Source organism: Salmo salar, chromosome 09 (assembly GCF_965601325.2).
Source record: "Salmo salar chromosome 09, fSalSal1, whole genome shotgun sequence".
NCBI lineage: Eukaryota > Metazoa > Chordata > Actinopteri > Salmoniformes > Salmonidae > Salmo > Salmo salar.
Genome location: NC_138299.1, coordinates 141,420,803 through 141,492,891, shown reverse-complemented (window position 1 = coordinate 141,492,891; position 72,089 = coordinate 141,420,803). Strand labels below are relative to the sequence as shown.

At 42.6% G+C, this 72,089-nt stretch overlaps 1 protein-coding gene across 1 annotated transcript; it reads left to right on the top strand.

Annotated features, from left to right (window-relative positions):
* Nucleotides 1-41,059: 41,059 nt before the first annotated feature.
* mmp20a (matrix metallopeptidase 20a (enamelysin)) lies at nucleotides 41,060-61,481 on the top strand. The gene is given in 23 exon segments (XM_082955540.1): nucleotides 41,060-41,307; nucleotides 42,628-42,776; nucleotides 42,954-43,085; nucleotides 43,184-43,345; nucleotides 43,439-43,550; nucleotides 43,634-43,776; nucleotides 44,005-44,161; nucleotides 44,450-44,551; nucleotides 45,916-45,976; nucleotides 47,620-47,818; nucleotides 47,821-47,868; nucleotides 54,370-54,459; nucleotides 54,462-54,548; nucleotides 54,761-54,813; nucleotides 54,936-55,018; nucleotides 56,675-56,711; nucleotides 58,426-58,486; nucleotides 58,489-58,661; nucleotides 58,894-58,961; nucleotides 59,118-59,333; nucleotides 59,440-59,523; nucleotides 60,948-61,029; nucleotides 61,311-61,481. Coding segments are annotated over 23 exon segments (2,700 nt in total). The 5' UTR covers nucleotides 41,060-41,077.
* Nucleotides 61,482-72,089: the final 10,608 nt, after the last annotated feature.

The following is a 72,089-nucleotide window of genomic DNA, read 5'->3' as shown; positions in this document are numbered from 1 at the left end:
TGTTTTGGGGTCTAGGGGAAGGAGTAGAGGGCTGGGTGGCGAGGTAGAAGGCAGGTTGGAGAGGTAGAGGGCTAGGTGGCAAGGTAGAGGGCTAGGTGAAGTGGTATCAAGGTTGTTTTGGGGTCTAGGGGAAGGAGTAGAGGGTTGGTTGGAGAGGTAGAGGGCTGGGTGGAGGGCAGAAGGCTCGGTGGAGGGCTGGGTGAATGGGTAGAGGGCTGGGTGGAGGGGTAAAGGGCTGGGTGGAGAGAGTAAGGGTTGTTTTGGGGTCCAACCTCCCAGTTGTAGGGGTAGAGGGCTTCAAGGAACCGGTAACCGTTGGCCACACTGCAGTTGAGGGGCATGCCGCTCATGACGATGACATACATGGAGCCAGGGTCTGGTGGACAGATGTCCGCCTCTCCAGCGAATGGCGACACAGTGAGGGTGTGCGCATAGGGAGAGGAGTGGGTTGGCTGGATACTGGACAAACCACCGTCCACATAATGCTGTGAGACAACACACACACAGCTTTTATAGCATTATGTTTCTATTCCAGAGATAGCACACCTGATTCAACTTCTCAACTAATCATCAAGCCCTTTACTACCTGAATCAGGTGTGCTAGTTCAGGGCTACAACAAAATTGTAAAATCTTTGTTGATAGCCTGACTGGAGTGTGTATGTCTTGCATGCAGGTGTAAAAGTGTTTGAGGGTGTGCATTAAGTGAAAGTATATTAGGATTATTATTAGCCTACAGACAGTGAGCAGTGTGAGCACTCACCACTCCTTTGTAAGACGGTGGCTGTATACCATGGTACCCAGGGATAAAGCAGCTGCACAACAGTGCCTTCATGTAGGGAAAAGAGGAATGCAGTTAAACATCACTGCCTAATATACAGACAGTATGACCAAGTTCTTTACATGTTGATTCTTCTAATGCTTTAGGGTGAACAAGGGTCAACTGATTTACACAAAATATTAGCTTTCTTAATGTCATAGTCTATAGCAAAGCACATGCACTTAACCCCCGCCCAAACACCTGCACAACTTCCTCTCGGGATGTGAACTCTGACACCACAGTATTCTGTCCATCTGGGATGCGCGTCATGACGACGGCGAGGCGTCCACTGGCCCGGATGTGGGCATCGTCTGGTAGCGAGTGGCGCAACAAACCTTCTATCCACACAAACACGTTCCCCGCCAGGTGCAGTGGCCCCCTCCTCTGCAGCGCAAACCTCCGCATCTCATCACGCACCATGTCTGCATGACACACAGTCAACATGGCACACACACAGAGGCACAGAGAGACAGGCATAGACAGTCAGCATGACATACAGTCTGAATGGCACAGATGTAAGCTACACTTGCAGTGTGATTAAACCATGAATCAACGCATCTCACATTACATGAGGGTCTGGGTGTCGAGGGCACTGCACTCTCCTGGCCACAATCATACCTCACATACTGGGACCCACTACATCTCCCTCAATGGCCACACCTCAGATTCAGCTGCACATTTACAGGGTGTCTGTCCCCAAGTAGTTGTGCACGGCTCAGCTGTTTGTTCACCTTGCTATTAACCCATCTACAACGCCGGATTATATGTGAAAAAGTGAAAATCTTAGGCCAGCACCCGACACTAACCCGCAAATATAGAACATGTGCTATAGGCCAGTCACAGATGGCAGAACAATTTATTGACAGTTGGTGCAGGATTTGTTATACTTGATTAAGATATGTTTCTTCTTATAATTTCTGATATTTTGGTAGGCTGTTTGTTAGTCATCTTGTCTATGATTAGATCAGTGGCGACCCGTCATTCAGGGCAGGTGGGACCGACCTGTTTTGAGCCCCACATTTTTAGCTAATGTTTTTGCATGTTATTTTGACATTAATACGTGTCACATAATAGTTTGCGAACAATGTAAAAAAAATAAAAAAATCATTGAGTTAACAAAGCCGCATGCAAACATGGTCTCTTTTTTGCTTCCTAGCGTAAGGCAGCTCCAAAATTCAGGTGTTTCAGCTTAGCTCAGTGCTTTATGTGGTGGTGGGTCAGCCAGGAGTTGGTAATGTTCTCTAGTTGCGCCGTGATTGGCTCAGTGTTCTGTCACTCATGGGGACACCACGTTACAGCCAAGTCTAAGGGCAGAGCTTGAAAATTCAAGCCCCTTGGGTGCTGCCATAGTGTTACATTAGAAGTGCTCATCCAAGAAGGCTCAAGGTCATTGGCCACAGATAAAATGACGTCAAATCACGTTATATCTACAGTAGCTTTGATTGGAGTGATCATGGCAACATCATGCTTTCAAAATGTTATCTAGCAGTCATCATGATGAATCAAGTGGACAATCTTCTGACAAATCCTTTTTAATTATTGTCATAGAAAGATAAATAATGAAGTGAAATTATAGATAGAACGTATCGGTGCCTGCCATTGGACATAAACATTACACAACAAGTTGGAAATTCCTAATTCAACAATGAGTGGTTTGGAAGGAATCAGTGGCTAACTGCAAGCATTGCAAAGCAATCACTAGCCTGCTGTTCAGTGGAGTGGCTGTGTGGTCCCAAGTCTGGGTTTAAGGGTCTCTTTTCTAAGCTTAAAATGATAAAAATTGACAATTGACCATGCTGTCAATGAAGCATGATTTGTTCCGCTCTCAAAACAACTGTTAACTCAGAACTGGGAAATCTGACTTCAGTGAGTTCAAGACAACTGGGAACTCGGGGAAAAAACAAGCTCCAACTGGAAAAATACATTTTGAACGGTCATCCAACTCGGAATTGTAAGTCAGGAACCCGGGCCTCTTTCTAGAGCTACGACCTGAAGATCACTGATGTCATCATTATTCGACCTCCCAGTTGTCTTGAAAGCACCATAAATACAGACTGCCACTCAACCTTCCTGTTCAAGTGAGTACAGCACAACAAGGTGAGTCCAAAAATGTGTTGTATGCTGCTGCATAAATGATGTAATATGCCAGGGAGATATGTATACTGTAGCTAAGAAAGTAATACTAAGTGTATGTAGTGTAGTAAGCTGTTAGTAGCCCATGTGCCTCACCCTAATGATTTGGTCTATTTTCCCCTCTTAATTTCAACTACTGTTCTGAATTGGTGGTGCACATGTAGCCTATAAGCTGTTTTAGAGAAATGTAATCATTGAATATTGTAAGAGCTTTCATTGTCTGCTTATATGCCCTCTTTATTTATCCTACGGTTCTGACCTGGTGTACAGGGAGAACACTGTAAGAACGGCCCATGTTCTGAATTCTGCCGCTTTACTTTTCAAAAGTGCTGAACAAATAGTTAGGACGAACGTAGTCAATATATCTCATTAATGTCTTAATCGAAATTACAGATTCCCTCTTATTCGCTTATCGTCCCCTTATGCCATAGTTTGTACATCTCAATTGTCTGTAGAAACCACATTTGTTTAAGCAAGTCAGCCATATCAGCTACGTTTTTTTTTAAATGCAGTAAATGAGGCTGAATTAACTGTTTCGCTGCCAGACAGGGCTGCACTGATAGCCAGGTGTAGCAGTGGTAAGGTGTTGGGACAGCTTTATGTAGGCCCTAACAGTTTGTGGGCACCCTTTGTCACCGTTATAGTGCAATTCAGGTATTGTTAGTGTTGTGTTGTGTTGTGTTGTGTAGTGGCTTTGCTGGCATGCATCCCAATTTTAGTTTTTGGTTTGCCCCACCAAACTTTACATTCTGGAATGGCCACTGGATTAGATACATGCAGCTTCTCTTTGGTCATTCATTATATGTTTCCCTAGAAGAATAAATGAAACCTTGCTCAACAGAATAATGTAATTGATCGATAGAATGAATGCTTCAATTTAGTTGATATCGGTAGTTCTCTGTCATCTCTGTCATCTTTCTCTGTCATCTTTCGCGGAGCAAAGACATTTAGGGACCCAGGAGAAAGTCCAATAATGCTAAAAAGACTTTCTGTGCAAAATATACGACCAACGTCAGTTTGACCAGTTGTAAGGAAATAGAAAGCTGTTGTCACGTGTTCTCCCTCTCTGGCCCTTAGGTGACCAGGCTGCCCGTTAGGGCGCACACCTGTCACCAGCGTTACGTGCATAATAACACTCACCTGGACTCCATCACCTCCTTGATATGTCACTCCCTTTGGTTTCTTCCCCAGTCTTCATTGTTGCTGTTTCATGTTGGTGGTACGCTGTTTGTGTTTCTTATTTTGTTAATTTATTAATTAAATGTAATCCCTCCCTGAACTCGCTTCCTGACTCTCAGCGTACATCGTTACAGAATGACGACTCAACAAAGGGAAGCGTAAGAGTTAAAAAAAAAATTGTGTTGGGGTGAAGTCGAGTCCGGGTGTTGGAGCCGGAGCTACCTGGGAGGCCTCAGCCGGTTTGTAGGCTCCCATGCCTCAGCGGGTTCGATAGGTTCCCGTGCCTCAACTGAGGCAACCGGGAGGTCTCAGGTCTCATCAGGCTCTCACACCTCAGCCAGTTTGTCAGGTTTCTGCGCCTCAGCGGAGGCGACCGGTCCACTCCAGATCCCCGGAATCGTCCCTGTGGTTGGCGTTCTGCGGCTAGAGCCGAACCTGCCTGGGAGGGGGTACAGCCCACAGCTTTCTCTCCGGCACTGTAGGTCGTGAAGCTCCTGCACCTCATCCGGATCGACAGGTTCCCGCGCCTTAGCAGAGGTGACCAGTACGTTCCCGATCCCCGGGATCATCATCTTGGTTGGCGTCCTTCGGCTGAAGCCGCACATCGGGGAGGAGGTACTGTCAAGTGTGCTCCCTTTCCGGCCTCTAGGTCACCAGGCTGCTCGTTAGGGCGCACACCTGTCACCAGCGTTATGTGCATAATGGCACTCACCTGGACTCCATCACCTCCTTGATTACCTGCCCTTTATATGTCACTCCCTTTGGTTTCTTTCCCAGTCAAAATTTTATGATAGACAGCCCCTCTACAGATTTCAAATTGAGAATTCATATTCTCTGAAGATGCTGAAAGAAGTCATATTCCTCCACCCCTGTTCCCAAGCCAAAATTTTGCCTACATTTGGTGTATCATTTCATTGCAAGAAATTATTAATTCTGCTGGAGTTAATATTAAGGCTGTGAGCATTTATAGACTGACAGTCAGTGTCCAGATTTCACTTTCCATTTAACCCATCTAAGCAGTAGGCTACAGTTCCCTTGACATGCCATAGGCCTATTTGAAGTCCCATCTTGTGACTGTCAATTGTATAAAGCTTCACAATCCTCACCAGACTGGTCTCAGAGCATTTCATATTATTCTGTATGTAAATCCAAGACACTTCATTTAATATGATTTGGTACATAAGACAGATGTTTTTTTTGGGATAGGGGGCAGTATTTTCACGTCCGGATGAAAAGCGTGCCAAAAGTAAACTGCCTGCTACTCAGGCCCAGAAGCTAGGATATGCATATAATTGGTAGACTTTGATAGAAAACACTCAAAAATTTCTAAAACTGTTTGAATAATGTCTGTGAGTATAAAAATACTGATTTGGCAGGCGAAACCCGAGCACAATCCATCCAGGGAATATTTTTTTTTTTAGGTCAATCTGTTTTCCATTGGTTTTCTATGGCAAGCCCGTTTTAACCTGTTGGGGATAGGGGGCAGTATTTACACGGCCGGAAAAAAACGTTCCCGATTTAATCTGGTTACTACTCCTGCCCAGTAACTAGAATATGCATATAATTATTGGCTTTGGATAGAAAACACCCTAAAGTTTCTAAAACTGTTTGAAGTGTGTCTGTGAGTATAACATAACTCATATGGCAGGCAAAAACCTGAGAAGATTCTGAACAGGAAGTGGCCTGTCTGACAAGTTGTTGTTCATCTTGGCTCTTTTTATTGAAGACTGAGGATCTTTGCTGTAACGTGACACTTCCTACGGCTCCCATAGGCTCTGCAAAATGTGCTTTCACCGAAAAACTATTTTAAAATCGGACATAGCGAGTGCATAGAGGAGTTCTGTATCTATAATCCTTAAAATAATTATGTTTTTTGTGAACGTTTATCGTGAGTAATTTAGTAAATTCACCGGCAGTGTTCGGTGGGAATGCTAGTCACATGCTAGTCACATGCTAATGTAAAAAGCTGGTTTTTGATATAAATATGAACTTGATTGAACAAAACATGCATGTATTGTATAACATAATGTCCTAGGGTTGTCATCTGATGAAGATCAAAGGTTAGTGCTGCATTTAGCTGTGGTTTGGGTTTATGTGACATTATATGCTAGCTTTAAAAATGGGTGTCTGATTATTTCTGGCTGGGTACTCTGCTGACATAATCTAATGTTTTGCTTTCGTTGTAAAGCCTTTTTGAAATTGGACAGTGTGGTTAGATTAACGAGAGTCTTGTCTTTAAAATGGTGTAAAATAGTATGTTTGAAAAATTGAAGTTTTTGCATTTTTGAGGTATTTGAATATCGCGCCACGTTCGTTCAAACATGTCAAACGTTGTATAACATACATATTTAGGGCCTTTTACAACCAGAGCTCCAATAATATTCAAGGGGGACGGTTGCATTGTCTTTCAAAATATTTCGAAAGGGGAGGGTAGCCAGGGGCGCCGGCGTCATAATGGTGATGGCCCTCCCCATGTGACCACATTCCACAGACTCTCATTCTGTCAGTTTTCACAGTAGAAGACTCAAACCACTTTGTAAAGACTGGGGACATCTAGTGGAAGCAATAGGAAGTGCTCAATGAACCATAGCTCACGGTGTGATTTATAGGCAAAGTGATGAAGTTGAGTCCGCAATTCAGAATTCCACATCCTGTTACGATCTGTCTCGGGGTTTTGACTGCCATATGAGTTCTGTTATACTCACAGACACCATTCAAACAGTTTTAGAAACTTTAGGGTGTTTTCTATCCACAAGTATTAATTATATTTATATCCTAGCTTCTGAGTTTGAGTAGGAGGCCGTTTAAAATGGGCACGAATTTTTTTCAAAAATCGCTGTAGCGCCCCCTATCCTAGGCGACCGTCAAGAGGTTAAACAGGTCAACATTTACAAGGCCGCAGGGTCAGACGGATTACCAGGATGTGTACTCAGAGGATGCGCTGACCAACTGACAAGTGTCTTCACTGACATTATCAACCTCTCCCTAACTGATTCTGTGATATCTACATGTTTCAAGCAGACCACCATAGTCCCTGTGCCCAAGAACGCCAAGAAAACCTTCCGAAATGACTACCGACCCGTAGCACTCACGTCTGTAGCCATGAAGTGCCTTGGAAGGCTGGTTATGGCTCTCATCAACACCATCATGCCAGAAACCCTAGTCCCACTCCAATTCGCATACTACCCCAACAGATCCACAGATGACGCAATCTCTATTCCACTCCACACTGCCCTTTCCCACCTGGACAAAAGGAACACCTATGTGAGAATGCGGTTCCTTGAATACAGCTCAGCGTTCAAGACCATAGTGACCACTAAACTAAGGACCCTGGGACTAACACCTCCCTCTACAACTGGATCCTGGACTTCCTGACGGGCCACCCCAGGTGGTAAGGTTAGGCAACAACACATCTGCCACACTTATCCACTCAGGGATGTGTGCTTATTCCCCTCCTGTACTCCCTGTTCACCCACGACTACATGGCCAAGCACAACTTCAACACCATCATTAAGTTTGCAGACGATAATGGTGGTAGGGCTGATCACCGACAACGATGAGACAGCAAATAGGGAGGAGGTCAGACCTGGCAGTTTGAAATGGTCCACCCACACAGACAGTGTGGTGAAGAAGACCAAAAAGATCAAGGACATCAACCACCTGAGCCATAGGCTGTTCACCCTGCTAGCATCCAGAATGAGAGGTCAGTAAGGGTACATCAAATCTGGCACCGAGAGACTAAAAACAGATCCTATCTCAAGGTCATCAGACTGTTAATAAATAGCCATCACTTACTGGCTACCACACATTTACTCAACCCTGCACCTTAGCAGCTGCTGCCCTATTACATAGACATTGAATCACTGGACACTTTAATAATGGAACACTAGTCACTTTAATAATAATAATAGTTTACATACTGTTTTACTCATTTCATATGTATATATTGTATTCTACTGTATTCTAGTTAATGCCACTCCGACATTGCTCGTCCTAATATTTATATATTTCTTAATTCCATTCTTTTAGATTTCTGTGTATTGTTGTGACTTGTTAGATACTACTGCACTTTTGGAGCTAGGAACACCAGCATTTCGCTACACCTGCAATAACATCTGCTAAATATGTGTATGTGAACAATACAATTAGATTGGATTTGATTTGAAACAAGGCATGTGTGTCCATGTATGCTGATGATTCAACCATATTCGCATCACCAAACACAGCTAATGAAGTCACTGAAATCCTTAACAGCGAGTTAGAGTCAGGTTTGGAATGTTGGCCAGTAATAAACTTATCCTGAACATCTATCAAACTAATAGCATTGTATTTAGTACAAATCATTCACTACAGTAAGTTCTAGACTGAATCTGGTAATGAATGGTGTGGCTGTTAAAGGATACTAAATTACTTGGTGTTACCTTGGATTGTAAAATATCATGGTCAAAACCTATAAATTCAATGGTTGTAAAGACGGGGGGAGGTTTGTGTGTAATAAAGAGATGCTCTGCTTTTTTGACACCACCCTCCACAAATAATGATCAAGTTAAGCTGCAGATGGCCCAGAACAGAGCGTCAGGTCTTGCGCTTCATTGTAATCAGATGGCTAATATTAATACTAAGCATGCCAGTCTCTCTTGGCTAAGAGTTTAGGAAGACTGAACGCATAACTTCTTATTTTTACAAGAAACAATGTGTTGGAGATTACAAATTATTTGCAAAGTCAACTTACACACAGCACTGACACACACACCCCATCAGACATGCCACTCGGGTATTTTCACAGTCCATATGTCCAGGACAAATTCAAGGAAACGTACAATATTATACAGCCATGAGTGCACGGAACTCCCTTCCATCTTATATAGTGCAAGTGAATAGCAAACCTGGTTTAAAAAAAGCAAATAAAGTAACACCTCACAGCACAATGCCTCTGCCCAATGTGACCTACTTGTTGTGTAAATGTACTGAAATGTATGTGTAAATAATAGATGCACACACACAAACACACACTATGTGTTAATGTTTTTAAATGTAATGTAAAGTGTTGAGTCTTTTGTATGTAATGTATTCTTCGTTGTGTGTAAGACTAGCTGTTGCCATTGGCGTTGGCTAATGGGGTTCGTAATTAATCAAATCAAATCCTGGACTCCACCCTCATTCTTCGACCTCCGCAACAATGCCAAAGTCAGGTCCTCCCTCTCCCGTCCTGCCAATGAAACCCTCATACATGCATTCATCTCCTCCATCTTGACTACTGTAACTCAATACTCTCCGGCAAACTAAATCTCTCTAAGCTCCTTGCTGTCCCCAGTCCACCTGGTTGTGCTGCTGCTCCAGTTTCAACTGTTCTTCCTGCGGCTATCGAACCCTGACCTGTTCACTGGAAGTGCTACCTTGTCCCGGACCTGCTGTTTTTGACCCTCTCTCTACTGCACCTGCTGTCTCTAACTCTGAATGATCGGCTATGAAAAGCCAACTGACATTTACTCCTGAGGTGCTGACCTGTTGCACCCTCTACAACCACTGTGATTATTATTATTTGACCCTGCTGGTCATCTATGAACTTTTGAACATCTTGGCCATGTACTGCCTTGGTTCCTCTCTAGGTTTCTTCCTAGGTTCCTGCCTTTTCCTAACCACCGTGCTTCTACATCTGCATTGCTTGCTGTTTGGGGTTTTAGGCCGGGTATCTGTATAGCACTTTGTGACATCAGGTGATGTAAAAGGGCTTTATTGATACATTTCATTTAATTTGAAATGGTTCAAAACTCTACAGCCCGACTCCTCACCCACACTAAATCCTGGCAGCTCATCACCCCTTCCCTCTGAACTCTGCTGGCTCCCTGAAACTCCCTCCCTGCAGCCATCACTATTTTTCAGTCCATCCTAAAGCCCCACCTAAAGCCCCCCCCCCCCCCCACGCACACACAAATAACCCATGCACACACAAATAAATACACTACAAAGACACCCCTCTTTTCACCATACTGAGCAGCACCTAAACCTAACCCTTACCATACCCCTCACCTAAACCGGATTCATATCCTAACCCCAATCCCGTGCCTTACCCTAAACTGTGTTTGTATCCAAATCCCAACACTGCCCTTCCCATACATCACAATATTTCCCTTCTTGGAGCCCACCCCTCTCTTTATTTATGTTTTGTTTAGTCTGATGTTCTGTTTTGACTCCTGTTATTTTTGTATACTTTACAAAATATATTTTTTATTGTAAAGCGAATTTGAGTCCTTGAAAAATCACTCTATTAGTCCAATGTATTATTACATGTATCTTCAGCCAACAATAAAACATGAACAATGTAATGTACCAAATAAACCTTCTCACCTAGGCTGGTTCCACAGACCAAAGCAGCAGCTACCAGGGACCCGGCCGAGGCCCCCATTACCTTAGGGGCTGCTTGTAGCACCAACGGGGCCAGGTCCAACATGCTCTGGGCCACACCCAACTGGTAAGTGGCTTGGAACCCTGACGCAGCGAAGGAGATGGATAGCGGAGCAGGCTCAGACTGACCAGCCATAAGCGGACTGGACAGAGAAGGAACAGACGTATACTGTTGACCAGTAGAGAGAGATTCCATAGACTGCCTAGTGGAGAGAGACTGACCATCCACAGACTGAACATCCACAGAATGACCAGACACAGATTGCCCCCTGGGAAGCGGTTCCATTGACTGACTAGCAACAGACTTCCCATTGGATAAAGACTGAACAGCATAAGACTGACCGCTGGACTTTGCTGGAGACATGTTTAGGCTGCGGGAATAACAACCGGACTGAGTTTGGTGTCCAAGGAGAGGAGAGGATGTCTGGCTAGTCTTCTTCTCACCAGGAGAATATCTGAGCTTTTAGCAGGCAGAGCGGTAGCGTGGTTCTTTTCCAAACTTCACATCAATGTCTATCTAGACTTGTTTGAGGTTCTGTAAATCCAAACAAGGAGGTGGAACAGAGTGAGTAGCACCGAAACACTCCAGTCAAGTTGCTCTTTAAGTAGTCCAGTAGATAGTAAGTGTATCAGTCCACACTAGTTCAGTCTGATGACAGTGATTAGCAGCCCCTGGCTCTCGATGTGAAAGGTGTGACGTCCTCAATTTTACACATCATGGACTATCAATCAAATTAGATTAAACACAGTCAGTTGGAGGTCTCTTCTCCCCCAGACCTCTTCTGTGTGGGAGAGCATCTGTCTCCTGCTGTGTTGTGAATGAATAGTCTGCTCTGCTGTCTCTTTGTACTGTACGAACAGGAAGCTGATCTACGTAGCCATGGTAATCAGAGCCCAGGGCCCTATTCACAAAGCGTCTCTTATAGTTACTGCTGATCTAGGATCAGTTCCCCTCTTTTATTCATTATAATCTAAAAGGCAAAAGTGATCCTACATCAGCACCCCTACTCTGAGACGCTTTGTGAATACGGCTCCATGTGATGATCTAAAGCATCAATCTGATGTTGTTTCAGCTCCCAACTGAGACTGATCTGATTTCCTCACCCGCTCACAACTTGAACCAGGGTGCCCTACTGTCTACACATACATAAGAAGGGTGCATTCACTAGAAACCAAACAGAAGCAATCAGAACGAAACTGGGCAGGATCTACCTCCATTCATCCAACAGAAACATTTCATTGCAATTTTTATTTCGTTAGGAGTAAACAATCCGTATCCATTTCTAAATGTTTTGCTACGGTGTCCGACTAATACATACACCACTGATAAGGGTGCCCACCCCCATAGGGTCTCAAAGACTGGAGTCTGTGTATTGTGTGGTTTAAGGATCAACTCTGCATCAACTCTGCATGTGTTGCTTGTTCAGTTCAGTGATATAACAGTGTGTCATGAACTACAGTCATACACATACTACAGTCATACACAACCACCGGTTCAGGAACATCACAGATGAAATCTTTTGAGAACAAAACATTTGAATTGAAGCATTAAAGGATAATCTGGGATTCAAAAACAACAAACTGGACACCCTGCCACTTTTTTTGGTAAAAAGCTGAGGGACGGGGCTGGAGAAATGTGGATGTACAGTGGGGGAAAAAAGTATTTGATCCCCTGCTGATTTTGTACGTTTGCCCACTGACAAAGAAAGGATCAGTCTATAATTTTAATGGTAGGTTTATTTGAACAGTGAGAGACAGAATAACAACAAAAATATCCAGAAAAACGCATGTCAGAAATGTTATAAATTGATTTGCATTTTAATTAGGGAAATAAGTATTTGACCCCTTCTCAAATCAGAAAGATTTCTGGCTCCCAGGTGTCTTTTATACAGGTAACGAGCTGAGATAAGAAGCACACTCTGAAAAGGGAGTGCTCCTAACCGCAGCTTGTTACCTGTAAAAAAGACACCTGTCCACAGAAACAATCAATCAATCAGATTCCAAACTCTCCACCATGGCCAAGACCAAAGAGCTCTCCAAGGATGTCAAGGACAAGATTGTAGACCTACACAAGGCTGGAATGGGCTACAAGACCATCGCCAAGCAGCTTGGTGAGAAGGTGACAACATTTGGTGCGATTATTCGCAAATGGAAGAAACACAAAAGAACTGTCAATATCCCTCGGCCTGGGGCTCCATGCAAGATTTCACCTCGTGGAGTTGCAATGATCATGAGAACGGTGAGGAATCAGGCTAGAACTACACGGGAGGATCTTGTCAATGATCTCAAGGCACCAAGAAAACAATTGGTAACACACTACGCCGTGAAGGACTGAAATCCTGCAGCGCCCGCAAGGTCCCGCTGCTCAAGAATACATATACATGCCGTCTGAAGTTTGCCAATGAACATCTGAATGACTCAGAGGACAACTGGTGAAAGTGTTGTGGTCAGATGAGACCAAAATGGAGCTCTTTGACATCAACTCAACTCGCTGTGTTTGGAGGAGGAGGAATGCTGCCTATGACCCCAAGAACACCATCTCCACCGTCAAACATGGAGGTGTAAACATTATGCTTTGGGGGTGTTTTTCTGCTAAGGGGACAGGACAACTTCACCGCATCAAAGGGACGATGGACGGGGCCATGTACCATCATATCTTGGGTGAGAACCTACTTCCCTCAGCCAGGGCATTGAAAATGGGTCGTGGATGGGTTTTCCTGCATGACAATAACCCAAAACACACAGCCAAGGCAAGAAAGGAGTGGCTCAAGAAGAAGCACATTAAGGTCCTGGAGTGGCCTAGCCAGTCTCCAGACCTTAATTCCATAGAAAATCTGTGGAGGGAGCTGAAGGTTCGAGTTGCCAAACGTCAGCCTCGAAACCTTAATGACTTGGAGAAGATCTGCAAAGAGGAGTGGGACAAAATCCCTCCTGAGATGTGTGCAAACCTAGTGGCCAACTACAAGAAACGTCTGACCTCTGTGATTGCCAACAAGGGTTTTGCCACCAAGTACTAAGTCATGTTTTGCAGAGGGGTCAAATACTTATTTCCCTCCTTAAAATGCAAATCATTTTATAACATTTTTGCCATGCGTTTTTCTGGATTTTTTTGTTGTTATTCTGTCTCTCACTGTTCAAATAAACCTACCATTAATATTATAGACTGATAATTTCTTTGTAAGTGAGCAAACGTACAAAATCAGCAGGGGATCAAATACGTTTTTTCCCCCACTGTACCAATAATCGATTTCCCCTTTAATACACTTTCTGAAATTGGCCAGCAGACAGGACACAGGAGCTTTATTTAAGAAACTGTATTTGATTTACTCTTTAATAATGGCACAAAGGACAAGGTTTGTTTTTATTCACTAGCTAACTCCCCAGTGGTGCAGCAGTCTAAGGCACTACATCTCAGTAGGCAGTCATTGTAAATAAGAATTTGTTTTTAAGTGGCTTGTTTAGTTAAAAAAAGGTTCAATTAAAAAAACTAAGGAAGCTATATAGGTTAATTATTTTTTTGTTTTTAAACAAAGATCAGAAAGAAAACTTATCAAAGATACCAAAACCTTTGTCTTCATCAGACTCCTCCTCCTTATTCTTCTCCTTTTTTTCTTCCTCTGAAAGAAGAGATGAACAGATTAACATTCAGGAAAAAGTCTAGTCCACATGATGACCGTTCATTTCACAATTGGTCATTTAATTTATTTCCACTAGATGGAAACAGTGTATAATGTAGCTGGGACATGTGTTATTGGCTGGTATTTACCCCACACAGTGAAAACATGGAGCCTATTTTACTGACATTCATAATCAAATAACTATTAAAGACCCACAAAACATTATCAAATTAAGAAATGATGATGCAATTTTTTATGTTATGTTATTTTAGTAAATCAATAAGACATAAGATATGGTGTTATTACTGTACAGGCCAAACATACTGTTTAAAACCTCTCTGGGATTTGTGGGACGCTAGCGTCCCACCTCGATAACAGCCAGTGAAATTGCAGGGTGCCAAATTCAAACAACAGAAATCTGTTAATTAACATTAAAGTATTATACACCATTATAAAGATACATTTCTTGTTAATCCAACCACAGTGTCCGATTTCAAAAAGGCTTTATGGCGAAAGCACACCATGCCATTATCTGAGGACAGCATCCCATCAAACAAACACAGACAATAATATTTCACCCCGCTAAGCACGACACAAAACTCTGAAATAACAATATAATTCATGCCTTACCTTTGAAGATAATTTGTTGGCACTCCAATATGTCCCATAAACATCATAAATGGTCCTTTTGTTTGATTAATTCCGTCATTATATCTCCAAAATGTCCATTTGTTTGGCGCGTTTGATCCAGAAAAAACACTGGTTCCAACTCGCACAACATGACTACAAAATATCTCATAAGTTACCTGTAATCTTTGTCCAAACATTTCAAACAACTTTCCTAATACAACTTTAGGTATTTTTTAACGTAAATAATCAATACAATTTAAGACGGGTTAAACTGCGTTCAATACCGGAGGAAAACAAAGCGTGCATTCAGGTCACGCGCCTCAACCACAACAGTACACTTCTCTCGACCCTTGTTCTGAACAGAGCTACTTCTTCATTACACAAAGGAAAAACATCAACCAATTTCTAAAGACTGTTGACATCCAGTGGAAGCGATAGAAACTGCAAGCAAGTGCCTTAGAAATCTATATACACATAGAAAAATCATTGAAAAGAGAGTGACCTCAAAAAAAGAATCCTGGTTGGTTTGTCCTCGGGGTTTCACCTGCCAAATAAGTTCTGTTATACTCACATACATCATTCAAACAGTTTTACAAACTTCAGAGACTTTTCTATCCAAATCTGCTAATAACATGCATATCCTAGCTTCTGGGCCTGAGTAGCAGGCAGTTTACTCTGGGCACGCTTTTCATCCGGACGTGAAAATACTGCTCCCTATCCCAGAGAGGATAAGGTGTTATTACTGTATAGGTCAAACATACTGTATACGGTGTTATTACTGTACAGGCCAAACATACTGAATAAAGTGGTATTATTCTATAGGCCGAACATACTGTATAAGGTGTTATTACTGTATAGGCTTACATTGGCTTGCGAAAGTATTCACCCCCTTGACATTTGTCCTTTTTTGTTGCCTTACAACCTGGAATTAAATCTATTTTTGGGGGGTTGTATCATTTGATTTACACAACATGCCAATCACTTTGAAGATGCTAAATATTTTTTATTGTGAAACAAACAAAAAATAAGACAAAAAAAACAAAAAATCTGAGTGTGCATAACTATTCACCCCCCCAAAGTCAATACTTGTAGAGCAACCTTTTGCAGCAATTACAGCTGCAAGTCTCTTGGGGTATGTCTCTATAAGCTTGACAGCCACTGGGATTTTTGTCCATTCTTCAAGGCAAAACTGCTCCATCTCCTTCAAATTGGAAGGGTTCTTGCTTTAGCAGTATGCTTAGGGTCATTGTCCTGCTGGAAGGTGAACCTCCGTTCTAGTCTCAAATCTCTGGAAGACTGAAACAGGTTTCCCTCAAGAATTTCCCTGTATTTAGCGCCATCCATCATTCCTTCAATTCTGACCAGTTTCCCAGTCTCTGCCGATGAAAAACATCCCCACAGCATGATGCTGCCACCACCATGCTTCACTATGGGGATGGTACTCTCGGGGTGATGTGTTGATGTGGGGTGGTGAGGTGTTGGGTTTGCACCAGTCATAGCATTTTCCTTGATGGCTAAAAAGCTACACTTTAGTCTCATCTGACCAGAGTACCTTCTTCCATATGTTTGGGGAGTCTCCCACATGCCTTTTGGCGAACACCAAATGTGTTTGCTTCTTTCTGGCCACTCTTCCGTAAAGCCCAGTTCTGTGGAGTGTATGGCTTAAAGTGGTCCTATGCATTGGTAATCCAATCTCCGCTGTGGAGCTTTGCAGCTCCTTCAGGGTTATCTTTGGTATGTTGACTCTGATTAATGCCCTCCTTGCCTGGTCTGTGAGTTTTGGTGGGCGGCCCTGTCTTGGCAGGTTTGTTGTGGTGACATATTCTTTCCATTATTTAATAATGGATTTAAAGGTGCATCGTGGGATATTTTTTTATAACCCAACCCTGATCTGTACTTCTCCACAACTTTGTCCGTGACCTGTTTGGAGAGCTCCTTGGTCTTCATAGTGCTGCTTGCTTGGTGGTGCCCCTTGCTTAGTGGTGTTGCAGACTCTGGGGCCTTTCAGAACACACACACATATATATATATATATATATATATACACACACACACACACACACACACACACATATATATTTATGTGACCTCTGAAGGTAATTGGTTGCACCAGATCTTATTTAGGGGCTTCATAGTATATGTACGCACCACTTTTCCATTTTCCATTTTTTATAATTCTTTGAAACAAGTTATTTTTTCATTTCACTTCACCAGTTTGGACTATTTTGTGTATGTCCATTTCATGAAATCCAAATAAAAATCCATTTAAATTACATGTTGCAGTGCAACAAAATAGGAAAAATGTCAAGGGGATGAATACTTTTGTAAGGCACTGTATCATATATTGGGCCAGTTTCCCGGCCCCAGATTAAGCCTAGTCCTGGACTAAAATGCGCTTTTAAAACCTCTATGGGACCCCTTCCTGTTCTCATCCCGTTAATGGGATTGAGTTTGACAACAGCCAGTGGAAAATCAGAGCGCTAATTTAAAACAGCTAAAATCTCATAATTCCATTTTCTCAAACAATCAACTATTTTACACCATTTTAAAAAGATAAACTTCTCGTTAATCTAACCACATTGTCCGATTTCAAAAAGGCTTTACGGCGAAAGCATAAAATTAGATTATGTTAGGACAGTTCCAACACAAGAAAAACCACACAGCCATTTTCCTAGCAACTAGATGCATCACAAAAATCCAAAACACAGCTAAATGATGCACTAACCTTTGACGATCTTCATCAGATGACACTCCTAGGACATTATGTTAGACAATACATGTATGTCTTGCTCGATAATGTTCATATTTATATCCAAAAACATCATTTTACATTGGCGCGTAATGTTGAGAAATGTTTTCCCTCCACACCTACCGGTGTATCAGCACAATGAGCACACACAGTACGTAAATTCTCATCGTACACATTGATCAATATAGAAGTGTTATGCACAGAATTATAGATACACTTCTCCTAAATGTAATCGCATTGTCCGATTTCAAAAAAGGTTCACGGCGAAAGCACAATTTGAAATAATCTGAGTACAGCCCAGATGACACTAACAACTAGCAAACAGAAACCCGCCATCTTGGAGTCAATAAAACTAAGAAATTACATTATAAATATTCACTTACCTTTGATTATCTTCTTCAGAAGGCACTCCCAGGAATCCCAGCTCCACAATAAATGTTCGATAAAGTTCATATTTATTTCCAAACAATCCATATTGTTCGCGCGTTAGGTTCACAAATCCACTACGCGCGTGCTTACTTAGTCCAGACGAAAAGTCTAAAAAGTTATACTACAGTTTGTAGAAACATGTCAAACGATGTATAGAATCAATCTTTAGGTTGCTTTTATCATATAGCTTGAATAAAATTCCAACCGGACCTATCCGTTCTCTTTAGGAGTGAATATGAACTCAGCTCGCTCCCAAGTCATTGCGCGTGACTTGAGCCCATGCCTTATAATGGGACACCAGTTTACCACAGCTGATATTCCCTTCAAATTCACCATAGAATCTTCAAACACCGTTCTAAAGACTGCTGACATCTAGTGGAAGCTTTAGGAAGTGCAAAATGAACCCTAACTCACTGTATACAGTCAAGGCAATCACTTGAAAGGACTACAAGCACCAGACTTCCCACTTCCTGCTTGGATTTCTCTCAGGTTTTTGCCTGCCATATGAGTTCTGTTATACTCACAGACACCATTCAAACAGTTTTAGAAACTTCAGAGTGTTTTCTATCCAAATCTACTAATAATATGCATATTCTAGTTTCTGGGACAGAGTAGTAACCTGTTTAAATTGGGTACGGTTTTCATCCGGCCGTGAACAGGATTTATTAATGGAGGTAGCTTCTTAGTCCAGAACTAGGCTTAATCACTGTATGGAAATCAGACCATAGAGTATAGGCTTGATTATCACATTTACTGTAAACTACACAAGTGGAGGCTGCTGAGGGGAGCACAGCTCATAATAATGTCTGGAAAGGAGCACATGTAATGGCATCAAATACCTGGAAACCATGTGTTTGAAGTATTTGATACCATTCCACACCAGCCATTACCATGAGCCCGTGCTCCCCAATTAAGTTGACACCAACCTCCTGTGCTACAGACATCCTGCATCACTGATATACCTGCTGCTTAGATAACTAAACATTGTGAAGAGGTTCCCTGGTGATCTACTAACTACTGTAGGCCTATATCATGCTAAAGTAGCCAATTAACACGAAAACAAACAACACACAAAAAAGCATGTAATAACACACAACTTTTTGGTGGCATTTACCTGTATTTGAAGCAGGTGATGATCGTTTATTTAGAAAATAACAGACTCATCAGTAATCCTTTCATTTCAAAATGTTCTTTAACACAATCTTATAATTACAATGGAGCAGCTGAGCACACAACATAACAGTATTCTGATTTACCATTAAGCCTTCCCATTGGAGGCAGGCACAGGGCACAGAGAGATAGAGAGGCACCAGCAAAGGGCAGCAAGGCACTGCTGAATAATGACAACACTGCCTGAGCCATGTTCCTGTTCTAGGGTGGCCTAAACAGAATGTGTAACGTGACAGGTGAGTCACATGTTTTTTCTGTCACAGAACATCATATGAAATATCATTCATGATCAGATTTTATTTGGATTAGACATGAAACTTAGTGGACCAAGACCAGGTTGCACAAGATATGTATCATGTGGTTTTAAGATGTCAGATTAAAATCCCCAACAGTAAACATTGTATATCTGCTATGGGTGTGGTTATGAAGCTACTGAGAATGGTTTGTTAGTTAATAGTATTTTGATAAAGTGGAGAAATGTTGTTCCAGTGGTGTAGTTTAGTGTGATGACATTTTTATTTTGGTGGCAAGTGGTTAAAAGCAAGCTCCTGTGAGTCTGGTTTGTGCAATGTAAGCTGTGTGCTTAGGGTGTTTGCATACCCACTCTGGCTCATCTGCTTTAGGCTATGGATTGTGAAAGCCCTTAGTGGCAGAAAACATTCTGATTGTGAAGACAGAGGCACGACTGTGGGCTTTGTTCTTAGTTCTTACACATAAGCACTACACGTGCACTACAGTTTAAGGTCAATGAAACGCCTATGAAACTGAATGTAGAAACACAGTAATTTTATAACCGCCACCTCTGACAGACCATGAGAGAACTTTTACCCATAGGGATAGATTAGTAGACAAACCAGACAACCCACCACTACCCTCCGTATTATCGGCCAACATGCAATCATTGGAAAACAAACTGGACAATCTATGATTAAGACTATCCTTCCAATGGGGCATTAAAAACTACAATATCTTATAAATCTCCGAGACGTGGCTGAACGACGACACAGATAATAAAGAGCTGGCTGGCTTTTCTGTGCATCTGAAGGACAGAGCAGCTACATTTGCTAAGACGAGGGGTGGGGGTGTGTGTCTATTTGTCAATAACTGCGTAGAATACCTCATGATAAGCTATAGACAACACTATCTACAAAGAGAGTTCTCATCCATATTATTCGTAGCCGTCTATTTACCACCACAAACCGATGCTGGCACTAAGAAGGCACTCAATGAGCTGTATAAGGCCATAGGCAAACAAGAAAATGCTCATCCAGAAGCGGGGCTCCTAGTGGCCGTGGATTTTAATAATGCAGGTTGTCACATGTGCAACCAGAGGATAAAAAACTCCAGACCACCTTTACACCACACACAGAGACAAATACAAAGCTCTCCCTCGCACTCCACTTGGCAAATTTAACCATAATTCTATATTCCTGATTCCTGCTTACAAGCAAAAACTAAAGCAGGAAGTACCAGCTCAATACGGAAGTGGTCAGATGACACGACTGCTACGCTACAGGACTGTTTTGCAATGATACAGACTGGAATATGTTCCGGGATTCATCCAATGGCATTGAGGAGTATACCACCTCAGTCACCGGCTTCATCAATAAGTGCATCGATGACGTCGTCCCCAGTGACCGTACATACATTTCCCAAACAGAAGCCATGGATTACAGGCTATATCCGCACAGAGCTAAAGGCTAGAGCTGTCGCTTTCAAGGAGCCGGAAACCTATCCGGACACTTATAAGAAGCCCTGGTATGCCCTCAGACGAAATATCAAACAAGCAAACCGTCAATACAGGACTAAGATTGAATCCTACTACACTGGCTCTGACGCTCGTCGGATGTAGCAGAGCTCTAAAAATATTACGGACTACAAAGGGAAACCCAACTTCGAGCTGCCCAGTGATGCAAGCCTACCAAACGAGCTAAATGCCTTTTATGCTCGCTTCGAGGCAAGCAACACTGAAGCATGCATGAGAGCACCAGTTGTTCCGGACGACTGTGAGATCACGCTCTCCGTAGCCGATGTGAGCAAGACCTTTAAACAGGTCAACATTCACAAAGCTGCGGGGCCAGATGGATTGCCAGGACGTGTGCACAAAGCATGCGCGCACTAACTGGCAAGTGTCTTCACTGACATTTTAAACTTCACGTCGGTAGCCATGAAGTGCTTTGAAAAGCTGGTCATGGCTCACATCAACACCATCATGCCGGAAATGCTAGACCCACTCCAATTCACATACCCCCCCAACAGATCCACAGATGACGCAATCTCAATCGCACTCTACACTGCCCTTTCCCATCTAGATAAAAGGAACACCTATGTGAGAATGTTGTTCATTGATTGTAGCTTAGCTTTCAACACCATAGTGCCCACAAAGCTCATCACTAAGCTAAGGACACTGGGACTAAACACCTCCCTCTGCAACTGAATCCTGGACTTCCTGACAAGCCACCACCAGGTGGTAAGGGTAGGCAACAACACATCTGCCACGCTGACCCTCAACACTGGGGCCACTCAGGGGGGCGTGCTTAGTCCTCTCCTGTACTCCCTGTTCACCCACGACTGTGTGGCCAAGCACGACTCCAACACCGTCATTAAGTTTGCTGACGACACAACAGTGGTAGGCCTAATCACCGACAATGATGAGACAACCTATAGGGAGGAGGTCAGAGACCTGGCACCATCACACCTCCTCCTCCATGCTTCATGGTGGGAACCACATATGCGGATATCATCCGTTCACCGACTCTGCGTCTCATAAAGACATGGTGGTTAGAACCAAAATCAAAAATTTTGACTCATCAGACAGATTTCCACCAGTCTAATGTCCATTGCTCCTGTTTCTTGGCCCAAGCAAGTCTCTTCTTTTATTGGTGTCCTTTAGTAGTGGTTTCTCTGCAGCAATTCGACCATGAAGGTTTAATTCATGCAGTCTCCTCTGAACAGTTGATGTTGAGATGTGTTTGATACTTGAACTCTGTGAATAATTTACTTGGGCTGCAATTTCTGAGGATGGTAACTATAATGAACTTATCCTCTGGAGCAGAGGTAACTCTGGGTTTTCCTTTCCTGTGGCTGTCCTCATGAGAGATAGTTTCATCATAGTGCTTGATGGTTTTTGCAACAGCAATTGAAGAAACTTTCAAAGTTCTTGAAATGTTCTGGATTGACTGACCTTCATGTCTTAAAGTAATGATGGACTGTCATTTCTCTTTGCTTATTTGAGTTGTTCTTGCCATAATATGGACTTGGTCTTTTACCAAATAGGGCAATCTTCTGTATACCATACCTACCTTGTCACAACACAACTGATTGGCTGAAACGCGTTAAGATTGATATGAATTCCACAAGGCACACCTGTTAATTGAAAGGCATTCCAGGTGACTACCTCATAAAGCTGGTTGAGAGAATGCCAAGAGTGTGCAAAGCTGTCATCAAGGCAAAGGGTGGCTACTTTCAAGAATCTCAAATAGAAAATACATTTTGATTTGTTTAACACTTTTTTGTTTACTAAATTATTCCATATATGTTATTTCATCGTTTTGATGTCTTCACTATCATTCTACAATAAAGGAAATAGTCAAAATAAAGAAAAACCCTTGAATGAGAAGGTGTGTCCAAACTTTTGACTGGTACTGTATATACTTGGCGGTGTCAGAGAAAAGGCCCAAAAAAATTGTCAATGACTCCAGTCACCCAAGTCATAGACTGTTCTCTCTGCTACCACACGGCAAACGGTACTGGGGCGCCAAGTCTTGGAAGAAAAGGCTCCTTAACAGCTTCTACCAACAAGCCATAATTCTGCTGAACAATTAATCAAATGACCACCCGGACTATTTACACTGCTGCTACTCGCTGTGTATTATCTATGCATAGTCACTTTACAAATTACATCGACTAACCTGTAACCCCTCACATTACCATAACAAAAAAATATATATATATACACTATATATACAAAGGTATGTGGACACCCCTTCAAATTAGTGGATTCGGCTATTTCAGCAACATCCATTGCTGACAGGTGTATAAAATCGAGCACACAGCCATGCAATCTCCATAGACAGATATTGGCAGTAAAATGGCCTTACTGAAGAGCTCAGTGACTTTCAACATTCAAAGTGGCACTGTCATAGGATGCCACCTTCCAACAAGTCATTTTGTAAACTTTCTGCCCTGCTAGAGCTGCCACCGTCAACTGTAAGTGCTGGTATTGTGAAGAGGAAACATCTAGGAGCAACAACGGCTCAACTGCGAAGTGGTAGGCCACACAAGCTCACAGAACGGGACCACCAAGAGCTGGAGCATGTAAAAATTGTCTGTCCTCATTTGCAACACACTTCCGAGGTCCAAACTGCCTCTGGAAGTAACGTCAGCACAAAAACTGTTCATCGGAACCTTCATGAAATGGGTTTTCGTGGCCAAGCAGCCGGACACAAGCCTAAGATCACCATTCTCAATGCCAAGTGACGGTTGGAGTGGTGTAAAGCTCACCGCCATTGGACTCTGGATCATTGGACTCTGGAGTGATGAATCACACTTCACCATCTGGCAGTCCGACGGACTAATCTGCGTTTGTCGGATGCCAGGACAACGCTATCTGCCCGAATGCATAGTTCAACTGTAAAGTTTGGTTGAAGAGGAATAATGGTCTGGGGTTATTTTTCATGGTTCGGGCTAGGCCTCTTAGTTCCAGTGTAGGGAAGTCTTAATGCTTCAGCATACAATGGCATTGTAGATGATTCTGTGCTTCCAACTTTGGGGAAGGCCCTTTGCTGTTTCAGCATGACAATGCCCCGTGCACAAAGCGAGGTCCATACAGAAATGGCTTGTCGAGATCGTTGTGGAATAGCTTAACTGGCCTGAACATAGCCCTGACCTCAACCCCATTGAACACCTTTGGATGTTATTACTCCAACTGCGAGCCAGGCCTAATCGCACAAAATCAGTGCTCGACCTCACTAATGCTCGTGGCTGAATGTAAGCAAGTCCTCGCAGCAATGTTCCAACATCTAGTGGAAAGCCTTCCCAGAAGAGTGGAAGCTGTTATTACATTTTTTAAATTTTATTTAACCTTTATTTAATTAGGCAAGTCAGTTAAGAACAAATTCTTATTTGCAATGATGGCCTACACCGGCCAAACACGGACCACACAGGGCCAATTGTGCGCCGCCCTATGGGACTCCCAATCACAGCCGGTTGTGATACAGCCTGGTTTTGAACCAGGGTGTTTGTAGTGACGCCTCTAGCACTGAGATGCAGTGGCTCACACCGCTGCGCCACTCGGGAGCCATGTTGTACAGTAGGTGCAATGGGGGACCAACTCTATATTAATGCCCATGATTTTTGGAATGAGATGTTCGATGAGTAGGTGTCCACATACTTTTGGTCATGTAGTTATTTTAAAAAGTGTATGTTTTTTAAATATAAAACCCAATCAATACAGAAATCATGCACTTATGCATTCTGCAGTCCTGCCATGGCAGCCTGGTCACATAGACCAGACGTAACATAGTAAATGGCAATCCATTTGGTATGTTTACATAAGACAGATGATTAAAAGTAGGGTGGTGTCTGTCAACCCAAAGGTTGCGAGTTCGAATGTTGTTGCGGACAATTTTAGCTAATTAGCAACTTTTCAACTACTTAATACATTTGAGTTACTTTGCAGTTACTTAGCATGTTAGCTAACCCTTCCCCTAACCCTAACCTTAACCCTTTTCGCTAACCCAAAGGCTGCGAGTTTGAATCTCATCATGGACAACTTTAGCATTTTAGCCACCTAGCTATAATCTGTAACATAGCATACATTTTGCAAATGTTTAACATATTCTACATTTTGCAAATGTTGTAACATATAATACAAAATGGGTGACGGACATCCACAAATTAATACATACTATACGAAACATAACATATCATACTAAATGGAGTGTCTCAGATTTACATACAGAATAATACAAAATGCTTTGAGATCAGGTTGGCCACAGAGGGCAAAGAAAAATCCATGTAGGTAGAACGAGGATGTTGCCTAGCAGTGGAGTGTTGCTGATGCTCTAAAGCTCAGCTCAGACGGACCCAATCAAGCCTAATTGTAGCCTGAATTTGCCATGGCACCACTCAACCTACTGCAGGCATTCTGGTAGGCGGCCATATTCTTTTTTGAAGGCCCAAAGCCTACCACAGCTGCAACAGTTACAATTACAGGCAGTTTGAGTTGCTTTTTAGATGCTCTTTCATAGAACAGAGTTACATAGATTTGCTAAATCAGGGCAACAATTAACTTTAAAATGTATTTTTGGAGACACTGGACTTCGTTCGTTGACAGTACAGCTATTATAGTACCTATGAAGGTTCATAATTTGATTGTAGAAGAATTGCATTTTCTGTCTACTGGCAAATACATTCAGCAGATCAAAGGCTAATTGTGAAAACATCGGTTTTGTTCACTAATGCAGCAGTTTCATAATTTCTCTGGGGTTATCTCTGGGTTAACTGTTGACATAAATGTTGGTCATAGGGACTTATCCACGTCACAACTTCAGCACAGTCATGGACATAGCTTGACAGAGATTATCCTCAAGGCTCAATCATGTGGTCAAAGTTAATGAAAAACACTCCCATTTCTATCAATTTCAAAGGCCCAAGGGGAAAATATAACTTATGATTGATTATATGATATACATATTTCAATGAAATATTGCATTTGCCTTAATTTTTTATGCATTTTTTTTTATCTCCCTTTACTCCAACTAATCCATACTGCTGTTTGAGGCTTTCTTGGCTTTGGCAGAGTCAGTACGACTCAAAACAACCAGTTTATTAACCAGCTTTATCATTAACCAGGACTTGCTACTCTATGCAACCTAGCCCCACTTCAACCCTGTATGGTTACTATTAGAAATGCATCTTCTGTTCTGTTGGCCCTGTGTTCTGGTCTTGGTTCTAACTGGTCCATGTTCTACAGCTCCTACAGCTATTCCTGAAGAAGAGGTTACTGCATTCCTCACAGGACAGACCCACAATAATCTGAAGCTGGCCACTGTAAGTGTACTGAATTCGTTCAATTACAAAAGTATAGACAATTGACAGTGACTGCATGTTACATTGTTTACAGTACATAAAAATGCAATTTTAAATAACATGTTACGTTTTTCTGAATTTATGACTGCGGATACGAAAAAACGTAGAGTAATCAAAAAAGGGTGCTGCTATCAAGCTGTGCACTGTAACTGCACTGTGTGAGATATTGCGATAATCTCTTTTTATCCTTTTTATTGTCGTGGGCGGAGGTTGGAGGTAAACACAATTACCTCAGAATGTAAGTTCCCTCACAATCAAGTACAGTATATGTTCCAAGTTTATGTCAAGGCAAGGCTCCAAAAAATTATTAAAACATTTAGATTGTGTAACGCTTGGACATCGTGGGTGTGGAGTCAGGCGCAGGAGGCAGAAAACGTTTGGTACAATGCTTCTTTAATAAGTACCACAAAAGAGAATATGCCCAAAACAACAGGGCGTAACAAAACCCAAAGTCCAAAACACGATCCATTACTCAAACACAGTGAAACTGAACGTAACAAGCCCACACACAAAACAGGTGGGGAGACGGGCTTAAATAACACAACTAATCACATAATTGACACAGGTGCAACTAATAAAGGCATAACCAACAGAAAAAGGGGATCGGTGGCAGCTAGTAGGCCGGTGACGACGACCGCCACCCGAACAGGGAGAGGAGCCACCCTCGGTAGGAGTCGTGACAGATTGTAAATGTGATATGCTGTCAGTGTCAGTATAGTGGAGGTGAGGAATAGAGTCAACCGCAGGACACCAAACTGAGTAAAATAACATAATTTACTCTAGAAAAACTCATAATTTAAAATCCATGCAGGTATAAACAATATTGACGAAACACAACATCATGAGAACAAGAGGGTTTAAATAGGGAAATAATCATAACGAGATGGGGAACCAGGTGTGAACAATCAAGACATAACAAATGGACAAAGAAACATGGATCGGTGGTAGCTAGAAAGCCGGTGACGATGATCGCCGCCCAAACAAGGAGAGGCACCAACTTCGGCGGAAGTCGTGACATATGCACTTTTGGACCATTGTGTAGGATAATTGTGATTATTTCAATGTTGCGTCTGAACACACCCTATAATTATTTGGTGAATTCGAGCAAACAATGCATTATTTGTGAACCACAGATGTAAATTATGCTTGAACATGAATGGTTCTGCTATGCCAAGTCTCACTCTTATGTCTCTGTGGAACACCAGTTGTGATGGAGTCACAAACACCAGAAAGAAGTTAGAATGGGGAAAATATTATGAAGCCTTTGCCTCCAATTTCCTATAAAGTTAATCATTTATACAGGGTATCCACATGTCTAGTGTTTCTAACAAGAAGTTGTTACAAAGTGATTGAGTCATTGCTCAGTCAGCATAATATTGATTTATGATGTTACATTATATGATAGTGAGACACTACAGAAGCTTTCGTCTGTTCTCAGGAGTACCTCCGGCGTTATTACAACCTGAAGAAAGAGTAACCTTTGGGTCGGAGCAAGAGGTACCTGTCCTCGTTCACCTCCAAGGTGAAGGACATGAAGAGCTTCTTTGGCCTCGACACCACAGGTAGTCTGGACTGAGACCCTGGAGGTGATGAGGACCCCTCGCTGTGGGGTCTCTAATGTGGAGGACTACAGTCACAACAACCGAGTTAACCGCTGGAACAAGAACGTCATCACCTATAGGTAAGTTATCACTTTGAAATTAGATCCAAGGCAACTGGAAGGCATGATATCGTCAGAGGATTTGTGTATTAGCTCAATTGGAGGCTGTGGTAGGTAGCCTAGTGGTTAAGAGCGTTAGGCCAGTAACCAAAAGGTTGCTGGTTCAAATCCTGAGCCAACTAGATGAAAAATCTGTCTGTGCCCTTGAGCAAGGCACTTAACTCTAATTGCTCCTGTAAGTTGCTCTGGATAAGAGTGTCTGCTAAATTAGTCACATGTAATTGTTTGATGTTGTAGTAATGGGAGGTACACCAGTGATTTGGCTCACAGCACTGTAGACTCTCTGAGTCAGCGCTCAGTGCCAGGGCCAGCCCACAGAGGGATGACATCATGCTGGAGTTTGCTACCTTTGGTGGGTAACACCTGTTGGGGTCTTTGAGTAATACTTTACATTAAGGTATACATTATAATGGGTTTATACTTTTGACTGTTTATAGATGGTTGGTTTACAGATAGTTTTGAATCAATTATAAACAGTTAATTTACTGTTTGCTGCTCCTAATGCTCAGTTCCTTAACAAGGGAGTAGCAAAAAATAACTGCTTTAACTCTTGACAGTTTGGGTGTTTTCTGACTTCTGGGACAAAGATAATGGTTATGCCTACTCGTTGGATGGGTCTAAGGGCACTTTGGCACATGCTTTTGGCCCTGGAGAGGGAATTGGAGGGGATGCCCACTTTGACGACGATGAAACTTGGATTGCAGGGTCAAAAGGTATCCATTTAAATTTTACAGAATCATTCGATTTTTTTATATTTATTTATCAGTATTTTTGTTGTTTTTAAACAATGGAAAATGACCAAATAAACTGTTCATGCATGTTCCTGTTTATGATTTCAGGGTTCAACCTGTATCTAGTGGCAGCCCATGAGTTTGGTCATTCTTTAGGCTTAAGGCACTCCCAAAACCCAAAGTCACTGATGTATCTTACATACAAATCCAGTCGCAGTACACAAAACCTGCTCTCCAAAGAAGACAGATCAATAATCAACTCACTTTATGGTAAGGAGGAGACCATTCAACAAAATCTAATTCTGAATGCACTGTTGTATTGTTGAATGAAAAAAAAAATAAGTAATTCTGTCACAGGATCCAACGAAAGTGGCGCCCCTCCTCGGTCGCTCGGCGGTCGTCGTCGCCGGCCTATTAGCTGCCACCGATCGTTGGTTCTGTGTCTTTTGGTTTCGTCTGTCTGTTCCGCACCTGTTTTGTGTCTGTCATTAGTGGGGCCTTATTTAATGTGTGTTTTCAGTTGGGGTTTTGTGCGGGATTGTTGATTGTCCACTCAGGACGGTGGTCCGTGTTTTATTACGGGTTTGTTTCTGACAGTTCACGAAGCGAGGATTTACCGGGCTGCGCCCCGTGCCCTTTTGTGCCGCATATATATATATTTTGTTCGCAATATTGGGAATGTGTTTTTCCCAGGCAGTCTGTCTGTAGCGCCCTGTGCCTCGCGGTTTGTTTTGTGTGTCAAATTATTAAAAGGACACTCACCTCCAGCACCTGTCGCCTGCATCTGATTCCGCCTTACACCAGTCCAAGTCAACTGTGACACATTCAAATGTCATTTTTTTTCTTCTTCTGAAGGTATATGGATCAAGCACAATCAGCAAACTTATTTAAAATAAGGTCCTATCAACAACTTCCTGCCAAAGATTGAATCCAAAGTTGATGCTGCCTTCTGGGTCCCTCGAGATCCACTGCTTAGCTGATTCATGGTACAGGCAGATTCATACCATACTACCCCATCATGGTTAACAGTGTGCAACGAATGTACTAAGACTCATTTTCAGAAAATAAATGAAAGCCAAATGCATCAACTGAGATTGCGGTCACGCCTGCTCCCTCTCTGACGCTCGAGGGCACCAGGCTGCCCTTCATTACGCAAACCTGTCACCATCATTAGGTGCAGCAGCGCTCATTGGACTCACCTGGACTCCTTCCCGTTGTTGATTGCCCCGTCTATAACTGTCTGCTCCCCCATTTGTTCCCTGTGTCTGCTTTAATGTTATGTGTTCATGTCCTGTCCCATGTCCGTTGATAATTAAATGTTCACTCCCTGTACCTGCATCTCATCTCTACCAGTGTTGTTCCTTACAATTACACTAATTAGATTTTTAAAATTTTATTTCACCTTTATTTAACCAGGTAGGTAAGTTGAGAACAAGTTCTCACTTACAATTGCGACCTGGCCAAGATCAGGCAAAGCAGTTCGACACATACAACAGAGTTTCACATGGAGTAAAACAAACATACAGTAGGAAAATAAGTCTATATGTCAGGTATCTCAAGGAGCAGGAAATGGGTGAGTCAGGCGCAGGAGACGAAATATCCGTGGAATATATATTTAATAATGTCCAGAGTGAATACAACGACTAGGCAGGGTGCAAACCACAACCAAGAGGGAGAACAGCTCCAAACTCAAAAACACACGGGGCGCAGCCCGGCAACCCTATAGCCTATCAAAAATGTCGTGTAAATAAAACACATAGGAAAAAAATCATCCAGCCCTTAACGTAACACAGAACAACCCCGCACAAATCCCAAACAAGAAACAGACAAACTAAATACTCTCCCACTAATTACAAACAAGGAACAGGTGCGTACTAAACAGACATAATCAACAGACACATGAAACATGGATCGGTGGCAGCAAGTAGGCCGGCGACGACGACCGCCGAGCGCCGCCCGACCGGGGAGTGGCGCCACCTTCTGTGGACGTTGTGATACTATATACAATGTGAGCAAATTAGGTGAGATAAGGGAGGTAAAGTTAAAAATGCCATGGTGGCAAAGTAAATACAATATAGCAAGTAAAACACTGGAATGGTAGATTTGTAGTGGAAGAAAGTGCAAAGTAGAAATATAAATAATGGGGTGCAAAGGAGCAAAATAAATAAATACTGTAGAGGAAGAGGTAGTTGTTTGGGCTAAATTATAGATGGGCTATGTACAGGTGCAGTGATCTGTGAGCTGCTCTGACGGTTGGTGCTTAAAGCTAGTGAGGGAGATAAGTGTTTCAGTTTCAGAGATTTTTGTAGTTCGTTCCAGTCATTGGCAGCAGAGAACTGGAAGGAGAGACGGCCAAAGGAGGAATTGGCTTTGGAGGTGACCAGAGAGATATACCTGCTGGAGCGTGTGCTACAGGTGGGTGCTGAGATAAGGGGGGACTTTACCTAGCAGGGTCTTGTAGATGACCTGGAGCCAGTGGGTTTGGCGACAAGTATGAAGCGAGGGCCAGCCAACGAGAGCGTACAGGTCGCAGTGGTGGGTAGTATATGGGGCTTTGGTGACAAAACGGATGGCACTGTGATAGACTGCATCCAGTTTAGTGAGTAGGGAATTGGAGGCTATTTTGTAAATGACATCGTCGAAGTCAAGGATCGGTAGGATGGTCAGTTTTACGAGGGTATGTTTGGCAGCATGAGTGAAGGATGCTTTGTTGCAAAATAGGAAGCCAATTCTAGATTTAAATTTGGATTGGAGATTTTTGATGTGAGTCTGGAAGGGGAGCTTACAGTCTAACCAGACACCTAGGTATTTGTCCACATATTCTAAGTAAGAACCGTTCAGAGTAGTGATGCTGGACGGGCGGGCAGGTGTGGGCAGCAATCGGTTGAAGAGCATGCATTTAGTTTTACTTGTATTTAAGTGCAGTTGGAGGCCACGGAAGGAGAGTTGTATGGCATTGAAGCTCGTCTGGAGGGTTGTTAACACATTGTAAAAAGAAGGGCCAGAAGGATACAGAATGGTGTCGTCTGCGTAGAGGTGGATCAGAGACTCACCAGCAGCAATAGCGACATCATTGATGTATACAGAGAAAAGAGTTGGCCCAATAATTGAACCCTGTGGCACCACCATAGAGACTACCAGAGGCCCGGCCAACAGGCCATCCGATTTGACACATTGAACTCTATCAGAGAAGTAGTTGGTGAACCAGGCGAGGCAATCATTTGAGAAACCAAGGCTATTGAGTCTGCCGATGAGGATGTGGTGATTGACAGAGTCGAAACCCTTGGCCAGGTCAATGAATACGGCAGCACAGTATTGTTTCTTATCGATGGCGGTTACGATATCGTTTAGGACCTTGAGCGTGGCTGAGGTGCACCCATGACCAGCTCTGAAACCAGATTGCATAGCGGAGAAGGTGCGGTGGGATTCGAAATGGTCGGTAATTTGTTTGTTGACTTGGCTTTCGAAGACCTTAGAAAGGCAGGGAATGATAGATATAGGTCTGTAGCAGTTTGGGTCAAGAGTGTCCCCTCCTTTGAAGAGGGGGATGACAGCAGCTGCTTTCCAATCTTTTGGAATCTCAGACGACACGAAAGAGTTGTTGAACAGGCTAGTAATAGGGGTTGCAACAATTTCGGCAGATAATTTTAGAAAGAAAGGGTCCAGATTGTCTAGCCCGGCTGATTTTGCAGCTCTTTCAGAACATCAGCTGACTGGATTTGGGAGAAGGAGAAATGGAGAAGGCTTGGGCGAGTAGCTGTGGGGGTTGCAGTGCTGTTGACCGTGGTAGGGGTACCCAGGTGGAAACATGGCCAGCCGTAGAAAAATGCTTATTGAAATTATCAATTATAGTGGATTTATCTTTGGTGACAGAGTTTCCTATCCTCAGTGCAGTGGGCAGCTGGGAGGAGGTGTTCTTATTCTCCATGGACTTTACAGTGTCCCAGAACATCTTGAGTTTGTGTTGCAGGAAGCACATTTCTGCTTGAAAAAGCTATCCTTGGCTTTTCTATCTGCCTGTGTATATTGGTTTCTGACTTCCCTGAAAAGTTGCATATCACGGGGGCTGTTCGATGCTAATGCAGAATGCCACAGGATGTTTTTGTGTTGGTTAAGGGCAGTCAGGTCTGGAGAGAACCAAGGGCTATATCTGTTCCTGGTTCTAAATTTCTTGAATGGGACATGCTTATTTAAGATGGTGAGGAAGGCATTTAAAAAAATAACCAGGCATCCTCTACTGACGGGATGAGGTCAATATCCTTCCAGGATACCCGGGCCAGGTCGATTAGAAAGGCTTGCTCGCTGAAATGTTTCAGGGAGCGTTTGACAGTGATGAGTGGAGGTCGTTTGACCACTGACCCATTACGGATGCAGGCAATGAGGCAGTGATTGCTGAGATCTTGGTTGAAAACAGCAGAGGTGTATTTAGAGGGCAAGTTGGTTAGGATGATATCTATGAGGGTGCCTGTATTTACGGCTTTGGGGTGGTACCTGGTAGGTTCATTGATAATTTGTGTGAGATTGAGGGCATCAAGCTTAGATTGTAGGATGGCTGGGGTGTTAAGCATGTTCCAGTTTAGCTCACCTAGCAGCACGAGCTCTGAAGATAGATGGGAGGCAATCAGTTCACATATGGTGTCCAGGGCACAGCTGGGGGGCAGAGGGTGGTCTATAGCAGGCGGCAACGGTGAGAGACTTGTTTTTAGAGAGATGGATTTTTAAAAGTTTTAGTTCAAATTGTTTGGGTACAGACCTGGATAGTAGGACAGAACTCTGCAGGCTATCTCTGCAGTAGATTGCAACACCGCCCCCTTTGGCCGTTCTATCTTGTCTGAAAATGTTGTAGTTAGGGATGAAGATTTCAGAGTTTTTGGTGGACTTCCTAAGCCAGGATTCAGACACGGCTAGGACATTGGCAGAGTGTGCTAAAGCAGTGAATAAAACAAACTTAGGGAGAAGGCTTCTAATGTTAACATGCATAAAACCAAGGCTATTACGGTTATAGAAGTCATCAAAAGAGAGTGCCTGGAGAATAGGAGTGGAGCTAGGCACTGCATGGCCTGGATTCACCTCTACATCACCAGAGGAACAGAGGAGGAGTAGAATAAGGGTACGGCTAAAAGCTATGGGAATTGGTCGTCTATGAGGTCCAGAATAGAGAGTAAAAGGAGCAGGTTTCTGGGGGCGATAAAATAGCTTCAAGGTATAATGTACAGACAAAGGTATGGTAGGATGTGAATACAGTGGAGGTAAACCTAGGCATTGAGTGATGATGAGAGAGATATGGTCTCTAGAAACATAATTGAAACCAGAAGATGTCATAGCATGTGTGGGTGGTGGAACTGAAAGGTTGGATAAGGTATAATGAGCAGGGCTAGAGGCTTTACAGTGAAATAAGCCAATAAACACTAACCAGAACAGCAATGGACAAGGCATATTGACATTAAGGAGAGGCATGCTTAGCCGAGTGATCATAAGGGTCCCGGGAGATTCAGACAGCTAGCAGGGCTTTAGGTAGCAAGCTGGCAGAAGATGGAGGGAGGTCTGTTTTTAGCCACCTCATGCGTTTCCGTCTGTAGATTAGTGGGGTTCCGTGTGGTAGGGGGGACCAGTTCAATTGGCAAAATAGTTATAGTTATAGTGGCCCAAGGAAATTGTCCAATAGACCTATTCAGATAGCAGCCGATAAGACAGCTAACGATTAGCAGGACGCAGATGGGAGTTCAGGTTACGTCGCGACGGAGGGCCCAGTTGGATAACTCCCTCGGGAAAATAACGTTGGTAGTCCAGTCGTGAATGCCCGATGGGGCTCCGCATCGGCAGTAAAACGGGTCCGGATAGATGATTGTACATTCAAAAAGGAAGAGAAAAAATGGCGAGGTCTCGTGACTCTGCCCGGAGACAGGAGACGCGTCAATCCGCTTTCTGAATGCTTTAGAGAGCCAATGGAAGCCTTAGAATGTGCTACATGCACTGTAGTTTCGATAGAGAAGCAAAGGGAGAACTACAAATTCGCAGACATGCCACTTCCAGCTTGGAATTTTCTCAGGTTTTTGCCTGCCATATGAGTTCTGTTATACTTACAGACACCATTCAAACAGTTTTAGAAACTTCAGAGTGTTTTCTATCCAAATCTACTAATAATATGCATATTCCCGTTTCTGGAAAAGAGTAGTAACCAGTTTAAATCAGGTATGTTTTTTATCCGGCCTTAAAAATACTGCCCCCTAGCCCAGACAGGTTAAGGTGACAAGCCAAATTTCTTCAGCCTCCTGAGGTTGAAGAGAAGCTGTTGCGCCTTCTTCACCACGCTGTCTGTGTTTGTGGACCATTTCAGTTTGTCTGTGATCTGTACGACGAGGAACTTAAAACTTTCCACCTTCTCCACTACTGTCCCATCGATGTGGATTGGGGATGCTCACTCTGCTGTTTCCTGAAGTCCACAATCATCTCCTTTGTTTTGTTGATGTTGAGTGAGAGGTTATTTTCCTGACACCACACTTTGAGGGCCCTCGCCTCCTCCCTGTAGGACGTCTCGTTGTTGTTGGTAATCAAGCCTACCACTATAGTGTCGTCTGCAAACTTGATGATTGAGTTGGAGGCATGCACGCAGTCATGGGTGGACATGGAGTACAGGAGGGGGGCTGAGAACACACCTTTGTGGAGTGTTGAGGATCAGCGTGGTGGAGAGGTTGTTTCCTATCCTCACCAACTGGGGGCAGCCCGTCAGAAAGTCCAGGACCCAGTTGCACAGGGCGGAGTCGAGACCCAGAGTCTCAAGCTTAATGACGAGTTTGGAGGGTACTATGGCGTTAAATGCTGAGCTTTAGTTAATGAACAGCATTCTTACATAGGTATTCCTCTTGTCCAGATGGGATAGGGCAGTGTGCAGTGTGATGACAATTCCGTTGTCTGTAGACCTATTGGGGCGGTAAGCAAATTGGAGTAGGTCAAGTGTATCAGGTAGCTTCACGAGGAATGCTTTTCCAACAGTCTTGAAGGAGTTCCCACACATGCTGAGCACTTGTTTGCTGCTTTTCCTTCACTCTGCTGTCCAACTCATCCCAATTTATCTCAATAGGGTTGAGGTCAGGTGATTATGGAGTCCAGGTTATCTGATGCAGCACTCCAACACTCTCCTTCTTGGTCAAATAACCCTTACACAGCCTGGAATTATGTTTTGGGTCATTGTCTTATTGAAATACAAATGATAGTCCCACTAAGCGCAAACCAGACGGGATGGCGTGTCACTGCCGAATGCTGTGGTAGCCATGCTGATTAAGTGTGCCTTGAATTCTAAATAAATCACTGATAATGTCACCAGCAAAACACCCCCACACCATCACACCTCCTCCTCCATGCTTCACAGTGGGAACCACACATGTGGAGATCATCCGTTCACCTACTCTGCATCTCACAAAGACACGGCGGCTGGAACCAAAAATCTCCAATTTCGACTCATCAGACCAAAGGACAGATTTCCACAGGTCTAATGTCCATTGCTCGTGTTTCTTGGCCTAAGCAAGTCTCTTCTTCTTATTGGTGTCTTTAGTAGTGGTTTCTTTGCAGAAATTAATTCATGGTGGCCTGATTCTCGCATTCTCCTCTGAACAGTTGATATTGAGATGTGTATGTTACTTGAACTCTGTGAATCATTTATTTGGGCTACAATATGAGGTGCAGTTAACTCTAATGAATTTGTCCTCTGCAGCAGAGGTAACTCTGCATCTTCCTTTCCTATGGCGGTCCTCATGAGAGACAGTTTCATCATAGCACTTGATGTTTTTTGCGACTGCACTTGAAGAAACTTTCAGTTCTTGACATTTTCCTCATTGACTGACCTTCATGTCTTAAAGTAATGATGGACTGTTGTTTCTCTTTGCTTATTTGAGTTGTTCTTGCCATAATATGGACTTGGTCTTTTACAAAATAGGGCAATCTTCTGTATACCACACCTACCTTGTCACAACACAACTGATTGGCTCAAACACATTAAGAAGGAAAGAAATTCCACAAATTAACTTTAAACAAGGCACACCTGTTAATTGAAATGCATTCCAGCTGACTACCTCATGAAGGTGGTTGAGAGAATGCCAAGAGTGTGCAAAGCTGTCATCAAGGCAAAGGGTGGCTACTTTGAAGAATCTCAAATATAAATATATTTTGATTTGTTTAACACTTTTTTTGGTTACTACATGATTCCATATGTGTTTTTTCATAGTTTCGATGTCTTCACTATTATTGTACAATGTAGAATATAGGAAAATATATAAAAACCCTTGAATGAGTAGGTGTATTCAAACTTTTGACTGGTACTGTATTTATATATATTTATTTTCAGTTATAATGAAAAACGAAGAGTTATGGATGCTGGATACCCACAGTACATCTCCGATGACTTCCCATGGCTCAATACTACTATCGATGCAGCTGTCACGTCCTGGCCAGTATATAAGGTTAATTGTTTTGTAGTTTGGTCAGGGCGTGGCAGGGGGTATTTGTTTTATGTGGTTCGGGGTGGTGTGTTTGTGTAAAGGGTGTTTGATTTAGTATTTCCGGGTTTTGGTTTATGTTTAGTTAATTCTATGGTTAGTCTAGTGTGTGTGTTTCTATGTTTGGTTGATTGGGGTTGGGACTCTCAGTTGAAGGCAGGTGTTGTCTATCTGCCTTTGATTGAGAGTCCCATATATTAGGGTGTATTTGTATGTGTTATTTGTGGGTGATTGTTCTGTGTTGAGCCTATGCTAGCCAGACTGTTTGTAGTTGTTCGTTCGTTCTTTTTGTTTTGTGATTTTTGTACGTTCATTTTTTGAAGTAAATAAATTCTTAAGATGAGCATACACGTACCTGCTGCGTATTGGTCCACATTTTCCAACGATGATTTCGTTATATCATCAGAGGACGAAGACAACCGTGACAGAATCACCCACCACCAAAGGACCAAGCAGCAGAGGAAGGAGCAGACGGAGTTCGAGTTGGACTGGCGGGAGAAGTGGACTTGGGAGGAAGTTCTGGACGGGGCCGGACCCTGGCATCAGGCTGGGGATTATCGCCGCCCGCAGTGGGAAATTGAGGCAGCCAAGGCAGAGAGGCGGTGGTACGAGGCCAGAGTGGACGCGCTGAAGGAGATGCACGAGAGGCACCCCCAAGAACATTTTTTGGGGGGGCACACGGGTAGTTTGGCTAGGCGTAAGAAGAGCCGGAAGCCAGCTACCCGTGGTTATATGGAGGAGCGTATGGGGTGGAGAGCGCTATGTTTCGCTGAGGAGCGCACTATCTCACCCATACGCACGCACAGTCCGGTGCGCGTTATTCCAGCCCCTCGCAGGTGCCGTGCTAGAGCGGGCATCCAGCCTGGTAGGAGGATGCCTGCGCAGCGCATCTGGTCGCCGGTACGCCTCCGAGGACCAGGCTACCCAACTCCCGCTCTACGCACGGCTACCATCAGGCCCCTGCACAGCCCAGTCTGCCCTGTACGAGCACCCCGCTCGTACAGGGCTACTAGTTCCATCCAGCCAAGGCGGGTTGTGCAGGAGGTAAGATTTAGACCGACTGTGCGCCTCCATAGCCCTGGGTTTCCAGCTCCTGTCTCTCGTGCGGACCCGGAAGTGCGTCAACCCAGTCCGACTCGTCCTGTTCCCGCTCCCCGCACTAGCCTGGAGGTGCGTGTTCATAAGCTGGTATATCCGGTACCAGCACCACGCACCAGGATTATAGTGCGTCAGCCCGCCAGTCAACAGTCATCATCAGAGCTGCCCGCCAGTCAACAGTCATCCTCAGAGCTGCCCGCCAGTCAACAGTCATCATCAGAGCTGCCCGCCAGTCAACAGTCATCATCAGAGCTGCCCGCCAGTCAACAGTCGTCAGAGCTGCCCGCCAGTCAACAGTCGTCAGAGCTGCGCTGAACTGCCGGAGTGGCCAGACTGCGCTGAACTGCCGGAGTGGCCAGACTGCGCTGAACTGCCGGAGTGGCCAGACTGCGCTGAACTGCCGGAGTGGCCGGACTGCGCTGAACTGCCGGAGTGGCCGGACTGCGCTGAACTGCCGGAGTGGCCAGACTGCGCTGAACTGCCGGAGTGGCCAGACTGTCCCGGACTGCCGGACTGCCCAGACTGTCCCGGACTGCCAGACTGCCCAGACTGTCCCCCGGCGATGCCAGACTGGCCCGACTGCCCCTCGGCGATGCCAGAGTGGCCCGACAGCCTGGAACGGCCGGAACCAGAGCCACCTCCAGAAATAGGTGGGTTGGGGAGGGGGGGTGTCGCACAGTGCCGTCGTTGACGGCAGCCACCCTCCCTTTTGGACTTTTTGTTGGTGTTGCTTGGGGTTATTTTTTGTTAAGGTGCTTCTGGGGTAGCACCTTTAAGGGGGGGGTACTGTCACGTCCTGGCCAGTATATAAGGTTAATTGTTTTGTAGTTTGGTCAGGGCGTGGCAGGGGGTATTTGTTTTATGTGGTTCGGGGTGGTGTGTTTGTGTAAAGGGTGTTTGATTTAGTATTTCCGGGTTTTGGTTTATGTTTAGTTAATTCTATGGTTAGTCTAGTGTGTGTGTTTCTATGTTTGGTTGATTGGGGTTGGGACTCTCAGTTGAAGGCAGGTGTTGTCTATCTGCCTTTGATTGAGAGTCCCATATATTAGGGTGTGTTTGTATGTGTTATTTGTGGGTGATTGTTCTGTGTTGAGCCTATGCTAACCAGACTGTTTGTAGTTGTTTGTTCGTTCTTTTTGTTTTGTGATTTTTGTACGTTCATTTTTTGAAGTAAATAAATTCTCAAGATGAGCATACACGTACCTGCTGCGTATTGGTCCTCCTTCACAGATGGTAAGCTACTATTATATCACAACAACAAAGACCATGCCAGCTCAATTTGAACATTTCATTTTGTAAAACTCCTTTTAATTGTTCAGTTTTTGTTTATCCTAGACTTCATCTACTTTTTCGTTGGACCAAAGTTTTTAAGTACAATTATACCCAGAAACAAGTTGTTGGAACTGAGAAAGGAAATACCTGGCTCAGATGCGGAAGGATTTTGATATGAAGTGACCAAAAACATTTAATGGGAAATTAAATGTTTGTGTCCATAATGCAATAAAGGCTATGCAAAGCTGTATAAAGCTGTTGGCATAATTCTAACATGTTGAGTTCAGTCCAATGTATTGGGTTGCCTGTAAGGAAAACATTTTGGAAATATTTACAGGTTCATGAATCAATACCGTGAGAAAGGAATGTGTTACATAATACCAACATGCTCCCAGCACATCAGGCAGAAATTAATGGGTGAGTTTCTATGGCTAATTTCATAAACATTTCCTAAATCACATATTTCAGTTCAGACATCTACAAGTACGGTTGAGATTGTAATGAAGATATCAAACCAGACCGAGAGTATCTATGTTATTGGAGCTGTGTGCCAATTGACACATTACGACTAAGGGAGGACAACACTGCCTATTTGACACGTGCAATTCAACAGGTCAGCCAAATAACTCCAGTATAAGAAAGTTATTCCAAATAACTCTAGTCTAATCCAATTGTTGTTTAAAAATCATGGCCAACATAAGGCCATATGTCATTTGGATATTTTGGAAATATTAGAAAGACGATTGATGTGCAAACGTCTAGCCTGCTTGCAGGAAACAATATACTTGGTAACCAAAGTAACAAGCCCAGTGTTGACAGATAGGGCTATAGGACATCCCTTTATCCTGTTTCTCACTCTTAAGACCTGGATTGAGGTAAACAAGATATAGTTCAGGGTTTTCCAAAGAGTAATTATTCTTACCACACACCTCATGGTAATAGCTGCAGGTAGAACTGCTGCAACTGCATGATTTGAGGGCTTGGAAACCATGTGATTCACCACAGACCTTAAGCATGCTCTTATCTATAAAGCCATGGGCTGTGAAGAGCTTGTTCATTTAAAGATGGAGTGGCTCTGGCCCTGGATCCAAGTGCTGTGCTTTCTAGTGCTCACAGACCTGTTGTGGACTTTACCCATCTCTAAGGAACAATGGCCAAGGCTTGAGGACATGGAACTGGCTGAGGTTTGTGTCTTCATCCACTCTTTAGAAAATCTTCTGGAAAATCCTATCTCTAGAAGAAAAAAAACTGTATTGGAATACATTGATTGTGTTTTGACTACTTGCTCAGGTATTGCAATTCTAGTTATTGTTTGTTTTTCAATGGTAAATATTGAGTACATTTATGAGGTGCACTTTAGAACAACAAAGTTAAGACTACTTTAGGTCAAGCAAAATCTGTCATCTTCTGGACAACTAATGGTTGTGCCTACTTTAGGACAAATAAGACTTTTTTGTCCTCATAAGAGAAGTGACCTGCTATCAGTGGAAGTTTGGTTAGTAACCAGCTGTATGATAGGGTTACCTGAGGAGGTTCTACCACATGAGCCCCAGCAGTGGCCCCCGGCCCCGCAATAGGAGGGCCACTGCCACCACAGCCCTGCGGGAAAAGATCAGGGAGATGCAGGCTTTCTTTAGTCTGAAGCAGACTGGCATACTGGATCTCCAGACACTCTCTGTGATGAGGAAGCATAGGTGTGGAGTGCCTGATGTGAAAAACTACAGCTTTAACCCTGACCAGATCAAGTGGAAGAATCACACCATCACATACAGGTGCATATTATTATCTGTTATCTGTCTAGTATCAGTTGTCGGTCACAATGTCTTCTTCTTTTTGCTGATGATTGTCTTCCATCTGTGTTATCCATCTTGTTGTACCATTTTTGTAATCCCATGCCCCTGCCACACAGGATTCCTTTTGCCTCTAGCCAGGCCGTCATTGTAAATAACAATTTGTTCTAAATAGACCTGACTGGTAAAATAAAGATAAAATGTATTTATTTTATCTTTTGGGATTTGCTCTATTGATATTCAAAATATCTGTCAGAATATAGATATAACTTCCTAAAACAGACTTTCATATTTTTTAACTGCAGGGAATTACACTAAGTGTAGTACACATTAGGAACACCTGCTCTTTCCATGACATAGACTGACCAGGTGAATCCAGGTGAAAGCTATGATCCCTTATTGATTTCACCTGTTAAATCCACTTCACTCAGAGTAGATGAAGAGGAGGAAACAGGTTAAAGAAGGATTTTAAGCCTTGAGACAAGTGAGACATGGATTGTTTATGTGTGCCATTCAAAGGGTGAATGTGCAAGAAAAAAGATTTAAGTGCCTTGAACGGGGTATGGTAGTAGGTGCCATGCGCACCAGTTTGAGTGTTTCAAGAACTGCAACGTTTCTGGATTATGCTCAACAGTTTCATGTGTATCAAGAATAGTCCACCACCCAAAGGACATCCAGCCAACTTGACACAACTGTGGGAAAATTTGGAGTCAACATGGGCCAGCATCCCTGTGAAATGCTTTCGACACCTTGTAGAGTCCACACCCCAATGAATTGAGGCTGTTCTGAGGGAAAAATGGGGTACAACTCAATATTAGGAAGGTGTTCCTGTTTTGTACACTGTGTATAAGAGGAATGACATAATCCCCAAAATTAACCATGTTTTCATCATAACATCACAGTTTTGTTTCATCACTGAATTGTATAGTGGTTCAAGCATTGGGCCAGTAACCAAAAGGTTGCTGGATCAAATTCCCGAGCTGGCAAGGTAAAAATCTGTCATTCTGCCCCTGAGCAAGGCAGTTAACCCACTGTTCCCCGGGCGCCGAAGACGTCGAAGATGTCGATTATGGCTGCCCCCCGCATCACTCTGATTTAGAGGGGTTGGGTTAAATGTGGAAGACAGATTTCAGTTGAATGCATTCAGTTGTTCAACTGACTAGGTACCCCCCTTTCCCTTTTAAAACCAGACATCTGCCAACAGATTACCAGCTCACTGGATCTAACTAGCCCAGTTTTTTTATGCTTTCTTTCAGGCTGCTTCATGTTTTTCTTTGTTTTCTGTGTGCCAATGACCTGCAGGATTGATCAGTACACCCCTGACCTTACACAGGAGGAGGTGGATACCTCATTCCATTTGGCCCTGAAGATCTGGAGTGACGCGGCCCCACTGAAGTTCATCAAGGTCAACCACGACAAGGCAGATATCATCCTCTCCTTCGCAAAAAAAAGTATTCTGACCCTGAATCATTCTCCGTTCAGTTCAGCGTATTTTCTAATAGAGGTGGTAGAGAATGTATGTGGCTGCATGTGAGGTTTTAATTGTGCTATACTTATATACTTATTGGAGCCAGTTTCCAGGTACATGACTGATAATCCATCTCTCTCCATCCATCCATCCATCATAGCTCACGGAGACTTCTTTCCCTTTGACGGCCCCAAGGGTGTTCTGGCCCACGCCTTCGCGCCAGGGGAGGACATGGGGGGAGATGTGCACTTTGACGAGGACGAAATCTGGACGATGGGGCATTCCAAGCTAGGTAGGGCCACTGTTACAAGCATAACATGATCTGAATTTCTTTTATAAAAGACTATGGTTGTAGACAAATAAACATTTTCTTATTGGATGCTGTTTTAGGTTACAACCTGTTCACTGTTGCGGCCCATGAGTTAGGCCACTCCCTTGGCCTCTCCCATTCCAAAGACCCCTCATCTCTCATGTACCCCAACTACAATTATTACAATGGAGCACAGTACACACTGCCACGAGATGATGCACTGGGAATCCAGGCGCTGTATGGTGAGTAGAAATCAGCAATAACATAATTATCACATGGTACATTTTTGGGTGGATTTCTATCTAAACATTGGAGACTTTGCTTTTATTTCCAAGGCAAGCCAGTCAGAAAACAGGATCCACCAAACCTTCCTAAGAAGTGCGATCCCAACTTCTCTGTTGATGCAGTGGCAGTGTTCGGGAAGGAAATTGTGTTCTTTAAAAACAGGTAAAGGAGTTTTGAATTATGCAATATAACTTTTATAGTATATGTTCTTATTTGCCCCAACACAGATGTTTGTTTCCCTCCAGGTACATGTGGTTGAGGACAACATGGACGACATACTGGAACCGTCTGAGAGAGGGCCCCAGCAGCACATACCTCCCCAGCATCAACTCTCCTGTGGACGCGGCCTATGACATCCCTGCCAAAGGCGTGGCATGTGTCTTCACTGGTAATGTGCGGTCTGATCGCCTCAAAGGCCTCACTTAGGCTTCGCAGCATAACAGGGCTAGATTTGAAACAGAACGTTGTTTCAAAGAACCACTGGACCTAAATTATGGCCCTGGGTCAAAATTGTCACACTTCATGCAAGAAACTCACGAAGCTCATTGGCATCTGGCAGTTCTTGTTGTATGTTTTCATAGGGTTCCAAATGCAGTGAAAGTGCTCTTTGTTTCAGGTCCTAAGTACTGGGTGGTTCGACAGCTTAAGATGAAAAGCCACTTTGGCTCCATATATGACTATGGATTCCCAGCCAGAGTAAGGAACATTGACACTGCTGTTCATATCAGTGAATATGGAAAAACCTTCTTCTTCATAGGACACGATTACTACAGGTAAACAGCCTCTAACAAAATGTTTTTGGTAAATGACAAAGTGAATGGTTATTACAGTATAATACAATATTCTGTTGCAGAAAATATACTGTTTCCAATGTCCACTGTTTAGGTAAGAGCAGTATGTTTTCACTGTAGCAATGTTTTGATGAATAGGCATTCCAGCTTCTGAGAGGCAAAGCCTGCCATCTAGTGTTTAACAATGAGACGTTTTTTAGAAAGGAACTGCACATAAGCTATCCGTCATTTATTTATAAGTTCAATGTTTATTCGTTGTCTATTGTACAGATATGATGAACACAGACGTAGGATGGATCCAGGATTTCCAAGAGACATCCAAACCTCCTGCCCAGGTATTGGGAGGAGGGTTGATGCTGCATTTGAGTTACAAGGTAGCCTATAAAACACTTCACCTTGCCTTAAATTGCATACATTTTAATATCATGACAAGTTTGTGTTATCTTGATTACTAGGCCCACTTTAACAAAACATTATCATATTTTCTCAACAACAGGTACTATCTATCTCTTCAGTGGAACAAAAGCATACAACTATGACTACAGACGGAACCGGGTGCTGAATCGAATCCTAGCCAATGCATGGCTGGGCTGCTAACATATCTGTCAAAGACACTAGATGTGACCCTACCTACAGACACTCTTATACAGAGCAACTTACATAATAAATTCGATTTTAAGTACATTGCTCAAGGGCACATCGACAGATTTGTTTCACCAATTTGGGTCGGGGCTATGAACCAGCGACCTTTTGGTATCTGGCCTAACGCTCTAACTGCTAGGCTACCTGTCTCTGTTACAAAGCTTGTTACCGACCTAGCCCAACTTTGAAAGAACATCTGACAAGAGTGTACCTGCTCAATCAATTGAACATATCCTGAAGTATACCTTAGGGATATGAGTATGCCAGATTTTGTACGTAGCAATCGGTTTAATGTCCCTGCCCAAACACGTCTTTTGTAGCTTTGACGTAAATATCAAGAATTGCTGTTCAAAGTAGTTTTTTTTTATTTGATATTTTAAATCGGATTAATTGAATCTTGTATTGAGTAAGATTAATATGCAGTATCTAAGTACCTCAGGGCTACCTCACCTAGCATGAACCAAGATAACTCATCAGCTGAATGTTGATGACAGTGTTGCAAGAAGTGAAATTGCATCATCAAGCAACCATCTTCAAGGCCATTTCACTTAAACCTTTGTGGTATCTTACTGTATGGGTACAGAACATAAATTACAAATTGATGAATTGTATTATAATGTAGTAACATGTTATACTTTTGAAATGTCTTTGAATAAAAAAGTATTTTGAAGTTTGATTGTTAATAAATGTGCTTACATTGACTGATCAAAGATATTCAAACTAACCACAGTTTTATCCTTACAATGTTAACTTATGTGTACCTACAGTATGCCTAAACCTCACCCTAACAATCACCCAAAACTACACACCACCTCCAACAATGTTATCAGGAGAACGATCCCTCTTCAATGAGGATAGGGGTTTGTCCAAAAGTTTACAGGAATGTTCAAGAGCACAAAGCTTACCTTGGCATCTCACTCATGTTCTAAACGGAACCATGTACACCCCAGACTGTCAGGGATCATTCAAAAGAGAATGTGGACAGGGCAGAGTGATAGAGAGGGAGTCTCCCCTCTGCATTACCACAGGTTTGTAAATTGTCTTTATACGGGTTCTGCAGTCCTGTTTCTGGCCTGTTTGGGTCTGTGTCATGCTGCCCCGGCCAGCGCGCCAGAGGTCCAAACATCACCAGAGGACGACAAGACAGTCGCTGAGGTAATTTACCTGAAGAATTGCATCACATGGCTCAGTATGTTGCTACCCTTATCGTCAGTATTATCTCAGAATCAGGCGGGAAAATACTTGTTAGCCTACTTGTTATCCTGTTGGGGGTAGGAGGCAGTATTTGCACGGCCGGATAAAAAACGTACCCGATTTAATCTGGTTATTACTACTGCCCAGAAACAAGAATATGCATATAATTATTGGCTTTGGATAGAAAACACCCTAAAGTTTCTAAAACTGTTTGAATGATGTCTGTGAGTATAACAGAACTCATATGGCAGGCAAAAACCTGAGAAGATTCCTTACAGGAAGTGGCCTGTCTGACAACTTCTTGCGCTTCTTGACTCTCTTTATTGAAAACTGAGGATCTTTGCTGTAACGTGACACTTCCTACGGCTCCCATAGGCTCTCAGAAGGCGGGAAAAAGCTGAATGATGTCTTTGCAGGCCCTGGCTGAAAAACTTTAGCGCATTTGGATGGTGGTCGATCAGAGTACAATGAGACTGAGGCGCGTGCACGAGGCGACCCCATGTTTTTATTTTCTTTGAACTAAAACAGGGTTTCCCGGTCGGAATATTATCGCTTTTTTACGAGAAAAATGGCATAAAAATTTATTTTAAACAGCGGTTGACATGCTTCGAAGTACGGTAATGGAATATTTAGACATTTTTTTGTCACGAAACGCGTCGGGCGCATCACCCTTCTTTACCTTTCGGATAGTGTCTTGAACGCACGAACAAAACAGAGGATATTTGAACATAACTATGGATTATTTTGAACCAAACCAACATTTGTTATTGAAGTAGAAGTCCTGGGAGTGCATTCTGACGAAGAACAGCAAAGGTAATCACATTTTTCTTATAGTAAATCTGACATTGGTGAGGGCTAAACTTGGTGGGTGTCTAAATAGCTAGCCCGTGATGGCTGGGCTATCTATTCAGAATATTGCAAAATGTGCTTTCACCGAAAAGCTATTTTAAAATCGGACATAGCGATTGCATAAAGGAGTTCTGTATCTATAATTCTTAAAATAATTGTTATGTTTTTTGTGAACGTTTATCGTGAGTAATTTAGTAAATTCACCGGACGTTTGCGGTGGGAATGCTAGTTCTGAACATCACATGCTAATGTAAAAAGCTGTTTTTTTATATAAATATGAACTTGATTGAACAAAACATGCATGTATTGTATAACATAATGTCCTAGGGTTGTCATCTGATGAAGATCATCAAAGGTTAGTGCTGCATTTAGCTGTGGTTTGGGTTTATGTGACATTATATGCTAGCTTGAAAAATGGGTGTCTGATTATTTCTGGCTGGGTACTCTGCTGACATAATCTAATGTTTCGCTTTCGTTGTAAAGCCTTTTTGAAATCGGACAGTGTGGTTAGATTAACGAGAGTCTTGTCTTTAAAATGGTGTAAAATAGTCATATGTTTGAGAAATTGAAGTAATAGCATTTCTAAGGTATTTGAATAACGCGCCATGGGATTCCACTGGCTGTTGAGTAGGTGGGAAGATTTCGTCCCACCTACCCTAGAGAGGTTAAGCTTGTCCTGTTTCGCATGAGAGTCCTAATAGGAATGAGAAAACAGATTGTTTAAAATGTTGTCTCTAATCCTCCTCCAACACCAGGACTATCTGTCTCAATACCACACAGATGTGAGGTTGACAAACTCAACTTCCCAGAGTATTATCAAGCCTGACTTCAACAAGAGCCCGGAGGCCATGCAGGCACTCTTTGGCCTGGAGGTCACTGGGGTTCTGGACAAAAACACTCTGGAGGTGATGAAGGTGTCCAGATGTAAAGTGTCTGACATCAGCAGATATGGACACTCCACAGGAAACCAAAATGGGAGAAGAACACTGTTACCTACAGGTATAGTGAAAGCTCTAACTGTAGACGAGCACTTTGACTGCTTTTGAAATGCATTAAGTTTGACAGCTATAATCAAGGAAAAGATTATTGTATTCATGCAAGCAATGCATGTGAAAGAAGCACGGTGGCTAGGAAAAACTCCCTAGGAAAAACTCACTAGAAAGGCCAAAAACCTAGGAAGAAACCTAGAGAGGAACCAGGCTATGAGGGGTGGCCAGTCCTCTTCTGGCTGTGCCGGGTGGATATTATAACAGAACATGGTCAAGATGTTAAAATGTTCATAAATGACCAGCATGGTCAAATAATAATAATCATAGTAGTTGTCGAGGGTGCAACAAGCACGTCCTGTGAACAGGTCAGGGTTCCATAGCCGCAGGCAGAACAGTTGAAACTGGAGCAGCAGCACGGCCAGGTGGACTGGGGACAGCAAGGAGTCATCATGCCAGGTAGTCCTGAGGCATGGTCCTAGGGCTCAGGTCCTCCGAGAGAAAGAAAGAAAGAGAGAAAGAGAGAGAAATAGAGAGAGCATATTAAAATTCACACAGGACACCGGATAAGACAAGAGAAATACTCCAGATGTAACAGACTGACCCTAGCCCCCCGACACATAAACTACTGCAGCATAAATACTGGAGGCTGAGACAGGAGGGATCAGGAGACACTGTGGCCCCATCCGATGAAACCCCCGGACATTCCATTTATGTGGCGTCGTCAAAGATGGAATCAGCATGCAGATGATGTAAGTTAGTGCTTCAAAGTCCCTGTGATAAGGTTAGCGATAAACTGAAATCCAAACTGAACAGAACTACACTCTCTTCTACCATTGTCTTAAATATATTTAATGGTCGCGTTGCAAAAGCTAAATTGTCGCAAGGGAACTTTTATTTATTTATTTTATTTCACCTTTATTTAACCCGCGTAGCAAAGATTATAGCAAACACCACTGAAACGGAATTGGTGCTCGCTAGCTTTGCAAATTCAGCTATTGTTGGAAGCCAGCCAATATGAAACAAACTATTAAAATTACTAAAGGTTGCAGCATATGTCGTGTAAATGGTGAACTCATACAGCTGTCAACTCTTGTCATTTTAATCCGTTTCACATTTGCTAGCTACCTTTTAGATCGAAGCCCAAATAGAATGATAGAAGATGATAGAAGCCCATCTCCTACTGTAAATAACCTACACACTGTGTGTAGCCAGCCAGCCAGGTAGAAAAATGGCAGAAAAATAAAAGACGGACATCAGAGTATTTTTCAGTACACCAAAACGCATAGTAAGAACCCTAGTAGCCTAATATCTCAAAGACTAGTTGATAAAATGTTCATAAGAAAGAAATGAAATTCTAATGGAAATGTTTCACAATGATGTCATTAGGTAGAGCAGGCAACAGATGGCGCACAGACAGCAGAGTTGGGGACAGATATGCAGGGCCAGACTGGCAGAGACAGGGAGTCTCAGGTAAGTTTGAGTCTTTGTTTGGCAACATTATGAAAGGTTCTCAATTTTTTTTACTTGTAAAATAGGAACATAATTGGAAAATGCCATGGATACCCCCACTCTCAACTTAAACTAGTGACTGAACTAAGATTTGTTAAAGGCAATGGCATTGCTGTTGTGATTAGTTGTGTAGTTTTGGGTACCGGTAGTTAGGAGTACGGCAAACACCTTATTTCTTTGGTTCCTCAATATACATTTACCATATTACAATGTAGGCTATGTTTTACAGCACTACTTTTGGTGTCCCCCTCAGGAATTGCTCTTGAGAAAATTTCATGTAATTGTCCTCTCCAAAGTTGATATCAGATTTTCGCCAATGCATACAGACACCGGTTAGTCAGGCTGATTGAGGTAGTAAATACATGTAGATGTGACTGCATATATGATGAACAGAGAGTAGCAGTAGTGTAAAAGAGGGGTTGGTGGGTGGTGGGTGGGTGGCTGGACACAATGCAGATAGCCCGGTTAGCCAATGTGTGGGAGCACTGGTTGGTCGGCCCAATTGAGGTAGTATGTACAGTGAGGGGAAAAAAGTATTTGATCCCCTGCTGATTTTGTACGTTTGCCCACTGACAAAGAAATGATCAGTCTATAATTTTAATGGTAGGTTTATTTGAACAGTGAGAGACAGAATAACAAAAAAAAGTCCAGAAAACGCATGTCAAAAATTTTATAAATTGATTTGCATTTTAATGAGGGAAATAAGTATTTGACACCTCTGCAAAACATGACTTAGTACTTGGTTGCAAAACCCTTGTTGGCAATCACAGAGGTCAGCCGTTTCTTGTAGTTGGCCACCAGGTTTGCACACATCTCAAGAGGGATTTTGTCCTACTCCTCTTTGCAGATCTTCTCCAAGTCATTAAGGATTCGAGGCTGACGTTTGGCAACTCGAACCTTCAGCTCCCTCCACAGGTTTTCTATGGGATTAAGGTCTGGAGACTGGCAAACATACAAAATCAGCAGGGGATCAAGTACTTTTTCCCCCTCACTGTACATGAATGTAGAGTTAAAGTGACTATGCATGTATGATAAACAGAGAGTAGCAGTAGCGTAAAAAGAGGGTTTGGGGGGCCATTTGATTACCTGTTCAGGAGTGTTATGGCTTGGGGGTAAAAACTGTTGAGAAGCCTTTTTGTCCTGTTCCCACAAAGAAATTACAAACTGCAGTATTTCGCAAATTTTCCGTCTCTGTAAATAATTTTGGAACTGTTGTAGTTCTACTACTGTGCTTCTTGCTTGTCTATCCCTACAAACGAAGAAAAAGCGGTTATAGAGTGTGTGTATGTGTCATGGATCCCTCCGGACCTTTCATCACGCACACCTGTCCCCTATTCCCACTGATTAGTATTTGTATATATGTGCCCTTTGTTCACCATGGTGCTGTCCATTATTGTTACAATGTCCGTTGGTGCGTGTGAGTACCTGTGCTGTGTGTTTTGGGCCTTCATGCCCTTGTGGATTGCGCACTCATTACGGGTCTCGTCCCGTGCGTTAATCATTGTGCGTGTGTGTATTTATTCGAGGTACTCCTCGCTATTTTGTTTGGGTTTCAACCCCGTGTCTTTGTTACGCATTACGCATTCCTGCGCATGTCTCCCGAATCATTCATGCCAGCGTGACAGAATAATCGACCATTAAGGGAGACAGCGGGAATGATCCGTCCGACGCCACTGCTACTGGTCCGTCCGACACTGCCGCAACTTGCCGACACTGCCGTTCCTATAATCGTCCTCGAGGCCGTTGTCATTGCGCTGCTGGTGCAGCGCTTCAGAGGTGGGGGGTACTGTCACGGATCCCTCCGGAACTTTCATTACACACACCTGGCCCTATTCCCCTGATTGTATTTGTATATACTGTATTTGCCCTTTGGTTTCCATTGGATGGTCCATTATTGTTACAATGTCCGTTGGTGCGTGTGAGTACCTGTGCTGTGTGTTTTGGGCTTTCGTGCCCTTGTGGATTGCGCAGATGATTATAGGTCTCGTCCCATGCGTTAATCATTGTGCGCGTGTATTTATTTGAGGTGATCCTCGTTCTTTTGTTTGGGTTTCAACCCTGTGTTTTTGTTACGTGTTTGTTTGGTCTTCGTCACCGTGCCTTTACACGGTGCGCCGTAATTTGGGGTATAATAAAAAAAAACTATTACGCATTCCTGTGCCTGTCTCCCAGATCATTCATGCCAGCGTGACAGTATGTCTCCTTATGAAAAAATATTAATATATTGATGTGTATGGGCTCATCTCTAAAAGAGACCTTGGTCTCAGCCTGACTCAAAATAATGGTTAAATACTATAAATAAGTGATTACTGTCTTTGATTTATATCAAATGATGTTCAAATAACTGTTGGGTATAATAGATAACTGCCGGGTTATTATTTTTTTTTTTAAATACAAAATTCTTCTCATTTTCAAACAGTCCATTTCTATTTTCCAACGGGTCAATGCATTTGGATTATGTTTTTTTCTCACCTGAGTAGCCTCGTTTCAATGCCAAAAATAAAATTAAACCATCTAGCGTTCAGTGAAATAACAACACAATGTCAAATACAGGTAGCCTAGTCAAATAATTAACATCCAATCACATTAACCGTTACTCTCGGTCCGTATGTAGCCAAACGTAGCTGCTGCTCATTTCGTTTGCTCGAAAACTGATAAATGGTTAACAAAAAGTAAGAGACACATACCAGCTATACTGGTAGTACTGCTACTACCAGCAGTACTACACCTGCACCTGTCAATGACACAAGTTGTTCTGTTTCCACAAGCGCATCCAATGCTAGCATCAGTAATTCTACATTTGTTGTTAGCCCAGCTAGCATGGACACTGACAGTTGTGAATCTGATGCAGCCGAAGAGTTACTGCCACCTTACCCGGGAAAGCACCGAACAACAGACATGGACGTTGGACCATCGAAGAGGCACAAATATGATGAGAACTACATTGATTTGGGGTTCACTTATATTGGGAGTAGTGCCTTTCCTCAGCCACAGTGTGTTATATGTGCAAAAGTCTATCTCAGAGCTTGATGAAACCTTCACTCTTGCGCAGACATTTAGAAACAAAACTAAGCCAAAAATAAGCCACAGGAGTTTTTGGAGCGAGAATTAACACTACTTTTGAGTAGTAAGACATGTATAAAAACAACAAATACCATTAATACGAAGGGACTAGAAGAGTCTTATATGGTGAACTACCGAGTGGCAAGGACAGGCAAGGCCCATACTATTGTAGAGGACTTAATTATTCCTGCTACCGCGGATATGGCTGGGACAATGCTGGCGGAAAAGGCCCAAAAAACAAAAAAAACACTGATTCATGACGCATCAGTCACATGGCAGGAAATGTTTTGAAACAACTGCTTCGCATACAAGCCAGTGAATTCTATGTGTTACAGCTGGATGAGTCAACAGACGTGGCAGCTCCTGGTATATGTCCGTTATGATTATGGGGAGGGGTCAATTAAGGAAGACATCCTCCTCTACACATCATTGGAAACCAGGATGACAGGAGAGGATTTTTTTAAGTACTGAACAGCTTTGTGACATCAAATGGACTTGGTGGTCAAGATGTGTTGGTATCTGTACTGATGGAGCAAAATCCATGAAAGGGAGACATAGTGGAGTTGCTCTCGACGCCACTTGGGTACACTGCAGCATCCACCGAGAGGCTCTTGCTGCAAAAGGAATGCCTGACAGCTTGAAAGACGTTTTGGACACTACAGTGAAAATGTTTAACTTTGTTAAAGCAAGGTCCCTGAACTTTTGTGTGTATTTTCTGCACTAATCAGTGACAATCTGCACTAATCAGTGACAATCTGCACTAATCAGTGACCATGTAACGCTTTTACAACATACAGAAGTGCATTGGTTATCAAGTGGCAAAGTATTGACACGTTTTTTTGAATTGAGAGACGAGCTTAAAGTTTTCTTTACTGACGATAATTTTCACTTGTGTGACCGCTTGCATGATGACGAGTTTCTCACATGACTGGCCTATCTGAGTGATGTTTTTTCTCACCTGAATGATCTGAATCTAGGATTACAGGGACTCTACACAACTATATTCAATGTGCGGGACAAAATTGAGGCTATGATTAAGAAGTTGGAGCTCTTCTCGGTCTGCATTATCCCTTTCACGCCCTGCCTCCAGTCCAGTTACCGATATCTGATCAAGAGAGCCTCATCGAAATTGCAACAAGCGGTTGTGTTAAAATTGAATTTAATCAGAAGCTACTAGCAGATTTCTGGATTGGGCTGTGGCTCAGAGTATCCTGCCTTGGCAAATTGTGCTGTTAAGACACTGATGCCCTGTCACGACTTCCGCCGAAGTCGAACCCTCTCCTTGTTCGGGCGGCATTCGGCGGTCGACGTCACCGGCCTTCTAGCCATCGCCGATCCACTTTTCATTTTCCATTTGTTTTGGCTTTGTTTTACACACCTGGTTTCACTTCCCCAATTACTTGTTCATAATTTAACCCTCTGTTCCCCATGTTTTTTTGTGAGTGATTGTTTGTATGTTTTACGGTCTGTTATGTGGGCTTGCTTTATTGTATTGTATTTGCCTATTTTGAGTAAATTACGTTTATTTACTCATATCTGCTGTCCTGCGCCTGACTCCTCTACACAAGCTACACACAGACCTCATTACATGCCCTTTGCAACGATGTACCTATGTGAGAGTGGATTCTTGGCCCTCACTAGCATGAAAACTAAATACAGGTCCAGAGTGTGTGTGTAAAATGATTTACAACTGATACTTTTTCCAATACAACCCAATGATGCAGAGTTATGTGCATCCTTTCAAGTTATCTACTTGCTAAAAATCTCTCGCCTGCGATCATTGATAGATCGATAGTAGTAGCTGTGCATGCACCGTTGCCGATGTCCTAAAACGAGCTATGTTTTTAAACATGCTCTTCTTGTTTTCCCAGGCAGTAGCTATTCTCTGCAAAATTCATCCAGATTACCAGAGTTCTCGGATGTGTGTTTTCCTTTTTTTTCCAGCCCTCAACGAGCAGAAACCACACCACAAGAACTCCTCTCTCTCACCTATGGATCCACTGAACACACTGTCCAAATTTGAGTCCGAGATGGAGCCGGACAGGGAAACTACTCTCTCTTCCCTGCCTTGGACAACATGGCCAGTCTGAGAGGCGCTGCCGAGGCTCTAGAGAAGTTAAGCAATACCAAATGAACAGCATGCACACACACACATCCTCATTCTGTTGTATGTGGGAGGACAAATAGGCAGCCCCTACACTGGAAATATAGTGTTGGGTCTTTCTGCTTGTACCGGTATAAGGATAAGTCTCATACTTGAATATTTATTTGCCTCGTCTAAAGCTATGTCTACATAAATATGAATAAGCCTGTTTATTCTCTTTCCATAGTGAACCACCTAACAATGTTGCAGACAAGCTCAATCTCACATGGATTGATGCTGCACAGGTGGAGTATTTTTTAACACAGCACCGTCTGTAGGTTATTGTATATACCATGTTGACATTTAAAATCAGATTGCTGTCTGTCAGTGAAATACAGCTGCAATACAACAGTCTGCGCTTTCCCAGATTGTACTGGAGGGAGCTGGACGCCCAATGCACATCAAGAAGATTAATCAGCAAATCAGTGACAGGGGATTGGTACAGTCCAAGTACTGTACAACACTTTAATCAATTCATAAAACAAACAATTTGAAGCCATCTATAGATATATAATACATTTTAACTTCTATGGGCTAGGTGGGACACTTGCGTCCCACCTACTCAACAGCCAGTGTAATCCCGTGGCGCGTTATTCAAATACCTTAGAAATGCTATTACTTCAATTTCTCAAACATATGACTATTTTACACCATTTTAAAGACAAGACTCTCGGTAATCTAACCACACTGTCCGATTTCAAAAAGGCTTTACAACGAAAGCAAAACATTAGATTACGTCAGGAGAGTACCCAGCCAGAAATAATCAGACACCCATTTTTCAAGCTAGCATATAATGTCACAAAAACCCAAACCACAGCTAAATGCAGCACTAACCTTTGATGATCTTCATCAGATGACAATCCTAGGACATTATGTTATACAATATATGCATGTTTTGTTCAATCAAGTTCATATTTATATCAAAAACCAGCTTTTTACATTAGCATGTGACTAGCATGTGACTAGCATTCCCACCGAACACTGCCGGTGAATTTACTAAATTACTCACGATAAACGTTCACAAAAAACATAACAATTATATTAAGAATTATAGATACAGAACTCCTCTATGCACTCGATATGTCCGATTTTAAAATAGCTTTTCGGTGAAAGCACATTTTGCAATATTCTCAGTAGATAGCCCGGCATCACAGGGCTAGCTATTTAGACACCCAGCAAGTTTAGCACTCACCAAAGTCAGATTTACTATAAGAAAAATGTTATTACCTTTGCTGTTCTTCGTCAGAATGCACTCCCAGGACTTCTACTTCAATAACAAATGTTGGTTTGGTCCCAAATAATCTATTGTTATATCCAAATAGCGGCGTTTTGTTCGTGCGTTCAAGACACTATCCGAAAGGGTAAATAAGGGTGACGAGCATGGCGCATTTCGTGACAAAAAAATTCTAAATATTCCATTACCGTACTTCGAAGCATGTCAACCGCTGTTTAAAATAAATTTTTATGCCATTTTTCTCGTAAAAAAGCGATAATATTCCGACCGGGAAAGCCTGTATACGTACAAAGAGAGAGAAAATAAATACATCTCGTGCCCTCGTGCACGAGCGTGAGTCTCAGAGTACTCTGACCAGCCACTATCCAAACGCGATAATGTGTTTCAGCCAGAGGCTGCCTCGATATCATTCAGCTTTTTCCCGGGTTCTGAGAGCCTATGGGAGCCGTAGGAAGTGTCACGTTACGGCAAAGATCCTCAGTCTTCAATAAAAAGAGCCAAGATGAACAACAACTTGTCAGAGAGGGCGCTTCCTGTTTGGAATCTTCTCAGGTTTTTGCCTGCCATATGAGTTCTGTTATACTCACAGACACCATTCAAACAGTTTTAGAACCTTTAGGGTGTTTTCTATCCAAAGCCAATAATTATATGCATATTCTAGTTACTGGGCAGGAGTAGTAACCAGATTAAATCGGGTACGTTTTTTATCCGGCCGTGTCAATACTGCCCGCTAGCCCTAACAGGTTAAAGCAAGACAAAATGTATCAACTGCATCCATTCAAAAAAACATTCCTTATAGATCAACAGCATGATATTCCCAGTATTCATTCCTCAACTGTCCATAACCACATTTACATCCTATTTCTGAACAGTGCGAAGTTGAGCCTTGAGGCTGTCATTTACCGTGAGGTAAGGCTAATGAGTGAGACACTGCAATGGCTGTGATAGGCCCAAAGCTCTTACAGCCTGACTACACCCCTCGCGTCGTGTGTGCGAGCTTTGCAAAATACATTTAGAAATCTATATTATTCAATTATTGCACCCACACTGCTCGCGTGCGCCAACGAGCATCTGCGTTGCCAAGGGCTAAAATAGAAGTAATTTCTATTTGTGACGCAGATCGCGCAGCAAGTCCTGCCTCTCCTATCTCCACATTGGTTTATAGAAGCAGGTACCCACATGCCATCTCCTCATTGGTTATACCCACGTGGGTGACTGAAAGACGAACGAGGTTGGTGGCGGTAATGCACCTAATTTATGAAAGTTGCCAATCGCAATATGAAGTCCACAGAAGAAAAAGCCTGGAAGGAGGAGAGATGACTAGAAACGATTCGGTTGACCTTTTATGTGTGGATTAATTGTCGGAGTAGAGGACCTTGTGCATTTCAGGTAAAATAACAATTCAATGTTTATATCCCAAGACAAATGAGCCAACAACAGCAAGCTAGCTAAATAGTACAAATTAGCTAGCAAGTGCAAGCTAGATAGCAAAATTGCCATAAATGTTTACTGCTTTTCAACTTATCCCCAAATTAATGTAATTGGTTCAGAGTTTGCTTTGATATTTTAACTTGCGTGTCGTGATCGCGTTTGGTGTGGGGGGACAAAATAAATTTATGCACGATGGCGCACAATGGGGTACAACGGCGCACATGCACAGCCGGTTTGGGTTCCGTGTTAGCATTTCCATTTTCTTTGCTGTGTTCGAATGGACTCCACACCATGGTCACAATAAATTAAGCCTTTCACATTATTTTCATTATTTGTGCTGTACATTATCGAAGTGGATATTTCCGTAATAGAAATCTAAAATATCTTCCTTTTGTTATTGAAAGACAGGCCATTAGTTGAACGTAGGACAGGTTTGCACATCAAAGGCCTGTACCTTGAACCAGAGAAAATGCAATAGCTCTCTTTCAAATCAAATCAAATCAAATGTATTTATATAGCCCTTCGTACATCAGCTGATATCTCAAAGTGCTGTACAGAAACCCAGCCTAAAACCCCAAACAGCAAGCAATGCATGTGAAAGAAGCTAAGAACCTAATAACCTAAGAACCTGCTACAGTGTGCAGGACTAGAACATTCATCATGATGTTCTCTAAGTAGCACTTAACACAGGCTTGATCTTAGTCATTCAAGGTTACAACAGTGAAACCCACCCTTAAGACATGTCAGTTCCCCAAGACATAGCCTTCGCCTCAGTATCCCACTATGTTGCAGACACAGAAAGACAGCAGGAGATTCATGAGGGTTGAGAACAGAAATGGGGTCTTTGCTCTCATTATGCAAAGGATATCAGAAGAAATTCCTTTAGTTCAATTATATCACTGCTGATCTGACAAATATACACACTTAGGAGAGTGCAGTTGAAGATCAATGTGTTTGGATAATGAACATTCTTATTTTTTCTTTATATAGTCATTGTAGCTATGTTACTTTGCTCTGTCATAATTTTTCTTTTGAGTTGCATCAGTTACTTTTCCAGATATACCTCATCCACATAACATTGTCATTGTATGCACAATCCTTTGATGTGGTCAAGAGTGTGTATTGTGGCCTACATTGCCACTAGTATTTGGATGTGGTGTTATGATGCAATGCCCACTCTATCCATCCACAGACAGATGATGAGGGGCAACAGGCTCTACAGTCCTTCACCACCCAATATTTCATGGGGTGTCCCCCCAGTCAAACTTCTCCAGCTTGGGTTCTGCAGCCTCTATGCCTCCCTTCCCCTCCCCCACAGGTCTCTCTGAGACCAGGCCCAAGAACAAAACAGGCCCAAGCTAGAACCCGACCGAAAAGTACCGACTAAAGTACCTCAGACTACACAAAGCAGCACGGGCCATGATATTTGTGAGTAAAGTCAACAAAGCAGCAAGGGCCATGATATTTGTGAGTAAAGTCTACATACTAAAGACAATGATTTGAATCAGTATTATTCAAGTCATTTCTGTAACACAATGAATTCAGATGCTACATGCTTCCCCCATTACACTTAAATGCATAGTCGATGTGTAGTAGACTATGGTACTATAAGCTGAGGGCTGAAGTCACTAATTGAAGTCACATGGTATGTAACCCACAGGAGAATGCAGCTCTCTGTGATGAAGTTGCACACTTGGAGAAGTTTGTGCGAGTAAAAGAGGAGCACAGGTGAGTACACTCATGGCTGTGCATGTAACCCAATACCTTCCCTCTAACTGCATTGTATTGATGCAAAAACATTTTCACTTTCGGCCACTGATTGACAGGTACTTTGAAAACTGTTTTTGTTGTCTAATCAGTCATCTCTTGTCCTTTATTTTTCAGGTTCTTACTGAAATCGCTGTCGCAGTACCAGTCTGTGTCAGAGGGGGAGATGCTTACTGCTGCCAGTACCAGTTCTCACCCCCCTGTGACCTTCAGCTCCAGCCCAACGTGGGGGTCAGTCCTGCCCGGGGGTCATAACCTGGTCCCTAAGCCTGGCCTTCCTAAGAAGCCCAAGAAAGAACGAAAGGAAGGAGGCAGGGAGAATAGAGAAGAAGACGGTGCGTAGAGCCATGTTTATACCAGACTACCTGTAGATTAGACACATTCTTATGTCCTGTGGTGATGGGCAGCACAATGTATTCTCCATAAAACATATTTTCCTCGGACCAAAAAGAATGTTGAAAAAGCGGAAGGTTGCTGACAGGGGGTCTCGTAAGCTGGTTTAACTGGTTATGGATAGGGGGCAGTATTTCACGGCCGGATAAAAAACGTACCCGATTTAATCTGGTTATTACTCCTGCCCAGAAACTAGAATATGCATATAATTAGTAGCTTTGGATAGAAAACACTCCAAAGTTTCTAAAACTGTTTGAATGGTGTCTGTGACTATAACAGAACTGAAATGGCAGGCCAAAACCTGAGAAGATTCTATACAGGAAGTACCCTGTCTGACCATTTCTTGGCCTTCTTTGTCATCTCTATCCAAAACAAAGGATCTCTGCTGTAACGTGACATTTTCTAAGGCTCCCATAGGCTCTCAGAAGGCGCCAGAATTTTGAATGATGACTTTGCAGTCCCAGGCTGAAAAACAGTAGCGCATTTGGATAGTGGTCGATCTGAGAACAATGAGACGGGTGCGCGCGTGTACGTGAAGAGTCCATTTTAGATTTTCAGTCTTTGAACGGAAAGGACGTCTCCCGGTCGGAATATTATCGCTTTTTTACGAGAAAAATCTCATAAAAATTTATTTTAAACAGCATTTCACATGCTTCGAAGTATGGTAATGGAATATTTTGCATTTTTTTGTCACGATACGCGTCCGCGCGTCACCCTTCGTTACCCTTCGGATAGTGTCTTGAACGCACGAACAAAACGCCGCTATTTGGATATAACTATGGATTATTTGGAACCAAACCAACATTTGTTGTTGAAGTAGAAGTCCTGGGAGTGCATTCTGACGAAGAACAGCAAAGGTAATCAAATTTTTCTTATAGTAAATCTGAGTTTGGTGAGTACCAAACTTGGTGGGTGTCAAAATAGCTAGCCTGTGATGGCGAGTTATCTACTCAGAATATTGCAAAATGTGCTTTCACCGAAAAGCTATTTTAAAATTGGACACCGCGATTGCATAAAGGAGTTCTGTATCTATAATTCTTAAAATAATTGTTATGTTTTTTGTGAACGTTTATCGTGAGTAATTTAGTAAATTCACCGGAAGTGTTCGGTGGGAATGCTAGTTCTGAACGACACATGCTAATGTAAAAAGCTGGTTTTTGATATAAATATGAACTTGATTGAACAAAACATGCATGTATTGTATAACATAATGTCCTAGGAGTGACATCTGATGAAGATCATCAAAGGTTAGTGCTGCATTTAGCTGTGGTTTTGGTTTTTGTGACATTATATGCTAGCTTGAAAAATGGGTGTCTGATTATTTCTGGCTGGGTACTCTCCTGACATAATCTAATGTTTTGCTTTCGTTGTAAAGCCTTTTTGAAATCGGACAGTGTGGTTACATAAAGGAGAGTCTTGTCTTTAAAATGCTGTAAAATAGTCATATGTTTGAAAAATTGAAGTTTTCGGATTTTCGAGGAGTTTGTATTTCGCGCCACTCCTTATCATTGGATATTGGAGAGGTGTTCCGCTAGCGGAACGTCTAGATGTAAGTTAACTCATTGCTCTGGACTCCTCAGGACGTCCTGTCTTCCCCATAGTACTTGGGGGTCTGACTGTGTACAGTCTAGGGGATGTCTGTGTCTCAACTCATACTTATGCCTCACATTTGCTCTGTATAAACACTCTCCAAATGATCTTACATGGTTTTCTCCATGTCTCCTCACTTGCATGACCACTCTCAGTTGAAAGTACTGAACAGATTTTCACCATATTGTCCTCCCTTATCATTTTGCTCGGGATCATTATCCATGAAAGGAGACCAGGAGAGGCTATTCAAGACTGTTGGGACACAGCCCATGACTGTTCTCAGATCAGTGGCTAGAGAATAATAAATTATGTCCTTCCCTGTTCCAGATCATCACAGACAGCATGCTATTCCATGACCAGTGTGCCATCTACCCAGTGGGCTTCTGCAACACACGCTTCTTCGCCAGCATGAAGGGCCCTGATCAGCAGTGCCTCTACACCTGCCAGATACACCTGCCCCCCCTCAGCTCCTCCTTGTACTCTATGCAAATTATCTGATATACTGTCTAATTATGCAAACTCTGAATTACTGATTTTGGGAGATTTTAACCTGGATTGGCTTTCACCAGTATCCGATAAATTAAAATACATTTGTACTGAGCTAAATCTAACTCAGCTGATAACTAAACCAACCCGTCCCAACTTTAAGAACCCAGTAAAATCTACTCTATTAGACATTATTCTAACAAATACCCCCCATAAATACACAGCCAGTGGGGTTTTTGCAAATGATATCAGTGACCACTGCCCTATTGCTTGTATTAGAGATACCAGGCTGAAACACTCTGATCCCTGTATAATCTCTAAGAGAAATTATAAACATTTCTCACAGCAAGCTTTTACCCTTGACTTATATCACTCTGAGTTTTTATCCACTTGCTGCTTTCTGGACACGGTTTTAGCCCTTGCTTTTTTCTCTTCTATTGTTACCTCTATGTCTGATAAACATGCTCCGCTTAAGAATCACAGAGTAAGAAACCGAACCAGTTCTTGGTTCTCTCCTGAATTGTCAGGTCTTTTCCTGCAAAAGAATCGGGCCTGGGCCTTGGCGAGGAAAACAGGTACTCCAGCTGATTGGCTGTTTTTTAGGCAATTGAGAAATAAATGTACTGCAGCTGTCAAAAAGGCAAAATCAAATTACTTCCTTAATGCTATGACAGATTCTGCAGGAGATCCTGCAAAATTCTGGAAAACCGTTAATTCACTGAAACGGCGGAATTCTGCTGTTTCTCTTCCTAAGCAAATTACCTCTGATTCCTCTATCATAAGTGAAAAAAATTATATTTGTGATGCTTTTAATAAGCATTTCATCTCTGCTGGTTTTTTATTTGAAAGGAAAAGTGGCCATTGTGGCACTGGCCAGTTAGTTGATTTTTCGTCTTGCTTTTCAACCGTTACTCTGAAAAATGGTAACCCTGTTTTTAGTTTCCAGAAAATAACCGAAGCAGAGGTTCTAGCTGCCCTGTGTGCCATTGATACTAAGAAATCCTTAGGCACTGACAATTTAGACCCGTTCTTACTTAAGTGTGCATCATTGCTGGTTCAGTGACACACATTTTTAATCTAACATTAAGCACAGGAATTATCCCTAAGGTGTGGAAAGCAGCTTTTGTTCTGCCATTACATAAGGAAGGTGACGGTAGTGATTTGGATAACTATCGACCCATCTCTAGGCTCCCTTGTCTGGCAAAGATCCTAGAATCTATAGTCAACAAACAGTTACAGTCTTTTCTTTCTGCTAACAGTATTCTTAGCACCAATCAATCTGGTTTTAGATCAAAACACAGTACCACATCGGCCACTATGCTTGTTGTAAATGATATTGCAAATGCCTTAGATGATAGAAAGCACTGTGCTGCGTTGTTTGTAGATTTGTCAAAAGCTTTTGACACTGTAGACCATGCTATCCTTTTGAGTAAGCTGTCATCTATAGGAGTGGGCACTGATGCCTGCCGATGGTTTTATGACTATCTTAAAGATAGAACTCAGGCCGTCATGGTCGACGGGGTCAAGTCTGACTCCTTACAGTTACTTAAAGGGGTCCCTCAGGGTTCAATAATTGGCCCACTATTGTTCTCACTTTATATAAACAACATTGGTGATGATGTCAGATATTGTAAATTCCATTTATATGCAGATGACACAGTGATGTACTCTATTGCTCCAACAGCGGACCAAGCTTTAATGCAGTCGGAGTCTGATTTTAGGATACTACAGGGGTCTCTTTTACAGCTTAAACTTGTTTTAAATGCTAAGAAAACAAATGTCATGTTTTTTTCTAGGTCTAAACTCTCAGTTAGAAACACTTTTGTAATCACTAGCTTGGATGGTACTCAAATCAAACAGGTCTCTGCATATAAATATTTAGGGGTATGGTTAGATTATAGGCTTTCTTTTAAAAAACATGTTACTGAATTGGGAAAAAAGCTCAAATTCAAGATAGGGTTCCTTTACAGAAACAGGGCTTGTCTGTCCTTTGTAAATATAAAACAAATTGTGCAGGCTACTTTTATGTCCGTTTTAGATTATGGTGATATTATCTATATGCATGCATCGGCAAACACATTAAAACCACTGGATGCTATTTACCATTGTGCACTCAGGTTTATCACGGGTGATAGTTACAAAACTCATCACTGTATCCTATATCAACATGTGGGTTGGGCCTCTCTATCTGTGAGGCGAGAGCAACATGCTCTCTTGTTTATTTATAAAGCGCTTCTTTTAAAACTACCTCCATATATATCATCATTAATTTCCACTAGATATACAAATTTTAAAACCAGATCACAGATGTGGATTACATTAGAGACTCCTGCGGTCTCCACAGAGTTGGGTAGGACTGCCTTTAGTTCCTTTGCGCCTTATTTATGGAACAAACTGCAGATCCAACTTAAGTTAGACACTCTGGTGTCCCTTGTCTGTTGGCACTCCAATATGTCCCATAAACATCATAAATGGTCCTTTTGTTCGATAAGTTCCGTCGTTATATCTCCAAAATGTCCATTTATTTGGCGTGTTTTATTCAGAAAAACACCGGTTCCAACTCGTGCAACATGACTACAAAATATCTAATAAGTTACCTGTAATCTTGATCCAAACATTTCAAAAACTTTCCTAATACAACTTTAGTTTTTTTTAACGTAAATAATCAATAACATTTTTGACATTTTTAAAAATTTTGTTCAATACAGGACGAAAACAAAGTGGAGCGAGCTTTCAGGTCGCGCGCCCCATCCACAACAGTACACTAGACTCGACCCTTGTTCTAAACAGCAATACTTCTTCATTACTCAAACGAAAAACATCAACCAATTTCTAAAGACTGTTGGACATCCAGTGAAAGGAACTGCAAGCAAGTGCCTTTAGAAATCTAGATCAAAATAGAAACCCCACGTTCCCAGACAGGTTAAACAAAGGTGAAATAAAACCTTGTCTGCCTGCTTCCCCTAGTGCATTAGAGAGTTGTATGCAATAGTTAAGCATTGTGTCACTCATAAAGTGAATGTCTTCTTTTCTCAAATCTGACATACCTGGTAGTGACATGGGTCAACCTTTGACGACCTCAAACGGACTCCACCCTGTGGTTTGGTTATGTGTTGCCCATATACTACATAATAACCCTCCCACCATTAGCTCTGACAAATTGAAAACCCTAGTCATTGGCAACTCCATTACCCGCAGTATTAGACTTAAAACGAATCATCCAGCGATTATACACTGTTTACCAGGGGGCAGGGCTACCGACGTTAAGGCTAATCTAAAGACGGTGCTGGCTAAAGCTAAAACTGGCTAGTGTAGAAAGTATAGAGATATTGTTATCCACGTCGGCACCAAGAATGTTAGGATGAAACAGTCAGAGGTCACCAAGAGCAACATAGCTTCAGCGTGTAAATCAGCTAGAAAGATGTGTCAGCATCGAGTAATTGTCTCTGGCCCCCTCCCAGTTAGGGGGAGTGATGAGCTCTACAGCAGAGTCTCACAACTCAATCGCTGGTTGAAAACTATTTTCTGCCCCTCCCAAAAGATAGAATTTGTAGATAATTGGCCCTTTTTCTGGGACTCACCCACAAACAGGACCATTCCTGGCCTGTTGAGGAGTGACGGACTCCATCCCAGCTGGAGGGGTGCAATAATCTTATCTACGAACATAGACAGGGCTTTAACTCCTCTAGCTCCACAATGAAATAGGGTGCTGGCCAGGCAGCAGGCTGTTAGCCAGCCTGCCAGCTTAGTGGAGTCTGTCACTAGCACAGTCAGTGTAGTCAGCTCAGCTATCCCCATTGAGACCGTGTCTGTGCCTCGACCTGGGTTGGGCAAAATTAAAGATGGCGGTGTTCGCCTTAGCAATCTCACTAGAATAAAGACCTCCTCATTCCTGTCATTATTGAAAGAGATTGTGATACCTCACATCTCAAAATAGGGCTACTTAATGTTAGATCCCTCACTTCCAAGGCAGTTATAGTCAATTAACTAATCACTGATCATAATCTTGATGTGATTGGCCTGACTGAAACATGGCTTAAGCCTGATGAATTTACTGTGTTAAATGAGGCCTCAACCCCCTGGTTACACTAGTGACCATATCCCCCGCACATCCCGCAAAGTTTGGAGGTGTTGCTAACATTTACGATAGTTAATTTCAATTTACAACAAAAAAAAAACGACATTTTCATCTTTTGAGCTTCGAGTCATGAAATCTATGCAGCCTACTCAATCACTTTTTATAGCTACTGTTTACAGGCCTCCTGGGCCATATGCAGCGTTCCTCACTGAGTTCCATGAGTTCCTATCGGACCTTATAGTCATCGCAGATAATATTCAAATTTTTGGTGACTTTAATATTCACATGGAAAAGTCCACAGATCCACTTCAAAAGGCTTTCGGAGCCATCATCGACTCAGTGGGTTTTGTCCAACATGTCTCTGGACCTACTCACTGCCACAGTCATACTCTGGACCTAGTTTTGTCCCATGGAATAAATGTTGTGGATCTTAATGTTTTTCCTCATAATCCTGGACTATCAGACCACCATTTTATTATGTATGCAATCGCAACAAATAATCTGCTCAGACCACAACCAAGGAGCATCAAAAGTTGAGCTATAAATTCTCAGATAACCCAAAGATTCCTTGATGCCCTTCAGACTCCCTCTGCCTACCCAAGGATGTCAGAGGACAAAAAGCAGTTAACCACCTAACTGAGGAACTCAATTTAACCTTGCACAATACCCTAGATGCAGTTGCACCCCTAAAAACTAAAAACATTTGTCATAAGAAACTAGCTCCCTGGTATACAGAAAATACACGAGCTCTGAAGCAGGCTTCCAGAAAATTGGAACGGAAATGGCGCCACAGCAAACTGGAAGTCTTCCGACTAGCTTGGAAAGACAGTACCGTGCAGTATCAAACAGCCCTCACTGCTGCTCGATCATCCTATTTTTCCAACTTAATTCAGGAAAATAAGAATAATCCGAAATTTATTTTTGATACTGTCGCAAAGCTAACTAAAAAGCAGCATTCCCCAAGAGAGGATGGCTTTCACTTCAGCAGTAATAAATTCATGAACTTCTTTGAGGAAAAGATCATGATCATTAGAAAGCAAATTACGGACTCCTCTTTAAATCTGCGTATTCCTCCAAAGCTCTGTTGTCCTGAGTCTGCAGAACTCTGCCTGGACCTAGGATCAAGGGAGACACTAAAGTGTTTTAGTACTATATCTCTTGACAATGATGAAAATAATCATGGCCTCTAAACCCTCAAGCTGCATACTGGACCCTATTCCAACTAAACTACTGAAAGAGCTGCTTCCTGTGCTTGGCCCTCCTATGTCGAACATAATAAACGGCTCTCTATCCACCGGATGTGAACCAAACTCAATAAAAGTGGCAGTAATAAAGCCTCTCCTAAAAAAGCCAAACCTTGACCCAGAAAATCTAAAAAACGAATCGGCCTATATGGAATCTTCCATTCCTCTCAAAACATTTTGAAAAAGCTATTGCACAGCGACTCACTGCCTTCCTGAAGACAGACAATGTATTCGAAATGCTTCAGTCTGGTTTTAGACCCCATCATAGCATTGAGACTGCACTTGTGAAGGTGGTAAATTACCTGTTAATGGCGTCAGACCGAGTCTCTGCATCTGTCCTCGTGCTCCTAGACCTTAGTGCTGCTTTTGATACCATCGATCACCACATTCTTTTGGAGAGATTGGAAACCCAAATTGGTCTACACGGACATGTTCTGGCCTGGTTTAGATCTTATCTGTCGGAAAGATATCAGTTTGCCTCTGTGAATGGTTTGTCCTCTGACAAATCAACTGTACATTTCGGTGTTCCTCAAGGTTCCGTTTTAGGACCACTATTGTTTCACTATATATTTTACCTCTTGGGGATGTCAATCGAAAACATAATGTTAAAATTCACTGCTATGCGGATGACACACAGCTGTACATTTCAATGAAACATGGTGAAGCCCCAAAATTGCCCTCGCTAGAAGCCTGTGTTTCAGACATAAGGAAGTGGATGGCTCCAAACTTTCTACTTTTAAACTCGGACAAAACAGAGATGCTTGTTCTAGGTCCCAAGAAACAAAGAGATCCTCTGTTGAATCTGACAATTAATCTTGATGGTTGTACAGTCATCTCAAATAAAACTGTGAAGGACCTCAGCGTTACTCTGGACCCTGATCTCTCTTTTGAAGAACATATCAAGACTGTTTCAAGGACAGCTTTTTTCCATCTTTGTAACATTGCAAAAATCTGAAACTTTCTGTCCAAAAATGATGCAGAAAAATAAATCCATGCTTTTGTTACTTCTAGCTTGGACTACTGCAATGCTCTACTTTCCGGCTACCCGGATAAAGCACTAAATAAACTTCAGTTAGTGCTAAATACAGCTGCTAGAATCCTGACTAGAACCAAAAAATGTGATCATATTATTCCAGTGCTTGCCTCTCTACACTGGCTTCCTGTTTAGGCAAGGGCTGATTTCAAGGTTTTACTGCTAACCTACAAAGCATTACATGGGCTTGCTCCTACCTATCTTTCCATTTTGGTCCTGCCGTACATACCTACACGTACGCTACGGTCACAAGACGCAGGCCTCCTAATTGTTCCAATAATTTCTAAGCAAACAGCTGGAGGCAGGGCTTTCTCCTATAGAGCTCCATTTTTATGGAATGGTCTGCCTACCCATGTGAGAGACGCAGACTCGGTCTCAACCTTTAAGTCTTTACTGAAGACTCATCTCTTCAGTAGGTCCTATGATTGAGTGTAGTCTGGCCCAGGAGTGTGAAGGTGAATGGAAATGCTCTGGAGCAACGAACCGCCCTTGCTGTCTCTGCCTGGCCGGTTCCCCTCTCTCCACTGGGATTCTCTGCCTCTAACCCTATTACAAGGGCTGAGTCACTGGCTTACTGGTGCTCTTCCATGCTGTCCCTAGGAGGGGTGCGTCACTTGAGTGGGTTGAGTCACTGACGTGGTCCTCCTGTCTGGGTTGGTGCCCCCCTTGGGTTGTGCCTTGACGGAGATCTTTGTGGGCTATACTCGGCCTTGTCTCAGGATGGTAAGTTGGTGGTTGAAGATATCCCTCTAGTGGTGTGGGGGCTGTGCTTTGGCAAAGTGGGTGGGGTTATATACTGCCTGTTTGGCCCTGTCCGAGGGTATCATCGGATGGGGCCACAGTGTCTCCTGACCCCTCCTGTCTCAGCCTCCAGTATTTATGCTGCAGTAGTTTGTGTCGGGGGGCTAGGGTCAGTCTGTTATATCTGGAATATTTCTCCTGTCTTATCCGGTGACCTGTGACGATCGTCGTAAGGAGAACACCAAGGTGCAGCGTGGTAAGTGCTCATGTTTACTTTTTATTTATACTCAGAACACTAAACAATATAACAAACAAAGGAAAATGAATGTCACGTTCTGCAGGCTTTCACTGAGCTGAACAAAAACAAGATCCCACAACTGAAGGAAGGGAAAAAGGGCTGCCTAAGTATGATTACCAATCATACTTATATTGTATGCTCAAAATAATTGAGAAATTATATTATTTTATACAAATACAATTGCTCAGAGCTAGAGATTTTGTTAACCCATAACAGTTCTGTGTCTTTTTGGATCAAGAATTGATCAAGAATACCAATAGGCTTGATCAGATCCTCTTCCCTATTCAAGCATCATATAATGCACAGTCATATGCAAATCCATAAAACTCCACCAATAAAACATTGAAAACCTTAACATGACTACTTGCAATGTCATTATTCTCGTCATCATCCAGCAATGGTTGAATTGCGTTTTTTTTCTTTGTACATGCACCAAACTTCCAATGCCTGGAGCCAATCAATGAGGTAAATGAAATATACCCAAATAAAACGTATGTGAATAGATGTGGTCAAAGTATAAAACGTTGCTGGTTTTTTTTATTACATTTTTTACAACAACCAGGTCTTCCTAACATTTGCCATAACTAGTAAGCCTTACATCCTGGATGTATATGTGCTATAAAATATGCACCTGGGCACATGTGGGAGGGGTGGGACCACAGGCCCTTCTAAGTAATTGAGCCGTGAACATAATTGCTATATTGTAATTAAAATCATTGACCCATAAGAGAACACATGACAAAAGCAAGGCATGACCCATCTTCTGTTGAATCTGACAATTAATCTTGATGGTTGTACAATCGTCTCAAATAAAACTGTGAAGGACCTCGGCGTTACTCTGGACCCTGATCTCTCTTTTGAAGAACATATCAAGACTGTTTCAAGGACAGCTTTTTTCCATCTTTGTAACATTGCAAAAATCAGAAACTTTCTGTCCAAAAATGATGCAGAAAAATTAATCCATGCCTTTGTTACTTCTAGGTTGGACTACTGCTATGCTCTACTTTCCGGCTACCCGGATATAGCACAAAATAAACTTCAGTTAGTGCTAAATACGGCTGCTAGAATCCTGACTAGAACCAAAAAATTTGATCATATTACTCCAGTGCTAGCCTCCCTACACTGGCTTCCTGTTAAGGCAAGGTCTGATTTCAAGGTTTTACTGCTAACCTACAAAGCATTGCATGGGCTTGCTCCTACCTATCTTTCCATTTTGGTCCTGCCGTACATACCTACACGTACGCTATGGTCACAAGACGCAGGCCTCCTAATTGTTCCAAGAATTTCTAAGCAAACAGCTGGAGGCAGGGCTTTCTCCTATAGAGCTTAATTTTTATGGAATGGTCTGCCTACCCATGTGAGAGACGCAGACTTGGTCTCAACCTTTAAGTCTTTACTGAAGACTCATCTCTTCAGTAGGTCCTATGATTGAGTGTAGTCTGGCCCAGGAGTGTGAAGGTGAACGCCCTTGCTGTCTCTGCCTTGCCAGTTCCCCTCTCTCCACTGGGATTCTCTGCCTCTGAACTGAGATTATGAAATGTGTGTATGATCAGAAGTGAAATAGCAAAGGATCATGAAGTAGTCTCTACACAGCCATTTTCAAAGCAAGCATATATGTCACATAAACCCAAACCACAGCTAAATGCAGCACTAACCTTTGATGATCTTCATCAGATGACACTCCTAGGACATTATGTTATACAATACATGCATGTTTTGTTCAATCAAGTTCATATTTATATCAAAAACCAGCTTTTTACATTAGCATGTGATGTTCAGAACTAGCAAACCCACAGGAAACTTCTGGTGAATTTATTAAATTACTCATGATAAACTTTCACAAAATACATAACAATTATTTTAACAATTATAAATACAGAACTCCTTTATACAATCGCGGTGTAAGATTTTAAAATAGCTTTTCGGCGAAAGCACATTTTGCAATATTCTGAGTACATAGCTTGGCCATCACGGCTAGTTATTTTGACACCCAACAAGTTTGGGGCTCACTAATCTCAGAATTACTATTAGAAAAATTGGATTACCTTTGCTGTACTTCGTCAGAATGCACTCCCAGGACTTCTACTTCAACAACAGGTGTTGTTTTTGTTCCAAATAATCCATAGTTATATTCAAATAGCTCCGTTCTATTCGTACGTTCAGGTCACTATCTGAAGGGTGACGCGCGAGCGCATTTCGTGACAAAAAAATTCAAAATATTCCATTACCTTACTTAGAAGCATGTCAAACGCTTTTTAAAATCAATTTTTATGCCATTTTTCTCATAAAAATAGCGATAATATTCTAACCGGGCAACGTTGTATTCATTCAAAGGCTGAAAGAAAAAAATGGAGTAGTCTCGTGACCGCGCATCTCCAGTCACACTGTCCCCAGGCTGACGACTTACAAATTCTGCTGCTGTTCTTTGCCCAGAGACAGCAGACACCCCATTCCACTTTCTGGCGGCTTTAGAGAGCCAATGGAAGCCTTAGAAAATGTCATGTTACAGCACAGATGCTGTATTTTCGATAGAGATGCAACAGAAGGACAACAAATTGTCAGACAGGGCACTTCCTGTATGGAATCTTCTCAGGTTTTGGCCTGCCATATGAGTTCTGTTATACTCACAGACACCATTCAAACTGTTTTAGAAACTTTAGAGTGTTTTCTTTCCAAATCTAATTATATGCATATTCTAGTTTCTGAGCAGGAGTAGTAACCAGATTAAATCGGGTACGTTTTTTATCCGGCCGTGAAAATACTGCCCCCTATCCCAAAGAAGTTAAGTCTGTGTAGATAGTAGCTTTCTTTCCTTTAGCTTTTTTACATGCTTCTGTCAAAGTCACCAATTCCGCCACCCGTGCTGATGTTCCTGCAGGTAACTCGCCTGTCACTATCATATTGTCCACTGTAGTAACTGCCCAGACTGCCTTCCTTACACCCCCCTTCACAATGCTTGAACCGTCTGTGTATAAGATAAACTCAGGGTTTTCCAACGAATGACTCTATAAACCCACCAGAGAGCTGATCCATAACAACTCATAACAGTCGTGTACAAGTAATGTGGTATCTGTAGGATACATCAGAGTAGCTGGATTACATGGTGTCTTTTCAACTATACCAATGTCCCATAGATGTTTACTCACTACTTTAGTAGCATCCATAGCTTCCTTGCTAATGGGATATTGTTTTGTACAAGGTGGGGCAACACCTGTCAAGCACACTG